General features: G+C 42.3%; 2 protein-coding genes across 2 annotated transcripts; both read right to left on the reverse strand.

Annotated features, from left to right (window-relative positions):
• Positions 1 to 38,077: 38,077 nt before the first annotated feature.
• On the reverse strand, positions 38,078 to 53,007 carry LOC128686889 (serine/threonine-protein kinase Nek4). The gene is made up of 8 exons (XM_053774106.2): positions 52,934 to 53,007; positions 47,391 to 47,542; positions 44,110 to 44,208; positions 43,830 to 43,985; positions 43,001 to 43,159; positions 41,733 to 41,843; positions 39,014 to 39,271; positions 38,078 to 38,689 (listed from the first exon to the last, which is right to left on the reverse strand). The coding sequence occupies exons 2-8, from the start codon at positions 47,484 to 47,486 to the stop codon at positions 38,417 to 38,419; spliced, it is 1,152 nt and encodes a 383-aa protein (XP_053630081.2). The 5' UTR covers positions 47,487 to 47,542; positions 52,934 to 53,007; the 3' UTR covers positions 38,078 to 38,416.
• Positions 53,008 to 53,572: 565 nt separating this feature from the next.
• LOC128686891 (ubiquitin-conjugating enzyme E2 D4) lies at positions 53,573 to 59,610 on the reverse strand. Its single transcript, XM_053774107.2, has 5 exons — positions 59,455 to 59,610; positions 58,239 to 58,315; positions 56,843 to 57,016; positions 56,035 to 56,140; positions 53,573 to 55,229 (listed from the first exon to the last, which is right to left on the reverse strand). Exons 2-5 carry the CDS (start codon positions 58,260 to 58,262, stop codon positions 55,087 to 55,089), a joined length of 447 nt encoding a protein of 148 aa, XP_053630082.1. The 5' UTR covers positions 58,263 to 58,315; positions 59,455 to 59,610; the 3' UTR covers positions 53,573 to 55,086.
• Between the last annotated feature and the right edge of the window lie 922 nt (positions 59,611 to 60,532).

Below are 60,532 nucleotides of genomic sequence, written 5' to 3' on the forward strand. Positions count from 1 at the left end.
GATAGTGAACAAGGTCAACAAGATTGGTATTTGCTCTGAGACGAACACTGTGACCAGAAGTGTTGGCTAGGAAGAAATGGATCTTACTATCTCTTACAACATGTAAGAATGGTTCAACAAATAGACCTTTTACTTTGCAGGAATCACTGTCAACTAGGACGTTATCACCATCTGGAACACTAGGAACAACAACAGACACTCTAGTGAGGGCACTAGCTGCGACAGAAACATCTTTCTGCAGACAGCATGTGACATCAACAAGAGATGGCATTACTAGTTGCAAGTAATTGTTTTCCGACAAGGCGTCCCCTGTGGAGAAACTACTACTTGAACTAGCGGACATTGCAGGGATAGGCTCAGCACTCAAGGTAGTCAGAGCGTCCTCGGACACTTGAGGTAACTGGACACTATCTTGCAAGTCTGAAGTTGCAGGAACACAGACAGGAGTGACAGGATCATCAGTGCCTGACCGCTTGGGTACGCTACTGGAAAATGCACTGGCCTGTAAGGACTTAATTCGAATGTCATACTCCGCGGCAGTATGGCAGATCTCGGATCCAAGCTGGTAACCCCAAAATGGTACGATCAAGTCATCAATTTGGGCATGCCATCGATAAGGGTCGAGCACAATGCCTAAGTCTCGCATGGAAGCAAATCCCAGTAGAAAGTCACCAGGGAAAGTAATCTGGTCGACAACAAGGAAGGAAGCAGTGAAGTCTCTACCTTGGATAGAAAAGGTGAGGGAAGTCCGACCTCGGACACGCAGGTGAGAACCAGCTACTCCACTAAGGGAGGACACATGAGTCGGTTCTACGAGAAGTACATGTCGTAACTGCTTATCCCTAAACAAACTAGACCTGATAATATTGACTTGCGCACCAGAGTCCATGAACAAATGAACGGGTGCATTATGAACAGATGCTTGCACTATAGGGCCTATGGTTGCATTGGAAGTTATGTGCAAACAAAAAGGTGGATTTTCATCAGCAAAGATTTGTTCCACTTCATCCCCAAAATCATCTATGTCAGAGACATGTGAAGCAACATCATCAGCAGGATTGTCATTCTCGAGACTGCTTAAGGCTTCAAAGGAATTGTGAACGGGGATGGTGTACTCATTATCACCTACTGTCACCATGGGACGGTTTGACTGGGGCGCTCGAATTCCCCCGAATTGGAAGAATGAGCCTGGTTCTGGTTAGTTTGAGAACCACGACGTCTGTTTCCTCTACGGGTTCTGCGGTTGGAACGGCCATGGAAAGACCTAGAGTACTGAAGGTTGTAGAGAGCATTGCACTCAGATGTGTCATGTCCATGTATTCTATGATAAGTACAGTAGGGAAGATCTGACTGGTACTCATCATCAGTACGACGCCTCTTAGGGTAACTATCAGGACAATTAATTGCAATATGGCCATGGAAACCACAATTGTAACAAGTCCACTGACTATAGTTACTGAATGTACTATGAATACTACGAGGTTTATAATGACTCTGTACACTGGTCCTTGGTGGTCGCTGAGATGGTTGACGACCACGATTTGTCGCTGTGGCGCAAACAAGAGGTGGTGCAGACTGAGGCATAGGTGTGAAATTACTTTTGATACATGGGAAAGTACCCTGGGGGCACAAGGAACGTATATGATTTAGGGCTGTAAGTGGTTCCATCGTCACAGTTGGAGGATTAGCCTCATAAGCACACACGGAAGCAGGCGGCATTAGTTCTTTGATTGCTCCAAAAGCTGCTATTTTAGCAAACGATGCTGTGGATGGTTTATCCTCGTCAGGGACAAAAGCTGAGGACTGGACAGCATTGATAAATGATGATAAAAGTTTGTCTAATCTAACAGCAAATGCACTCAACTATTCATTAGTTATGGGTGTAGCATTCACAAGTTCCCGAAGAACGACATATGGATCAGCTGTTTTTACTGGTACAAGGAAAGAACGAATCAGTTCCTCATATTGTGACCACTTAGTAAGATTCCTGAAGTCTCGCATATCAAGGAGATCAACAACGTGAACAGCAGCAGGGGATCGATGAAGAGCTTCTTTCGCAAGTCTGATAAGACTTTCCTCTGAAGGAGGACCTTCAACTAGAGCATTAGCACGAGAACGAATGGCAGTAAACCATGCTTCAAGACTATGTACATGGCCATTGAATAAAGGTAACGCATCAAGGGAATCACGAGTAAAACTGTAGTGTCTCAGTGTCTGGGTCGGTCTGTCAGTCGATAAGGAACTGTGAGGACTGATGACAGCAGCAGCAGTAGCCTGAGAGGTCTGAGTGTCGCCATTCACTAAAGTATCACTTGACGGTATGTGAGACATAATGGCAAAGAAGTTGCACAAGAACAAATAAGGCAAAAATTATGAACAATAAAAAATTATATAAAATGTTAAAATTAAAATAAAAGAGATGCAACTAATTCTGCAGAAGTAAAAAAAAAAATATGTAAGATACACTGCAAGAGGAAGGACAACTCAATGTAAAGGACTGCTGGACAAGATAAAAAAATTACATTGAAATTTACAAGTAAAAATATTACTGGAGACTGAATTAAATGCAAAATGAGCTGTCTTTACTCTTGCTAATAAAGGAATTAACTAATAAAATTGTAATTCAATATAAAAAGTATAAAATAAAATCACTAAATTGTATGCAAAGAGAGATAACTGGGAAGTTTAAATATTTTCTAAGAATGCATAAACAAAATTAAAATATAATACAAAGACAATGACAGGAAAAATAATAAAATGAAAAACAAGACTCAAACAATAATGAACTGAGAATAATAATGCATAAAAACAATAAAAGAAAATAATTCACTGCAGAACAAGTGCAACAAAATAATTCACTGCAGAACAAGTGCAACAAAATAAGACGCAGAAATAATCAATGCAGTAATAAAGTTACACTGGGAAAATGTTGATTAAATAATAAAATAAAAATATGAAGAAAAACTGATTGAACACTTTAACTCTTAATTGTAAATTAGACAAAACAATTTACTCAGAGTAAAGAAAACACTTTACATTAAAAAAGAAATTGAAATTACACTAAGAGTGAATTTGTTCAAAGAAATATGAAAAATATGAATGAAAATAAAACAAGAAACAAAACTGGAAGTGTAACACTTACAAGTGGCAGGGCACACAACACTTACAAGTGGCGGGGCACACAACACTTACAAGTGGTGGGGCACACAACACAAGTGGCGGGGCACACAACACTTACAAGTGGCAGGGCACACAACACTTACAAGTGGCGAGGCACACAACACTTACAAGTGGCGGGGCACACAACACTTACAAGTGGTGGGGCACACAACACTTACAAGTGGCGGGGCACACAACACTTACAAGTAGCGGGGCACACAACACTTACAAGTGGCGGGGCACACAACACTTACAAGTGGCGGGGCACACACACTTACAAGTGGCGGGGCACACAACACTTACAAGTGGCGGGGCACACAACACTTACAAGTAGCGGGGCACACAACACTTACAAGTGGCGGGGCACACAACACTTACAAGTGGCGGGGCACACACACATATTCACGTATTCATTTTCTTTTTTTTTTTTTTTTATATTCTTACAACAAAATCTTGCTGTGACTGATACGACAAAAATTGCTGGCAAAAATAATGGTACACAAGTCTGCGAAAAAATTAGAGGAATGAGACACTGCTGGCATACGAAAAAAAGGTATACAGAAATAAATGGATAATTTGGTATACTGGGGTGGATATCACTGCATGAACTACAATGACAAATACTGGAGAATACAATGCTGAAAGAACACAAGATAGAAAAAAAATGAATCACTTCACACGGAGTGACTGACTGGTACACTACACAATAATACTTACTACAGACAGAGAGTAGCATAAAAAAACACAGATAAAAAAAATATGAGATGAGTGATAACACTGAAAAATATTGCAAAAAAATAATGAGTCAAAGAAACACTGAGTCTACACTGAAAACACAAGACTTAGAGTACACAAGAAATTCACTGTAAATGTCTCACACACGCAAATGTCTTTAAATGCAAGAAAATGTCTCTAAACAGAAAATTATCACTGAAGTCTGGAGTAGTCTGCATGACAGTGTCTTCCATTGCAGACACTGCAAGGCTCCAGGCGGACATCAACCAAATCTTTCAGGGGGCTGCAGAAAACAATATGAAGTTCAACGATGAGAAATTTCAATTACTCAGATATGGTAAACATGAGGAAATTAAATCTTCATCAGAGTACAAAACAAATTCTGGCCACAAAATAGAGCGAAACACCAACGTCAAAGACCTGGGAGTGATCATGTCGGAGGATCTCACCTTCAAGGACCATAACATTGTATCAATCGCATCTGCTAGAAAAATGACAGGATGGATAATGAGAACCTTCAAAACTAGGGAGGCCAAGCCCATGATGACACTCTTCAGGTCACTTGTTCTATCTAGGCTGGAATATTGCTGCACACTAACAGCACCTTTCAAGGCAGGTGAAATTGCCGACCTAGAAAATGTACAGAGAACTTTCACGGCGCGCATAACGGAGATAAAACACCTCAATTACTGGGAGCGCTTGAGGTTCCTAAACCTGTATTCCCTGGAACGCAGGATGGAGAGATTCATGATTATATACACCTGGAAAATCCTAGAGGGACTAGTACCGAACTTGCACACGAAAATCACTCACTACGAAAGCAAAAGACTTGGCAGACGATGCACCATCCCCCCAATGAAAAGCAGGGGTGTCACTAGCACGTTAAGAGACCATACAATAAGTGTCAGGGGCCCGAGACTGTTCAACTGCCTCCCAGCACACATAAGGGGGATTACCAACAGACCCCTGGCAGTCTTCAAGCTGGCACTGGACAAGCACCTAAAGTCAGTTCCTGATCAGCCGGGCTGTGGCTCGTACGTTGGTTTGCGTGCAGCCAGCAGCAACAGCCTGGTTGATCAGGCTCTGATCCACCAGGAGGCCTGGTCACAGACCGGGCCGCAGGGGCGTTGACCCCCGGAACTCTCTCCAGGTAAACTCCAGGTAGTAGACGGTGATGGTGACGAGTGATGAGGTGAAGCTTGTCCTGCGGGTGATGACGCCTACACTCACACTGTCGTCGGAAGAAATGCGCTTTCTAGGTGAACTCACATAACTGGCTTTATCGTTGGCGCTCAGCTACAATCTCTTGACCAATTATGTGAGCCAGGTAGATGAGTGAAGAGTGTGTGGCGGGTGGGTGGCGGGTGGTGGGGGCAGCGGAACAAGCTGGCCCTGTGCGCTCTCACTGCCACGCACTTCTCACCACTCACAATGTGGCTTAACTAAATCACAATGCCACAGGGATGATGAAGACCACTCTTACCAGCATCCAAGCACAAGCGATATATGAAACAATACTTCAGAGGAACTTGCGTGGCTTACTTCTCTCTCTCAGCTGGGTTAGAAGCTGGGTTGGCTGACTGGCTTAACCCACGAGAATGGCTGACTGGAAGACGTGTAACGATGCACACAGCATGAAGGAGCAGGTGGATGACAGGAGACAGGCTGGATGGTAGGCTGAGGTAGGCTGACTAGCGTTCACTTCCACAGTCTGGCTTACCGACCGGCTTAATTGCAAAATCCGGGTCAACCCCTCGGAGATTGAAGCAATTAGCACATGAACTAAGCCAGGAAGCTTGAAAAACGGCTGCAACAGGCTTGCAGGCTGGAGTACACAGGGTGGAGAAGAGTGAGGGTAGTGGCTGGAGGTGGCACGGTTCACCTTTGACCTGCCGGCTACTCACAAACAGTCTTCTAACGTCTGAAATACCCTTAAATCCACGCTCACACCGGTGCCACCATTTGTCATGTGGGTTTTCGAAAACGTGGATAGGGAAAGAATACTCACGTAGGCTGGTAGTACGTATAATATAACAGAAAGTGTGGGAAAGCGCCAACAGCCGTCCTGCCTCTCTCTGCTCCCTAGCCTGACTGACCCATGAGTGCCTACGGGTGAGGATGTTTGAAATCCTGCTATGGTCAGCAGCAATATGAATACAGTCAATGATTCACACAGACGGTTGGTAGTGAGTCATCTACTGGTACACTGGTTACTGGTAACTGGTTACTAGGAACTGGTACTACTACTGAGACATGTAGTCCAGCGTACAAACCACAGCCCGGCTGGTCAGGCACTAGCTTTAGGTATCTGTCCAGCTCCCTCTTGAAGGCAGCCAGGGGCCTGTTGGTAATTCCTCTTATGCCTGGTGGGAGGCTGTTGAACAGTCTCGGACCTCGGACAATTATTGTTTTCTCAGTGTACCAATGGCTCTTCTACTTTTCATTGGAGGTACGTTGCACCGTCTGCCGTAAGAATGATTTTGAAGAACTTCACCAAGGAATCCCCCAGAACGCTACATACCATGAGCAGAGAAATACTATTATAATCATGTAGGAGCGCTAAACCCGTAGGATTATACAGCGCATGTGGGGGGGGGGGAATGGAAGGTATTCACACTCAATTCAGGGAACCGAAGCACAGATCTAATTCCCTAGATCAAGAGCCCCTCACCAGCATTAAGGGACCTCCATAGAGGGGGAACAGACGCTGAGCGACTAGCAACAGCATGACAGCCTCGCCTCAGATGCACGATAAAGCCGGTGCATTTGCAGCTGTTGGCCACCAGACAAGACACCACGAGGTATTAAACTAGACGGAAAACTTGTATGAACTAGACAAGACCTTATCGTGATCATAACATACAAAATACAGGAAAAAAAATAATAATAATAATAATAACAATAATAATAATAATAATAATAATAATAATAATAATAATAATAATAATATCTTGCGTAATAAGAGGCTTTGTTTTGAACAGGCAATTGTATCACACTGTTTTTATGTTAATTATACGAGAAGTGCTGACCCAGCCACTGTAACCTTTATGTATGTTTCTAAGGAATAAAGATTTTAATTTTTATTTTCATTATACATCACTAAAGAAGAGCACTGAGAGGGAAACACCATAACGTGATCATCACAATAAGAGACGCCATCAATACCATAACGTGATCATCACAATAAGAGACGCCATCAATACCATAACGTGATCATCACAATAAGAGACGCCATCAATACCATAACGTGATCATCACAATAAGAGACGCCATCAATACCATAACGTGATCATCACAATAAGAGACGCCATTAATACCATAACGTGATCATCACAATAAGAGACGCCATCAATACCATAACGTGATCATCACAATAAGAGACGCCATTAATACCATAACGTAAGCATCACAGTGAGAGATACCAACACCATAATGTAAGCATCACACACACACACCAACACCATAACGTGAACATCACACAGTGAGACACACCAACACCATAATGTGAGCATCACACAGTGAGAGACGCCATCAACACCATAACGTGAGCATCACACAGTGAGACACACAACACCATAACGTGAGCATCACACAGTGAGACACACAACACCATAACGTGAGCATCACACAGTGAGACACACCATCAATACCATAACGTGAGCATCACACTGAGACATCAACACTATAACGTGATTATTATTATAATCAAGGGGGGCATCACAGTGAGACACACCAACACCATAACGTGAGCATCACACAGACACCATCAACACCATAACGTGAACATCACACAGTGAGACACACCATCAACACCATAATGTGAGCATCACACAGTGAGAGGAGAGACGCCATCAAGATCGGATGCTGCCAGTGTAGATGCTTTTTTATCTCACATCCTGAATGGTAAATGTCCGGGTGGTACAGAGGCTTCACAACCCGGATCAGGGAACAAGACTCTGTGTTGGAGGTGGGAGGGAGGAGAGGTGCTGATTATTGCCATGGCGGGAGGGAGGGAGAGTAGTGAGTGAGTATTAGGACGGAGGGAGGGTGAATAGGTCGGTGGGAGGGAGGGAGAGTAGGGTAAGTAGGTGTTTGGTGGGTGAGATGAAAGGTGAAGTGGCAGAGAGGGAAGGTATGACGAAATAAGAAAGAATTGCAGATAATCATAATCGTAATAAACATATTTTTATAATAACTGTTAAATTAATATGATTTTTATTTCAAATCATTACATAAAGATATACAATTTGAAAGAAATATTTTCAATACATATTAGTATTATTATAATCAAGGGGGAAGCGCTAAACCCGGAGGATTATACAGCGCCTGGGGGGGGGGGATGTGGAAGGCATTCAGGCTTAATTAATTCGGGGAACTGGAGCACAGATCCAATTCCCTAAACCAAGAGCCCCTCACCAACATCAAGTACATATTAGTAGAAAATTAAGGGTGAATTAAGGAAATGGTTATAACCGACTAATTGTTAAAAGGGTGGAACGGTAAGCCAGCGGAAGGCCTCGGACAGATGACCTAAACCTCCAACGGCGGGTCATCATCTGACTTAAGACCCGCGTCAGGAAACACTTGTCCTGTTTCCTGACCAACCTAACCTAAGGGTGAACTTAATTAAACTTTGCAAGTCATCAACCCGAGATTTCTAACCAGTAGAGTTGCATCATATCTCTTGAATCCTTCCTTTCGGGTTGATGGCCTCATAGTAAAGGGCTCTTGAGCCATGGAATTTGAGCCACCCTCCACTTCCTCGGATCAAAGCTAACCCTCAATCCTCTCATTTCCCAGCTGCTGTATGTATGACTCAGTTTAAGTGGTTCCCCAGGAATAAGATAGTGTTATTCCTCGTGAAGCTGTAACCTTTAGTTGATTTCACTTCCTTATTATCCTGACAGTGAAGATTATTTTCTGTACTCCATCTGTACTCCATCGTTCTGGCCTCTCCTGTCACTGCAGGTATTGTTTCAGTACCCCTGTATATCTTACATGTTGTGATCATATTTCCTCGAAGCCTTGCTGTAAGGTTCTTTTTCTTAAGCCTTTCCTCACAAATCATGTCTTACAGTTCAAGATCCAGTTCGGTTTGAACACTTTTGTATGTCATTATCTAGTCTAGTCTAGTGCTGTATTTTTCCGCTCTTTGGAAGGCCATACTCTCCCATTTTTCATTACCTATATTTCAAGTACCAGTCTAGAGGCACTATTGTAAATTTCCCGAGTTTTTTTAGTGAAGGCTAAACTCTGACTCTACATACTCAAGAATGATCTACATGAATGAGGTGAAGTGCTCACCGAACAGAGCTCAAACTCATTGCAAGCTAGTCCTAAATCTAGTAGGCTAGTGCAATAACCATTGTTACGAACGAATATGTAACTAGGTTTCTGAATGCCACGCTCGATTTCAGGCTTAACATGAGCCGGTAATGTGGTGTAAAATTTACATGGTATGAGCTGTTATTGTACCTAACCTCATTTCAGAATCCAGTCTTATAAAAGGTGTTCTGCCTTCCGCCTTCACCCAGATTGTGACCCACAGCAATCAGCGAGCCCCCAGATACCTATTTAACTCAGGGGATGAACATGGGTATTTTCTTAGACCAGTTCTGAAAATAATACATGTCTTCCTGTAGTATTGGTTGTTTTCAGTTTGTTTTTCTTTCATTGGTTTAGCATCATTCGCAAAGGATTTATATAAGAAAATGTTGGTACTAAGGTCATTACAAGTACCAGGAACAAACAGTATGGGGCCACCAGTGAGTCGTGTAGGATTCCACTAGTTACGCTCAGGGCCACCAGTGAGTCGTGTAGGATTCCACTAGTTACACTCGGGGCCACCAGTGAGTCGTGTAGGATTCCACTAGTTACGCTCAGGGCCACCAGTGAGTCATGTAGGACTCCACTAGTTACACTCGGGGCCACCAGTGAGTCGTGTAGGATTCCACTAGTTACACTCGGATTCTGATTCCTTATTATAGCGACTTTTTTAATATTCACGTATTTATATAAGGGGAATTACCAATAGACCCCTGGCTGTCTTCAAGAGGAAGTTGGACAAATACCTAAAGTCGGTGCCGGATCAGCCGGGCTGTGGTTCGTACGCTGGACTACGTGCGACCAGCAGTAACAGCCTGGTTGATCAGGCCCTGATCCACCAGGCGGCCTGGTCGACATACCCTCCCGGTAGACCCAGATTCCAGGTATTCCCTTATCCACAGACCAAACAGGCATAATGGCAACAAGTAGAAACACGTCACAGAGCATTAAACAGAATAATATTTCTCTGCATGTAAAGCTTTATCTCTCTTGTTCTACACATTACATTATCCATACCAATTCGTCTCTTGTTACCATGATCTGGTTTTTCCAATTTGCCAATAGTCTCCTTTGTATTATTATAATCAAGGAGGAAGGGCTAAACCCGTAGGATTATACAGCGCCCGTGGGGGGATGTGGAAGGCATTCAGGCTTAATTCGGGGAACTGGAGCACAGATCCAATTCCCTAGATCAAGAGCCCCTCACCAACATCAAGGAACTTTCCATGAGGGGGGCTCCTTTGTAGCACCATATGTTTTTATCTCTCGTATTTTGATCATTTGTCGGAAAACAAGACAATTTTGCTCCTGACCCGCCCCTAGGGCTTCTGGTAATCTGACCGAGGCCTTCCGCTGGCTTACCGGTCCACCCCTTTTAAAATTAAGGTAGATAATTATATGTTAAGGCCAGCATAAATTTATGTCACAATAACTCCGAAAATCAGTCTGAACATTACGGTCTTATATTTCACTGGTGTTTTAAATAGAAAACTCATGATAGTTATGATAGGGTTGAAAAAATTAAGCTAAATTATATTACATTAATTCTGGTAAAGGTAAATTGCTATTCTAAATTTGGATTAGGAAAATTTACATAGCTAGTTAATTCACACAAGTAAATATAGGAAAAAATATTGGTAGAGCAGTTCGGCTTGGCTGGTAACCACAATTTTTTAAAAGGGTGGACCGGTAAGCCAGCAGAAGGCTTCGGTCAGATGACCAAAAGCCCCAGCTGTGGGTCATCATAGGACTGGGACCAGTGTCAGTTAACTTGTCCTGTTTCCTGACGATCATTATACTTGGCTTGGTTGGTAGAATCTGCTTAAAAAAAAAAACCACATGATTACGAATATTATCAATCACGGGAGAGCTAAATCTGTAAGGGTAGCTCAGATTTCTTGGATCAAGTGCCCCTCAACGGCATCAAGGTACTCTTCCCTCCTGAAGGGGATGAGGTGTTAAGTGTATTTATTTCAGAATGTAAACATTAGATGACCCCAAATTATTGTATATTTTACCTATTGTATTTCTCTTTTCTTGTTAATGAAGACATGGTCAAACTTTTATCTTTTCCTATAAAAATAATAATAATAATAATAATAATAATAATAATAATAATAATAATAATAATAATAATAATAATAATAATAATAACTTCTACAAGAACATATACAAGGTATACAGACCATTTCTGACATCAGCGATATACTATATAGAAAGTCCCTTGTTATGTAGAGCATTTCGGGCAAATTAGGTTAATTTTGCCCCAGGATGCGACCCACACCAGTCTATTAACACCTAGGTACCTATTTTACAATAGGATAGGCCATCCTGATTTGTGATTTCGAAGTAATAGTAAGTCCAGTTCTAGTGGGATGAAATCTTGGCAGTCCGTTTAGAGGTTGAAACTTAATGAATTATTATTATAATCATGAGGGAACGCTAAACCCGTAGGATTATACAGCGCATGTGGGGGGGATGGAAGGTATTCAGGCTCAGTTCAGGGAACCAGAGCACAGATCCAATTCCCTAGATCAAGAGCCCTTCACCAGCGTCAAAGAACCTTCCTTGAGGAGGAACCTAAATGAAATGCCTGACTATTCCATCATCCTACTAAAGTCTTCCAGCTCAGACTGACAGATTTCATCACTATGAAATCCATCCTGTGTGACGGATTGTGACAGAAGAACAGCTCGTTCCCACCATAGAGTAACAGCACGCTGCTAATGTATCCGAGCTTAATAAAATGTGAAATAGAGCTCAACCTCGCACACACATTGCTAATGTATCCGTTTTTACTTAATAATAAAATGCGGTGAGCACAACCTCGCACGCACACTGCTAGTGGACCACTGGGAGTTTCTGTGAGCTCTCACACAAGTGGGATTCTTGGAAGTGTCTCCCCATGGGTTAGTTTACCTTGACTGTCTTGTGGCGTAGAAACCCCCAAATTACCATCAAAACTTCTCTTATTTAGCTATGAAAGTAGTGCGCCACTTTCTTTAAACCGGAACTAGGATTTATTTTGTAAATTTCACTTTTTACGCATTTGAATTTACGGGCCAAAATATGTTTTCTTGGTTATAAGGCAAAAAAAAAAAAAAAATCTGTAGGTATACTAAATCAAATACACGTAATATATAAAACCTATGTGACAGTTCTATCAGTCAAGTCTGTATAAAACACTTAAACCATTGCAAGCCTATATAAAACATTTCGCATACGTACGTTTTTTTTAAGTCATGACTTGAAAAACCTGAATATAAGTTTTGCCTAACATTATTTCGAACCCTGGTCATGGGTACCTAATTACTACTAGGTGAAGAGGGTACTAGTAGGTGTAAGGAGACTTGGCACTCTCTTGTCCTGTCTAACGTTGTCACCTACAAGTCAACAATGTTATGTGACTTCTAATTAGTTTTAGGGTAATATTCATCCTTAATGACCTTCATCTAGTCGACAGGCATTAAACCTAATTAACGAACTTAATGTAAGCTACAAAAGGCATATCAATCTCTTAAATGGGGAAATACGAAAGGCTTTGAGATAGGCTTTCGTAACGCACTGAGGCAGGGTAACAACTCCTGGCTTGTAAATTCAGTGGTGTTGAGAAAAAAATCGGAATTTTTATCATAATATATATAGGGCGAGTTGCTTCGGTATTGTGTGGAACACCAAAAATATGCATAACCTTGGCCTCTCTGGGAGGGATGTGACGTCAATCCTTCCCAGCTGAGGTAACGTCAGCGAGGTGCTCAGTGCTGGCCTCAAACTGGACCCCCCCCCATCTGAAGCTTCATTGTGCTGGGCACAAATTGTACCCCCATCTGAAGCTTCACTGTACTGGGCACAAATTGGACCCCCATCTGAAGCTTCACTGTACTGGGCACAAATTGGACCCCCATCTGAAGCTTCACTGTAATGGGCACAAATTGGACCCCCATCTGAAGCTTCACTGTATTGGGCTCAAATTGGACCCCCATCTGAAGCTTCACTGTACTGGGCACAAATTGGACCCCCATCTGAAGCTCCACTGTACTGGGCTCAAATTGGACCCCCATCTGAAGCTTCACTGTACTGGGCACAAATTGGACCCCCATCTGAAGCTTTACTGTACTGGGCACAAATTGGATCCCCATCTGAAGCTCCACTGTACTGGGCTCAAATTGGACCCCCATCTGAAGCTTCACTGTACTGGGCACAAATTGGACCCCCATCTGAAGCTTCACTGTACTGGGCACAAATTGGACCCCCATCTGAAGTTTCACTGTACTGGGCACAAATTGGACCCCCATCTGAAGCTTCACTGTACTGGGCTCAAATTGGACCCCCATCTGAAGCTTCACTGTACTGGGCACAAATTGGACCCCCATCTGAAGCTCCACTGTACTGGGCTCAAATTGGACCCCCATCTGAAGCTCCACTGTACTGGGCTCAAATTGTACCATCTGAAGCTCCACTGTACTGGGCTCAAATTGGACCCCCATCTGAAGCTCCACTGTACTGAGCTCAAATTGGACCCCCATCTGAAGCTCCACTGTACTGGGCTCAAATTGAACCCCCATCTGAAGCTCCACTGTACTGAGCTCAAATTGGACCCCCATCTGAAGTTCCACTGCACTGGGCTCAAATTGGACCCCCATCTGAAGCTCCACTGTACTGAGCTCAAATTGGACCCCCATCTGAAGCTCCACTGTACTGGGCTCAAATTGAACCCCCATCTGAAGCTCCATTGTACTGAGCTCAAATTGGACCCCCATCTGAAGCTCCACTGTACTGGGCTTAAATTGGACCCCCATCTGAAGCTCCACTGTACTGAGCTCAAATTGGACCCCCATCTGAAGCTCCACTGTACTGGGCTCAAATTGGACCCCCATCTGAAGCTCCACTGTACTGAGCTCAAATTGGACCCCCATCTGAAGCTCCACTGTACTGGGCTCAAATTGGACCCCCATCTGAAGCTTCACTGTACTGGGCTCAAATTGGACCCCCATCTGAAGCTTCACTGTACTGGGCACAAATTGGACCCCCCATCTGAAGCTTCACTGTACTGGGCACAAATTGGACCCCCATCTGAAGCTCCACTGTACTGGGCTCAAATTGGACCATCTGAAGCTCCACTGTACTGGGCTCAAATTGTACCCCCATCTGAAGCTCCACTGTACTGGGCTCAAATTGGACCCCCATCTGAAGCTCCACTGTACTGGGCTCAAATTGGACCCCCATCTGAAGCTCCACTGTACTGGGCTCAAATTGGACCCCCATCTGAAGCTCCACTGTACTGGGCTCAAATTGGACCCACATCTGAAGCTCCACTGTACTGGGCTCAAATTGGACCCCCATCTGAAGCTTCACTGTACTGGGCTCAAATTGGACCCCCATCTGAAGCTTCACTGTACTGGACTCAAATTGGACCCCCATCCGAAGCTCCACTGTACTGGGCTCAAATTGGACCCCCATCTGAAGCTTCACTGTACTGGCCTCAAATTGGACCCTCATCTGAAGCTCCACAGTAACTATCAAAACTGTTGTTGCTGTTCTTACTACTGTTAATGATGCTATTACTGTTGTTACTGCTATTGTTTATGCTGCTGTTACTGTTTTTGTTGCTGTTACTGCTGTTACCGTTGTTACTGCCACTGCTCATGTTACCGTTGTTTTTACTGCCACTGCTCATGTTACTGTGTTTGTTACTGCCACTGCTCATGTTACTGTTGTTACTGCCACTGCTCATGTTACTGTTGTTGTTACTGCCACTGCTCATGTTACTGTTGTTACTGTCACTGCTCATGTTACTGTTGTTGTTACTGCCACTGCTCATGTTACTGTTGTTGTTACTGCAACTGCTCATGTTACTGTTGTTGGTTCTGCCACTGCTCATGTTACTGTTGTTACTGCCACTGCTCATGTTACCGTTGTTGTTACTGCCACTGCTCATGTTACCGTTGTTGTTACTGCCACTGCTCATGTTACCGTTGTTACTGCCACTGCTCATGTTACCGTTGTTACTGCCACCGCTCATGTTACCGTTGTTGTTACTGCCATTGCTCATGTTACAGTTGTTGTTACTGCCATTGCTCATGTTACAGTTGTTGTTACTGCCACTGCTCATGTTACTGTTGTTACTGCCACTGCTCATGTTATTGTTGTTGTCACTGCCACTACTCATGTTACTGTTGTTACTGCCACTACTCATGTTACTGTTGTTGTTACTGCCACTGCTCATGTTATTGTTGTTGTCACTGCCACTACTCATGTTACTGTTGTTACTGCCACTACTCATGTTACTGTTGTTGTTACTGCCACTGCTCATGTTATTGTTGTTGTCACTGCCACTACTCATGTTTCTGTTGTTACTGCCACTACTCATGTTACTGTTGTTGTTACTGCCACTGCTCATGTTACTGTTGTTGTTACTGCCACTGCTCATGTTACTGTTGTTGTTACTGCCACTGCTCATGTTACTGTTGTTGTTACTGCCACTGCTCATGTTGCTGTTGTTGTTACTGCCACTGCTCATGTTACTGTTGTTGTTACTGCCACTGCTCATGTTACTGTTGTTGTTACTGCCACTGCTCATGTTACTGTTGTTGTTACTGCCACTGCTCATGTTACTGTTGTTGTTACTGCCACTGCTCATGTTACTGTTGTTGTTACTGCCACTGCTCATGTTACTGTTGTTGTTACTGCCACTGCTCATGTTACTGTTGTTGTTACTGCCACTGCTCATGTTACTGTTGTTGTTACTGCCACTGCTCATGTTACTGTTGTTGTTACTGCCACTGCTCATGTTACTGTTGTTGTTACTGCCACTGCTCATGTTACTGTTGTTACTGCCACTGCTTATGTTACTGTTGTTACAGCCACTGCTCATGTTACCGTTGTTACTGCCACTGCTCATGTTACCGTTGTTGTTACTGCGACTGCTCATGTTACCGTTGCTGTTACTGCCACTGCTCATGTTACCGTTGTTACTGCCACTGCTCATGTTATTGTTGTTACTACCACTGCTCATGTTATTGTTGTTACTGCCACTGCTCATGTTATTGTTGTTACTGCCACTGCTCATGTTACTGTTGTTACTGCCACTGCTCATGTTACTGTTGTTGTTACTGCCACTGCTCATGTTACCGTTGTTGTTACTGCCACTGCTCATGTTACTGTTGTTGTTACTGCCACTGCTCATGTTACTGCCACTGCTCATGTTACTGCCACTGCTCATGTTACTGCCACTGCTCATGTTACTGTCACTGCTCATGTTACCGTTGTTACTGCCACTGCTCATGTTACTGTTGTTACTGCCACTGCTCATGTTACTGTTGTTACTGCCACTACTTATGTTACTGTTGTTACAGCCACTGCTCATGCCACTGTTATTGTTGTTACTACCACTGCTCATGTTATTGTTGTTACTGCCACTGCTCATGTTAATGTTGTTACTGCCACTGCTCATGTTATTGTTGTTACTGCCACTGCTCATGTTATTGTTGTTACTGCCACTGCTCATGTTATTGTTGTTACTGCCACTGCTCATGTTATTGTTGTTACTACCACTGCTCATGTTATTGTTGTTACTGCCACTGCTCATGTTATTGTTGTTACTGCCACTGCTCATGTTATTGTTGTTACTGCCACTGCTCATGTTATTGTTGTTACTGCCACTGCTCATGTTATTGTTGTTACTGCCACTGCTCATGTTATTGTTGTTACTGCCACTGCTCATGTTACTGTTGTTACTACCACTGCTCATGTTATTGTTGTTACTGCCACTGCTCATGTTATTGTTGTTACTGCCACTGCTCATGTTACTGTTGTTACTGCCACTGCTCATGTTATTGTTGTTACTGCCACTGCTCATGTTATTGTTGTTACTGCCACTGCTCATGTTATTGTTGTTACTGCCACTGCTCATGTTATTGTTGTTACTACCACTGCTCATGTTATTGTTGTTACTGCCACTGCTCATGTTATTGTTGTTACTGCCACTGCTCATGTTACTGTTGTTACTGCCACTGCTCATGTTACTGTTGTTACTGCCACTGCTCATGTTACTGTTGTTACTGCCACTGCTCATGTTACCGTTGTTACTGCCACTGCTCATGTTATTGTTGTTACTGCCACTGCTCATGTTATTGTTGTTACTGCCACTGCTCATGTTATTGTTGTTACTGCCACTGCTCATGTTATTGTTGTTACTACCACTGCTCATGTTACCTTTGTTGTTACTGCCACTGCTCATGTTACTGTTGTTACTGCCACTGCTCATGTTATTGTTGTTACTACCACTGCTCATGTTACTGTTGTTACTGCCACTGCTCATGTTATTGTTGTTACTGCCACTGCTCATGTTACTGTTGTTACTGCCACTGCTCATGTTACTGTTGTTACTGCCACTGCTCATGTTACCGTTGTTGTTACTGCCACTGCTCATGTTACTGTTGTTACTGCCACTGCTCATGTTACTGTTGTTACTGCCACTGCTCATGTTGTTAGTGCCACTGCTCATGTTACTGTTGTTACTGCCACTGCTCATGTTACCGTTGTTACTGCCACTGCTCATGTTACCGTTGTTGTTACTACCACTGCTCATGTTACTGTTGTTACTGCCACTGCTCATGTTACCGTTGTTACTGCCACTGCTCATGTTACTGTTGTTGTTACTGCCACTGCTCATGTTACCGTTGTTGTTGCTGCCACTGCTCATGTTACTGTTGTTACTGCCCCTGCTCATGTTACTGTTGTTACTTCCACTACTCATGTTACCGTTGTTGTTACTGCCACTGCTCATGTTACTGTTGTTACTGCCACTGCTCATGTTACTGTTGTTACTGCCATTGCTCATGTTACCGTTGTTGTTACTGCCACTGCTCATGTTACTGCTGTTACTGCCACTGCTCATGTTACCGTTGTTACTGTCACTGCTCATGTTACCGTTGTTGTTACTGCCACTGCTCATGTTACTGTTGTTAGTGTCACTGCTCATGTTACCGTTGTTACTGTCACTGCTCATGTTACCGTTGCTGTTACTGCCACTGCTCATGCTACTGTTGTTACTGCCACTGCTCATGTCACCGTTGTTGTTACTACCACTGCTCATGTTATCGTTGCTGTTACTGCCACTGCTCATGTTACTGTTGTTACTGCCGCTGCTCATGTTACCGTTGTTACTGCCACTGCTCATGTTACCGTTGTTGTTACTGCCACTGCTCATGTTACCGTTGTTGTTACTGCCACTGCTCATGTTACTGTTGTTACTGCCACTGCTCATGTTACTGTTGTTACTGCCACTGCTCATGTTACCGTTGTTGTTACTGCCGCTGCTCATGTTACCGTTGTTACTGCCACTGCTCATGTTACCGTTGTTGTTACTGCCACTGCTCATGTTACCGTTGTTGTTACTGCCACTGCTCATGTTACTGTTGTTGTTACTGCCACTGCTCATGTTACTGTTGTTGTTACTGCCACTGCTCATGTTACTGTTGTTACTGCCACTGCTCATGTTACTGTTGTTACTGCCACTGCTCATGTTACTGTTGTTACTGCCACTGCTCATGTTACTGTTGTTACTGCCACTGCTCATGTTACCGTTGTTGTTACTGCCACTGCTCATGTTACTGTTGTTACTGCCACTGCTCATGTTACTGTTGTTACTGCCACTGCTCATGTTACTGTTGTTACTGCCACTGCTCATGTTACTGTTGTTACTGCCACTGCTCATGTTACTGTTGTTACTGCCACTGCTCATGTTACTGTTGTTACTGCCACTGCTCATGTTACTGTTGTTACTGCCACTGCTCATGTTACCTTTGTTGTTACTGCCACTGCTCATGTTACCGTTGTTGTTACTGCCACTGCTCATGTTACTGTTGTTACTGCCACTGCTCATGTTACTGTTGTTACTGCCACTGCTCATGTTACCGTTGTTGTTACTGCCGCTGCTCATGTTACCGTTGTTACTGCCACTGCTCATGTTACCGTTGTTGTTACTGCCACTGCTCATGTTACCGTTGTTGTTACTGCCACTGCTCATGTTACTGTTGTTGTTACTGCCACTGCTCATGTTACTGTTGTTACTGCCACTGCTCATGTTATTGTTGTTACTGCCACTGCTCATGTTACCGTTGTTGTTACTGCCACTGCTCATGTTATTGTTGTTACTGCCACTGCTCATGTTACCGTTGTTGTTACTGCCACTGCTCATGTTACTGTTGTTACTGCCACTGCTCATGTTATTGTTGTTACTGCCACTGCTCATGTTATTGTTGTTACTGCCACTGCTCATGTTACTGTTGTTACTGCCACTGCTCATGTTATTGTTGTTACTGCCACTGCTCATGTTACTGTTGTTACTGCCACTGCTCATGTTATTGTTGTTACTGCCACTGCTCATGTTATTGTTGTTACTGCCACTGCTCATGTTACCGTTGTTGTTACTGCCACTGCTCATGTTATTGTTGTTACTGCCACTGCTCATGTTATTGTTGTTACTACCACTGCTCATGTTATTGTTGTTACTGCCACTGCTCATGTTACTGTTGTTACTGCCACTGCTCATGTTATTGTTGTTACTGCCACTGCTCATGTTACCGTTGTTGTTACTGCCACTGCTCATGTTATTGTTGTTACTGCCACTGCTCATGTTATTGTTGTTACTGCCACTGCTCATGTTACCGTTGTTGTTACTGCCACTGCTCATGTTATTGTTGTTACTGCCACTGCTCATGTTACTGTTGTTACTGCCACTGCTCATGTTACTGTTGTTACTGCCACTGCTCATGTTATTGTTGTTACTGCCACTGCTCATGTTATTGTTGTTACTGCCACTGCTCATGTTACCGTTGTTGTTACTGCCACTGCTCATGTTACTGTTGTTACTGCCACTGCTCATGTTACTGTTGTTACTGCCACTGCTCATGTTATTGTTGTTACTGCCACTGCTCATGTTATTGTTGTTACTGCCACTGCTCATGTTATTGTTGTTACTGCCACTGCTCATGTTACCGTTGTTGTTACTGCCACTGCTCATGTTACCGTTGTTGTTACTGCCACTGCTCATGTTATTGTTGTTACTGCCACTGCTCATGTTATTGTTGTTACTGCCACTGCTCATGTTACCGTTGTTGTTACTGCCACTGCTCATGTTACCGTTGTTGTTACTGCCACTGCTCATGTTACCGTTGTTGTTACTGCCACTGCTCATGTTATTGTTGTTACTGCCACTGCTCATGTTACCGTTGTTGTTACTGCCACTGCTCATGTTACCGTTGTTGTTACTGCCACTGCTCATGTTACTGTTGTTACTGCCACTGCTCATGTTATTGTTGTTACTGCCACTGCTCATGTTATTGTTGTTACTGCCACTGCTCATGTTATTGTTGTTACTGCCACTGCTCATGTTATTGTTGTTACTGCCACTGCTCAAGTTACTGTTGTTACTGCCACTGCTCATGTTATTGTTGTTACTGCCACTGCTCATGTTATTGTTGTTACTGCCACTGCTCATGTTACTGTTGTTACTGCCACTGCTCATGTTACTGTTGTTACTGCCACTGCTCATGTTACTGTTGTTACTGCCACTGCTCATGTTACTGTTGTTACTGCCACTGCTCATGTTACTGTTGTTACTGCCACTGCTCATGTTACTGTTGTTACTGCCACTGCTCATGTTATTGTTGTTACTGCCACTGCTCATGTTACTGTTGTTACTGCCACTGCTCATGTTACTGTTGTTACTGCCACTGCTCATGTTACTGTTGTTACTGCCACTGCTCATGTTACTGTTGTTACTGCCACTGCTCATGTTATTGTTGTTACTGCCACTGCTCATGTTACTGTTGTTACTGCCACTGCTCATGTTACTGTTGTTACTGCCACTGCTCATGTTACTGTTGTTACTGCCACTGCTCATGTTACTGTTGTTACTGCCACTGCTAATGTTACTGTTGTTACTGCCACTGCTCATGTTACTGTTGTTACTGCCACTGCTCATGTTACCGTTGTTACTGCCACTGCTCATGTTACTGTTGTTACTGCCACTGCTCATGTTACCGTTGTTGTTACTGCCACTGCTCATGTTACTGTTGTTACTGCCACTGCTCATGTTACTGTTGTTACTGCCACTGCTCATGTTACCGTTGTTGTTACTGCCACTGCTCATGTTACTGTTGTTACTGCCACTGCTCATGTTACTGTTGTTACTGCCACTGCTCATGTTACCGTTGTTGTTACTGCCACTGCTCATGTTACTGTTGTTACTGCCACTGCTCATGTTACTGTTGTTACTGCCACTGCTCATGTTACTGTTGTTACTGCCACTGCTCATGTTACTGTTGTTACTGCCACTGCTCATGTTACTGTTGTTACTGCCACTGCTCATGTTACTGTTGTTACTGCCACTGCTCATGTTACCGTTGTTGTTACTACTGCTCTGTTGTTACTGCCACTGCTCATGTTACCTGTTGTTACTGCCACTGCTCATGTTATTGTTGTTACTGCCACTGCTCATGTTACTGTTGTTACTACTGCCTGTTGTTACTGCTCATGTTACTGTTGTTGTTACTGCCACTGCTCATGTTACTGCCACTGCTCATGTTACTGTCACTGCTCATGTTACCGTTGTTACTGCCACTGCTCATGTTACTGTTGTTACTGCCACTGCTCATGTTACTGTTGTTACTGCCACTGCTCATGTTACTGATGTTACTGTTGTTACTACCACTGCTCATGTTACATGTTGTTGTTACTGCCACTGCTCATGTTACTGTTGTTACTGCCACTGCTCATGTTACTGTTGTTAGTGCCACTGCTCATGTTACCGTTGTTGTTACTGCCACTGCTCATGTTACTGTTGTTACTGCCACTGCTCATGTTACCGTTGTTGTTACTGCCACTGCTCATGTTATGTTTGCCACTGCTCATGTTACTGTTGTTACTGCCACTGCTCATGTTGCTGTTGTTGTTACTGCCACTGCTCATGTTACTGTTGTTACTGCCACTGCTCATGTTACTGTTGTTACTGCCACTGCTCATGTTACTGTTGTTACTGCCACTGCTCATGTTACTGTTGTTACTGCCACTGCTCATGTTACCGTTGTTGTTACTGCCACTGCTCATGTTACTGTTGTTACTGCCACTGCTCATGTTACTGTTGTTACTGCCACTGCTCATGTTACCGTTGTTGTTACTGCCACTGCTCATGTTACTGTTGTTGTTACTGCCACTGCTCATGTTACTGCCACTGCTCATGTTACTGCCACTGCTCATGTTACTGCCACTGCTCATGTTACTGTTGTTGTTACTGCCACTGCTCATGTTACTGTTGTTACTGCCACTGCTCATGTTACTGTTGTTACTGCCACTGCTCATGTTACTGTTGTTAGTGCCACTGCTCATGTTACTGCTCATGTTACTGTTGTTACTGCCACTGCTGCTCATGTTACGTTGTTGTTACTGCCACTGCTCATGTTCCCTTTGTTGTTACTGCCACTGCTCATGTTACTGTTGTTACTGCCACTGCTCATGTTACTGTTGTTACTGCCACTGCTCATGTTACTGTTGTTACTGCCACTGCTCATGTTACTGTTGTTACTGCCACTGCTCATGTTACCGTTGTTGTTACTGCCACTGCTCATGTTACCGTTGTTGTTACTGCCACTGCTCATGTTACTGCCACTGCCACTGCTCACTGCTCATGTTACTGTTGTTACTGTTGTTACTGCCACTGCTCATGTTACCGTTGTTGTTACTGCCACTGCTCATGTTACCGTTGTTGTTACTACTGCTCATGTTACTGTTGTTACTGCCACTGCTCATGTTACCGTTGTTGTTACTGCCACTGCTCATGTTACCGTTGTTGCCACTGCCACTGCTCATGTTACTCATGTTGTTGTTACTGCCACTGCTCATGTTACTGTTGTTGTTACTGCCACTGCTCATGTTACTGTTGTTACTGCCACTGCTCATGTTACTGTTGTTACTGCCACTGCTCATGTTACTGTTGTTACTGCCACTGCTCATGTTACTGTTGTTACTGCCACTGCTCATGTTACTGCTCATGTTTGTTGTTACTGCCACTGCTCATGTTACTGTTGTTACTGCCACTGCTCATGTTACTGTTGTTACTGCCACTGCTCATGTTACTGTTGTTACTGCCACTGCTCATGTTACTGTTGTTACTGCCACTGCTCATGTTACTGTTGTTACTGCCACTGCTCATGTTACTGTTGTTACTGCCACTGCTCATGTTACTGTTGTTACTGCCACTGCTCATGTTACTGTTGTTACTGCCACTGCTCATGTTACCGTTGTTGTTACTGCCACTGCTCATGTTACTGTTGTTACTGCCACTGCTCATGTTACTGTTGTTACTGCCACTGCTCATGTTACCGTTGTTGTTACTGCCACTGCTCATGTTACTGTTGTTGTTACTGCCACTGCTCATGTTACTGTTGTTACTGCCACTGCTCATGTTACTGTTGTTACTGCCACTGCTCATGTTACCGTTGTTGTTACTGCCACTGCTCATGTTACCGTTGTTGTTACTGCCACTGCTCATGTTACCGTTGTTGTTACTGCCACTGCTCATGTTACTGTTGTTGTTACTGCCACTGCTCATGTTACCGTTGTTGTTACTGCCACTGCTTATGTTACTGTTGTTGTTACTGCCGCTGCTCATGTTACTGTTGTTGTTACTGCCACTGCTCATGTTACTGTTGTTGTTACTGCCACTGCTCATGTTACCGTTGTTGTTACTGCCACTGCTCATGTTACTGCCACTGCTCATGTTACTGCCACTGCTCATGTTACTGCCACTGCTCATGTTACTGCCACTGCTCATGTTACTGCCACTGCTCATGCTACTGTTGTTACTGCCACTGCTCATGTTACCGTTGTTGTTACTGCCACTGCTCATGTTACTGTTGTTACTGCCACTGCTCATGTTACCGTTGTTGTTACTGCCACTGCTCATGTTACTGTTGTTGTTACTGCCACTGCTCATGTTACTGCCACTGCTCATGTTACTGTTGTTACTGCAACTGCTCATGTTACTGCCACTGCTCATGTTACTGTTGTTACTGCCACTGCTCATGTTACCGTTGTTACTGCCACTGCTCATGTTACCGCTGTTGTTACTGCCACTGCTCATGTTACTGTTGTTACTGCCACTGCTCATGTTACTGTTGTTACTGCCACTGCTCATGTTACTGTTGTTACTGCCACTGCTCATGTTACCGTTGTTGTTACTGCCACTGCTCATGTTACCGTTGTTACTGCCACTGCTCATGTTACCGTTGTTGTTACTGCCACTGCTCATGTTACCGTTGTTACTGCCACTGCTCATGTTACCGTTGTTACTGCCACTGCTCATGTTACCGTTGTTGTTACTGCCACTGCTCATGTTACCGTTGTTGTTACTGCCACTGCTCATGTTACCGTTGTTACTGCCACTGCTCATGTTACTGTTGTTGTTGCTGCTACTACTGCCAGTGATTCTGTGACCATTGCTGTTGTTGCTGCTGCTGCTGAATTGAATCTGTGCTCCAATTCCCTGAATTAAGCCTGAATACCTTTCGTCCCCCCCCCCTTACAGGCGCTATATAATTTTACTGGTTTAGCGCTTTCCCATGATTGTAATTGTCTGGTATGGTTGGAAAACATTAAGGACCTGTTTCCGTAAGACATCTGCCGTCTCTGTTCACCTATCAGTGTAAAATGGGTACCTGAGTGTTAGTCGACTAGTGTGGGTTGCATCCTGGGACAAAACTGACCTCATCTGCCCGAAATGCTCTGCATAGTATAATTATGGGGAGCGTTAAACCCGTAGGATTATACAGCGCATGTGGGGGGGGTGGATGAAAGGTATTCAGGCTCAATTCAAGGAACCGGAGCACAGATCCAATTCCCTAGATTCCAAAGGACCCCAATGGAAATAAGTCACTGTCTTTTTTGGGTTATCCCGGGTTCTCTACACATATACTGCTATGTATGATAATCTATGTAACTGTATTTGTGTATACCTGAATAAACTTACTGTCAAGAGCCCCTCACCAGCGTGAGGAGCCAATGCTCTGCATAACAAGGGGCTTTCTGCATAGTAGTATGTCATTGATGTCAGCTAGTCCGGTATACCTTGTACATGTACTTGTAGAAATATATTTATGTTGTTCTTCTGTTTCTGCTACTGTTGATAATGCTATTTCCATTGTTGCTGCTACTTATAGTACTGTTGCAACTGTTTATGCTATCGACGTTGTTGCTACTACCCGCTTATGTTATTACCGTTGTTATTGCTGCTACTGCTTGTTATATTACCGTTGCTATTGTTAATGACATTATTACCATTATTGCAGCTGCTACTGCTTATGATGCATGCTATCAGCAACCAGTGCTGACGCAAAGGGGAGAGTAGCTCCAAGTCCTTGGATTAAGAGCCCTTCAGCATCGAGACATTCTCGTTGAGGGAAGATATATTTGACTAATTATATTTCAATCCTCGAGTATCTATGCTTAAACATAACTGATTTAAAACATCAAAATATTGACAAGCGAAACTAATACTACATCTGTAAACAACTCGTGGAGTGGGGAGGACTCGACCTCACGGCAAGCCAGTTCTAAAACTAGTAAGCCAGTATTAAAACCCAGCACTCCAGTATTAAAACAGAAGGCAGTCCTAAAAACCAACCAGTGGGAGTTACACTTGTGGACGGGATCTTGGGGAGGATCTTAATTAAATATCCCAGTGGAAATAAGCTCCAGTGATTGGCTTTACTGGATTATCCTAGGTTACTAACAATTCGGGGTTAATAGTCTTCGTCTAGTTTCCTCCTTAGAGACCTAGTTACACAGCATCAGCAACACGGCCACTTGATACTGGAGTTCCGCAGGGAAGTGTCCTTGGTCCCCTGCTCTTCCTCATATACATCAATGACCTTCCAAACGTATCCCAACACCTGAAACCCATTCTCTTTGCTGATGACACGACTTATGCCATCTCTCACCCTAATCTTGCCACCCTCAACACCATTGTGAATGATGAGCTGATTAAAATATCGACTTGGATGACAGCCAATAAACTTACGCTTAACACTGACAAAACTTACTATATTATGTTTGGTAGCAGAGCAGGAGATGCACAAATTAACATTAAGATTGACAACACTCTAATTACCAGAAATAATGGGGGAAAATTCCTAGGCTTATACCTTGACAACAACCTGAATTTCAGCACCCATATCCAGCATATAGCCAAAAAAGTATCCAAAACGGTTGGGATCCTCTCCAAGATACGATACTACGTGCCGCAAAATGCCCTTCTCACACTATACCACTCACTTATTCATCCATACCTCACCTATGCTATTTGTGCTTGGGGATCAACTGCAGCAACACACCTAAAGCCAATAATAACCCAACAAAAAGCTGCAGTAAGAATAATCACTAAATCCCATCCCTGGCAGCACACCCCCCCACTCTTCAAAGATCTAAACTTACTCCCAGTTCAGTACATCCACACTTACTACTGTGCAATCTATATCTACAGGGCCTTAAACTCTAATATCAACCTTGACTTAAAACGCTTTCTTGATAGTTGTGACAGAACCCACAGGCATAACACCAGAAACAAACATCTCTACGACATTCCCCGTGTCCGACTAAACCTTTACAAAAATTCAATGTATGTCAAAGGCCCTAAAATCTGGAATACCCTACCTGAGAACTCTACAACTGCAGACACCTTCATCACCTTCAAAACTACCATTAGAAAACATCTTATCTCCCTGATACACCCCGTCAACTAACTACACGAATACCACCTGGTGGTTCACACTTACACTCGCTCACTCATTTGACCATAAACAGAAATATTAATCTCAGTCTTAAAATAATGAATCCTGTGATACTCCAATACTGAAACTATATACTGTGCCAAAACAAAAGCATTCACATTGCTAAACTCACAAACTAGTATTTAGTCACTTAGCCATAATACCAACTTACCTCATAATTTGTAATATTTTACGATTAAGAATAAAACTAAGTATGCCCGAAATGCCTAGCCATGCTAAGCGTTCTAGTGGTACACTCTGTAATCACAATTTTACTACATGTAAACCAAACAATAACCAAATTTCTGTAAACTCAGCATTGTAATCCTTATAGAGAATAAACTTTGAATACAGAATAGTGCTACCACTCAACTTCATTTTTCTAGTTATAAGAATGAAAGAAAACGTACTATTTTTTCAGGGGTAACCTAAACTATTTGAAGTGTGAGAAATTATGTGGGTAAATTTTACAGGCAATGCCTTGAATTATTTCACCCCCATAATTGTGAAGAAATCTTGGTACATCAAGCAGTTTGAAGATTCGGACCCTTTATCACATCAAACAGTTTACACTTACTGATATTGATGTACCTCAGAGTCAAATGGTCACAGTACGGCTGGAAAACATAAGGGACGTGTTTCCATAAGGCACCTGCTGTCCCTGTCCCTGTTCACCTATCGATTTAAAATGGGTACCTGAGTGTTAGTGGACTGGTGTGGGTCGTATCCTGGGACAAACCTGACCTAATTTGCCTGAAATGCTCAGCATAACAATCGGCTTTCTATATAGTAGTATGTCACTGATGTCAGCTCGACCTGTATACCTTGTACATGTACTTGTAGTAAATAAAGATATTATTATTATTACATGATTAGAAAAAAGTATAAGAGACATTCAAGATTACTCACCAAATTATGATTTTTGTGTTATATCCTAATGCCTCCCTTTCGGTAGGCAATTCATATTGGCCAATATAAATTAACATACCTGTAGTGAGAATTATTACACTGGGAGGCGGACATTACATGTGGTGTGAACTTCATCAATTTCTGACGATACTGCTTCTATTGCACATTAATTCCTTTCATTTGAATGTTCGACCGATTTCCAAATTCCTTGAGAGAACCAACACTACCTCTCTAGACGGCCACCCGGGCAGTACTTCCTCGGATGAACAAGACGAAGTCCGTCTCCTTCAGTTATTTCTCGTTATTTTGAAAACCTTCGGGTTATAAATGCATTCCTCGCCCAGCTGCCGGTGAGGGTGGACGTTTGCTACTCCTCTCTGACAGGCGCAAGTGCTCGCCAGGCTGTCACAATGGTGGTTGGGGTGCGACGCAGAATTAACACTGTCACCATAGAATTACTGAGAGGTACAATCAATCAAGATTCGGCGTTGACGTTGTTGCCTCTGATTATTCGAGAGACATATGGGATTGAGGATTGCGACCTTTACGGTGTAGCCTTAAATGGAAACTACCGAATGTTCGTGAAACTGCTGTCATCACATGTGTATGAGGATCTACTTGCTCAATATCAGGATGTTGCTATCGAGGTTAACGAGGGCATCCTGGTAAAGATGGTCGATGTTTCGAGTCAATTTACGTATGTAAAGTTACGTAATGTGCCTTTCGAGGCAAATGAAGCTGACCTACGTAGTGTGTTCGGGAAGTTTGGAACTGTACACGTAGCTCAACAAGGCAAGTGGACGGCAGGGGCTTATGTGGGTTATCCAGAAGGTAGTTTTAGCCTAAAGATGACTCTGAGGCAACCTATACCTTCGTATGTGTTCTTAGAGGAATTTAGGACACAAATATTCGTAACTTACGCTGGCCAACGTAGAACTTGTAGACTGTGTGATGGTTATGATCACATAGCGGCTGAATGTGTGCGGCGGAGGACTGGCCAGGAAATACCAAGGAGTGACATTATGAGGCGAGGACCTACAGTGACAGATCAGAACCGCCAGGATGGACGTAGGCGTGGTCGGTTGTGGAGTGAGGAAGTGGAGGAAATGCAACGTGAGGTGGAGCATGAGGGTGCAGTGCAGCAATTGAGTGCGTCTGCAGAGGATGTGATGCACAAGGCGGACAAGGACGTACCGAATGACGTAGAAATTGACGTAGTGCTTGAGACAGTTTTGCAGGAGATGTTCCCTAAATCGGAGGAAGCCTTGACAGAAGTAACGACGGGAGACCAGGTACAGGGACAAGGGGAAGCATGCGGGTCTGAAGAAAGGAATGTAATGTCGGCTTGGCCAAGTAGTGAGAAGGGGAATGAGGTGATAGAGGTGGAGGTGCACAATGAGGAAGGTCAGGAGACTAGCATGGCGGAAGAGGAAGTGTCGAGGAAGCGGGCAGCTGTCACGTCTGACTCGGATGACGTCCTCGCTTCAGCACAAAGACCAGGGAAAAAGGCGGGGATTGAAGGTGCGTGTAGAGGCACAGAGAAAAAGAAACGCCAGGAGGGGGTTAGGAGTGGAGGGGATGGGGTGAGTGCCAAGGACGGTGTGTATGAGGCTACTGGACAGCGGAAAAATGTGGTGGGGAAAAGTGGGTGGAAAACGTAAGCAGGCCTAAGGTGTATGACAATTAATGTTAATGGTTTATGTACGAGTGGTAAGTGTGTATGGTTGCGAGGACTGCTGTATCGTTACAAGGTAGATGTTGCCTTTATACAAGAGCATAACTTGAAAACAGGAAAATTGCTGGAGGTGGATGGATATAGGGCTTTTGTAACTCCAACGACACGTTTAAAAGGTGGAGTAGGTGTTTTAATTCGTGAGGCAAGCCCGTTTGTTTTGCAAAGGTTTGAGGTGGGGGGTGAGGGAAGAATAATGAGAGTGGACGGGTGGTGGATGCATGAACGCGTGTCCTTTGTTGGAGTGTATGCTCCCGCGGAGAACGATGCGAGGGTAAAATCGGCATTTGTAAGGGATGATCTGGTGTATTTCTTGAGAGCGCTGCCCAGGGTTGCATTGATTGGGGGAGATTGGAATTGTATAATACGGAGATTTGATGTGATGCCAGCGGGGGCGGGATATTTTTCAAACGTGTTGCGAGACCTGTGTAGAGATATTGGGGTACGAGATGCATTTTGGGGAGGAATAGGTGAAGTGCAACATACGTATGTAAGGAGGGAATACGCAGCTAGACTGGATAGGATCTATATAATGCAAGGGGTTTCAGTGGAGTCTTTTAACACTATAGAAGCAATTTATTCAGATCACAGGGCAGTGGTGGTGGGGGTAGCATGGGACTCGTTAGTGAAACGGTTTGAAAGCTACTGGAAATTAAACACGCGACTCCTTGAGGATGAGGAAGTGGAGGAGGGGTTTTCTTCGCTGTGGAGGAAGCTAAGTGAGGAGGCAAAAAGGGTTGATAATGTTGTACGTTGGTGGGACAGTGTGGCCAAGGAGAGGATTCGTAGGTTTTACGTGGGTGAGGGGAAGCGTATAAATCGACTGAAGTATGGATTAACAAATTATTTGGAAAGTAGAATAGGATACTATCATGAGCAAGGAGTAGTGGGAGGGGTATTCCAAACAGAGGCAATAGATGATCTGAAGAGCAGGATAAGAGAGGTGCAGGAGGAGAGATTTCATGCGGTGCGGGTGCAGGCGGGTGTGGAGGAAGTGCTTTGGGGGGACAAGCCATCGGCATGTGTTGAGGAGACAACAGCAGAGGAGGACAGCGACCACAATAGCAGATTTGGAAGTGCACACTGAGGTGAAAGGGTTTAGGGAGGGGCAGGTGTTAAAAACAACTGAGGTGATGAGTATGTTCGCGGATGCGTGGTATGGGCATTATTGGAAAAGTAAAGGAGTTAATAGGGAGGATCTTGATGGGGTGTGTGCTGTAGAGCCCGTAGCTCTGGGGAGAAAGGACAGGGAAGCTTTGGGTGGTGAGATTGAAGAGGGGGAAATATGGAGAGCGCTGGTAGACATGTGCAGAGGCAAAGCACCAGGTATTGATGGACTACCAAGTGAATTTTACTTAAAACATTGGGATCTGTTAAGGGGTTTTATAGTAACACTGTTCAATAGAATGAAAGACGGGGGAGAATTGGGCGAGAAGCAAAGTACAGGGGTTGTAGTGCTTGTGCCCAAGGGTAAGGGGCAGAGTACACTTAAGGATTACAGGGCGATTACTCCCATGTGTGCGGACTATAAATTGTTCGCAAAGATTTTGGGGAATAGGTTAAAATGTGTAGTGGGACGTGTAGTTTCAAAAGGTCAACTAGGGTTGCCAGGACGGTCGATGGTCATGGGGCACGGAATTCTAAAGGGGTTTGTTGAGAGTTTTGAGGGGACGCAGGAAGGAGGGGGTATGGTGGCGATTGATTGGCAGGGTGCTTATGATCAGGTGGAAAGGGAGGGTTTAAGACAGATCCTTAGCAAACAAGGTTTTGGGGATGAGATTGTGGGGTGGGTTAAAACGTTGTATAAAGGGGCAAAAGCGAGAATTCAGATCAATGGACGTGTGGTGAACATGGATAGGGGCTTGAGGCAGGGTTGCCCGCTATCACAGTTATTATTTGCATGTGTGCAAGATCCATTTTATAGGTTGGTTGAGACCAGAGTGTGTGGTGGGGAGGGGTCGAAGGAGGGCTTGATTGGGCATCATGTGGTAGGTTATGTGGATGACACGACACTCCTAGTTCGGAAGGGAACAAGATTGAGAGAGTTGGGAGGGGTGGTTGGCATGTTTGGAGGGGCGACAGGCATGACGGTAAACGTTGAGAAAACAAAGATCATGGGGCTAGGGGAGTGGAGAGACAGAGTTGATTGGGACTGTGATGTGGTGAGAAGGCAGGAAGGGCAGTTATTAATATGTGGCATTTCATATAGAGCGACCATACGGGAGGCTAGGGAGGCGAATTCATTGAGAATGGTGGAACGCGTGGAACATAGGTTGGGGATGTTACGGCCTTGTCACTTGACATTGTTGCAACGGGCGATTGTTATTAACGTATTGCTGTACAGTAAGGTATGGTATGTAGCAGCAGTTTTTCCATTGCTGAGGGCTGAGATTACTCGTATCCTTAGAAGTGTTTTTAGGTTCTTATGGGGCTCAGGATGTGAATGGATGAAGAGGGAGGTGGTGACTTTGCCAGTGAGGAAGGGAGGTTTAGGTTTGTTGAACCTGGGAAGGAGGGTGAAATGCATTTTCGTCAGGTGGGAGTGGAAAAGATTAGGGGGACAGAGGGGGACATGCATGCAAAGGTTACATGATATTTTGAGGGGAATGTATGTGGGTGGGGAATGGAGGGAGTGTGAGGTTTTGTTGAGGGCACTTTTGTGGGCGCGCGAGCCAGACAAATTAAAGGTGAGGGATTTATATCGAATATTGAGGGTAGAGGAGACGGCCCCAGTTGAGGGGCTGTTCCCGATGTATGCATGGGGCGCTATATGGAGTCTGTTAGGTAAACTAAAGCTAGGGCCCAGGGTGCGAGAGATCATGTTTAAATTTTTAGGGATTCTGCCTACTGGATCAGTCCTCAGAAACAGACGTGTGGTAGAGGAGGGTTGGTGTGGGTTATGTGGGGAGTTGGAAACAGCCTATCACGTGGTATACTTTTGCGATTATTTGGGGAGTGTGAGGGAATGGCTGGGGAAAGTGGTCAGGAGGATAGGAGGAACTGGGGTGTCAGTGTTGAGAGTGCTGAGTCTTGATATAGGGAGGGTGGGAGAGAATGTGGCACGGGGAGTAGCTTATATCATGGTGGATTTCGTGTACATATCGTGGGGAATGAGAGGGGTGGATAATAGGGAGACGATGAAACGAGTTTTAGCGAGGATTTTTTGTAGGACAATGAATAGGAATCGGGAAATTTATGGGAGGAGATGGGTGGGAGCTTTCACTGAGGGTTACAGGTCCATAACTGTTGGGGAGTTGCTAGAGTTGTGAGGGGGGGGGGGAAGTGGGTTTAGATTGTTGTGTAAAGCATTCGATAAAAAAAGGGGGGGTACCAAACGGGCTTGCCAAACGAAAGATGTTGGTTTGGTGTGCATGTGTGTGGGTGAGTGATAAGTGCAAGAGAGAACGATTGTGTGTAATTGGGATGTGCATGGGAGTGCTGAGTTCATGCGTTCTTAGTAGTTATTTAATATTGTTAATTAATGCCTTCTGCTGAAGGCCATCGTAGTAGCGTATAAGAGTAGAAGTCTGAGAATGCTGCATGGGACAGCAATAAAGATAGGATTTGACTCCCATTGTAAACTAATTCAGTTTCTAATGTATATATATATATATATATATATATATATATATATATATATATATATATATATATATATATATATATATATATATATACATATGTATATATAAATAATATTAGGACAGCAGCTGGCATTTTCACTACTGTAGAGTTGTTATTGTTTTCAATATAATATGTTCTTAAGTTTAATTTAGTACGGTTAGTTTATAAGTTACATAAACAACGGTGAAATGCTGTACATTTTGGTGAGCTGGGGTAAATAGGGGGGGGGGGTTATACTGCTTGCTTTTTTGCGGCATGTAATTATTGTGTGGATATTGAAATTAGCAGTCGGGAAGGAGTAAGAGGATTCTTCATTTTGTATTACTTGAATAGTTATATTTTGTTGTAATGAATTATGTATATGGCAGTATTCACCTATCAGCTGCATAACATATTACTGCATATTGCAGTGTATAGAAATTGATGAATTTATATTGTCTGTCGATGCTCTCATACTGTATGATTTTGTTAATGTACTGTATGTTATAAATAAAATAAAAAAAAAAAATTTTTGACGATACTGCTTCTATTGCACATTAATTCCTTTCATTTGAATGTTCGACCGATTTCCAAATTCCTTGAGAGAACCAACACTACCTCTCTAGACGGCCACCCGGGCAGTACTTCCTCAGATTCAATTTTCTTATTATAACCTCTCTCCTTGGGTCAAATAAAGAGCCGAGACGACCAGCAGTCAACCTTCCACACCCGTGTCACCTACACTGCCCCTCGCCATCTACCCAACAACTCCTCCCCACTCAGATGGAAACACTCCCTCGCTTCCTCACAAGTAGTTTGTGACTACCATTAATTCTTCATATTGACATTATAGTAAATTTTCCACATAAAGGTTTCATTTGTTGAGAAAGGTATTCATGGGAACGATGGGATTATATACTCTAGTCTTAATAATGCAGAAGAGTCAAGCAATTTCCCTTGCTTTTTCGACTCACAACAGTCATCTTATTTCTAGTTACTACTAAGTGAACAGGGAACAAAAAGTGTTGGAAGCCTCTCCTAAGATTCGCTTCAGGTCCTTTCGATTGAAGTGAATGTTCTACCACTGAGCTGTGTTCACTGTTAAGTGAGCAGTGGGGCAACAGGTGCTAGAAGACCTATATATCTCCTGACCTATATATCTCCCTTACCTAACCTGTCTCGCTCCGCCATTTGCTGCTGTGTTTAGCCCCGGCACTTATCCTTTTTCTGTAACGCTTTCCACTCCCCCTATCTATTCTTCAACTATCCCCATTTCCCCCACACCCCTAGAGGGTCCTTACCTGTGAGTTCTAGTTCTAGTTCTTTTATCTCCGCCCGATGTTGAACTCAGGTCCTGAGCGTTATAGCACTGCACTACGAGGCACTATTTTCACCCCATTCTAATACGTAGTCCAACTGAATATTTTTTTTTTTGATGGCTGAAGTCTTCCTGACAAAGATTAGCTATATTGTGTTTAGTTATGTAGAATAGATTAGTAGAGTTGATATTTGTCTGCACATACTAATTACATTGATCCTACAGGGAATATATACAATATAAGAATACTTATAGGTATATATATGATAAAATGCACGATATACTTCTGAGATAAACATAAACGCTGGGAAACATATACAGTTAATGGTTGTGGAATATTAAATTACCTGGATGAACCTCATAAGATCCATACCAGCAATTTGTAACAAAGATAATTATTCCTTATCAAGTGTTATTGAAACGTAGGAATTTTGAGACATCCTAGGTCGCCAGAAAATGTCACCCTTCGAATACCCACTAATCTCATACTTCCACAAGTCACTCTGGACCTATATTAACTCCAAATGAAATAAACATCACCAGTAATTCTGGTAAACTTATTTATATAAATTATATGGACTGTATGTTAAATTCATTTTAATTAATGAATACATTACATATTTATATATCAGTAGGGTAATTTATATTAATAACACTCACCAATTTGTCTGGAGATTACTTGGTGTGTCATCCACAACCCCCCCATCCTGCCTAGAGATGAGGAAACTACTGGCCAGAATTTCAACTTATAAAGACATTACTTATCTAGGGGATGGGGTAATTCTTATCCTTTTCCCATCTAATTTCGGAGTCCTGCCCAGTTGTTAGTTTCTCACATTCTGTAGGACTGTAACTCCTACAATTTCTGCTCCTATTTGAGAGGTTTCAACCAAGGCCAATGGTACTGATGACTGGACAGACATTTTTCTTAACAAATTACTTAGACTATACAACAAACATTGTCCCATAAAAACGAAACAGATCACAAACAAACGGCTTGGTTGCCCATGGCTAACCAGTACCATTCTGAAATCCACTGACAAGAAACACCAATATGAAAAGCAATATAGACAGGGCTTAATACACAAAGATATTCTTAAACACTATTCATCAGTTCTCACCAAAGTAATAAAGAAAGCCAAACAACTATACTACTCCAGCAGATTCACAGACACTAGAGGAGATATAAAAAAGACCTGGAAAACACTCTCTCAGATTCAAGGGACCCACAAACTGAAAAAAACCAAGAATATTGTCCTAACTAAACCTAATGAAACACCACTACATCCCACTGACACAGCTAACAAGATAAACGACTTCTTCTCAACCATAGGATCTAATCTCGCCAATAAAATCCCACATACCAATGCCCATGCCGGGGACTACCTAGATGGGAATTTCCCAAATTCCTTCTATCTTGCACCAACTGAGCCCTCGGAAGTCACCGAGATTATAAAGTCACTTAAAAACAACTCAGGGAATCTGTCTAATGTCCCACCATTACTGTACAAGCGAGCGGCCCATATCCTTTCGCATGCTATTTCATTACTTTTTAACAAGTCACTAGAAACTAGCACCTTCCCGAAACTACTCAAGATGGCAAGGGTTACACCAATACATAAAGGTGGTGACCCTACAGACTTAAACAACTATAGGCCAATATCAAACTTACCATTGCTATCCAAAATCTTTGAGAAACTCGTGCACAGGAGACTATATTCATTTATAACAACACAAGACATACTCAACCCCTGCCAATTTGGATTCAGGAAAAATAAAAGCACTAATGATGCAATCATAAAAATGCTAGATCTGCTTTACACAGCATTGGAAAATAAGGAATATCCACTAGGAATTTTTATTGACCTAAGAAAAGCTTTTGACACAGTAGACCACGACATCCTACTCCACAAACTTGACCATTACGGTATAAGAGGCCATGCGCTTGCTTATTTCAAATCTTACCTTACTAATAGGTATCAGTATGTCACCATTAAAGACACAGCATCAACAACACGGCCACTTGATACTGGAGTTCCGCAGGGAAGTGTCCTTGGTCCCCTTCTCTTCCTCATATACATCAATGATCTTCCAAACGTATCCCAACCCCTGAAACCCATTCGCTTTGCTGACGACACGACTTATGTCATCTCTCACCCTAATCTTGCCACCCTCAACACCATTGTTAACGAGGAGCTGATCAAAATATCGACTTGGATGACAGCCAATAAACTTACGCTTAACACTGACAAAACCTACTATATTATGTTTGGTAGCAGAGCAGGAGATGCACAAATTAACATTAAGATCGACAACACTCTAATTACCAGACATAATGAGGGCAAATTCCTAGGCCTATACCTTGACAACAACCTGAATTTCAGCACCCATATCCAACACATAACCAAAAAAGTATCCAAAACGGTTGGGATCCTCTCCAAGATATGATACTACGTGTCGCAAACTGCCCTTATCACACTATACCATTCACTTATATATCCATACCTCACCTATGCTATTTGTGCTTGGGGATCAACTGCAGCAACACACCTAAAGCCAATAATAACCCAACAAAAAGCTGCAGTAAGAATCACTAAATCCCATCCCTGACAACACAACCCCCCACTCTTCATAGATCTAAACTTACTCCCTGTTCAGTACATCCACACTTACTACTGTGCAATCTACATCTACAGGACCTTAAACTCCAATATCAACCTTGACCTAAAACGCTTTCTTGATAGTTGTGACAGAACCCACAGGCATAACACCAGACACAAACATCTCTACGACATTCCCCGTGTCCGACTAAACCTTTACAAAAATTCAATGTATGTCAAAGGCCCTAAAATCTGGAACACCCTACCTGAGAACTCTAGAACTGCAGACACATTCATCACCTTCAAAACTACCATTAGAAAACATCTTATCTCCCTGATACACCCCATCAACTAACTACACGAATACCAGCTGGTGGTTCACACTTTCACTCACCCATTTGACCATAAACAGAAATATTAATCTCAATCTTAAAATAATGAATCCTATGATACTCCAATACTGAAACTATGTACTGTGCGAAAACAAAAGCATTCACATTGCTAAACTCACAAACTAGTATTTAGTCAGCCATAATACCAACTTACCTCATAATTTGTAATATTTTACAATTAAGAATAAAACTAAGTCTGCCCGAAATGCCTAGCCATGCTAGGCGTTCTAGTGGTACACTCTGTAATCATTATTTAACTACATGTAAACCACACAACAACCAAATTCTGTATATTCAACATTGTAATCTTTATAGAGAATAAACTTTGAATTGAATATTCTTACGATTTCACTAACGTTCCGTCTTGCCCAGTTCAAATATAGCGTCCCTTCCAAGCGACTCTACCCCCGTCGCTGGTTCCATTTTTTATTTCCAAAATAATTTTTACTAACTACAATGTATTTCACTAATTTACATGCAAAAGTACACTTTATTTCAGAAAATATACAATATTTTCCACAGTTGCACTAGAAATTTCCTAAGGAGAGCGTATATAGCACGAGGAATTAAATCAAAAGATTCTTAATAATAATATCACTGGATGATAAAGGGGTACATGCGTTCATTAGAAATTTTCTAATTTCATAAAGTTTACTTGCTCACCTCCAGCCTTGGCTGTGTATCAGACTGCCGTTGTTATGGTTGAGTTTAAGGGTCGAATCCACTGACAAACTTCTAGAGTCAAGATATAAAAAACATGCCCCTTCGAAAATTATTAATATAGTTATATGCAGAATTGGATCCTCATTGGTCGCTCAGCTGAGTGACTGAAGACTCAACCCTCCACACAGTAAGCTCACACCTCCCAGGAACTTGAGGAAGATTTGAAGTGTGCTGCCAGAGTGGATGTTGTAGCTGTTGAGCATCTTCTTGTCGTTGAGGGTGACCTGGCCGAAGACGATGCTGACAGAGTCAGCGTCTATACCGGACGACTCCTGCAGCTTCCTTTTCAGCTCCAACACCGTCAGGAAGGAGCTGACGTTGAGGGAGAACTTCCTGTCATCTATGTCCTTAATGATGACTCTGATCTGCAGTCAGGTGCATTACATTAAAAAATAATAATGACATAAGAAAAGCAGGTTTATCTACTTGACGGCATTGTATATCATTATTATATTATAGTGGCCTATGTATTTGTCTAACATATTCTTAAAGCTACCCAGGGAATTAGCTTAAGTAACCCTAATAATTCATAATCTGTATGTGTCTTAAGAGAGTAAAGTTTGAAGTTATAACATAATAAAGAAGAACTTACGTAAAATAAATTTTGACGAAGAAATATGACATTTCTTATTAGTACTTAAAAACTGTGTACTCTATAAAAAGATTGTTGAAAGAGTGCTATTAATTACCTCAGAGTGACTGTCCTGAGTGTCACGGACTCTGAAGACCTGAGTGTCACCTTGATTGACCCCCAGGCTTTCACCTGCATTGGGCACCAGGGTATCGCCTGCACTGAACACTGGGGTGCCAGCTTCACTGGTGTTGTGGTGAGCGAGGAAGGGGTGGTCGAGTACCTGCTGGGCTGAGAGTCTGGTCTTGGGGTCATAGCTGACCAAAGCTGTGATCAGCTGCTGCAGATGTGGGTTGTATCCAGCTGGCACCTGCACCTATATAAACACGCTTCATTTACAGATATTTACACACGTTATTAATGATTTACACAGGTTTACAGTCATAAGGCCATACAGATTACATAAATGTGTTGATAATGTGAGAAATCACGAAAGCGCTTGGAAGTTTATATTATTTTCTGCACACGCACACACACGGAAGAGTGACCTAGTAGCGACCAGTGAAGAGGCGGGGCCAGGAGCTGTGAATCGACCCCTGCAACCACAACTAGTTGAACACATACACACACAATACAGGCTGCTGAGTGAGCTAGATACCTCAAAGGCGATGGGGCCAGATAACATCTCTCCATGGGTCCTAAGAGAGGGAGCAGAGGCGAGGCCAGGAGCTATGAATCGACCCGTGCAACCACAACTAGGTAAGGACACACACACACACACACATGTAGTCCCAATTTTTAAAAAGGGAGACAGACATGAGGCACTAAACTACAGACCTGTATCACTAACGTGTATAGTATGCAAGGTCATGGAGAAGATCATCAGGAGGAGAGTGGTGGATCACCTGGAAAGAAACAAGTGTATAATTGACAACCAGCACGGTTTCAGGGAAGGAAAATCCTGTGTCACAAACCTACTAGAGTTTTATGACAAGGTGACAGAAGTAAGACAAGAGAGACAGGGGTGGATCGACTGCATTTTTTTGGACTGCAAGAAGACCTTCGACACAGTTCCTCACAAGAGGTTACTGCAAAAGCTAGAGGATCAGGCACGCATAACAGGAAAGGCACTGCAATGGATCAGAGAATACCTGACAGGGAGGCAACAACGAGTCATGGTACATGACGAGGTGTCAGAGTGGGCGCCTGTGACAAGCGGGGTTCCACAGGGGTCAGTCCTAGGACCTGTGCTGTTCTTGGTATATGTGAACGACATAACGGAAGGGATAGACTCAGAAGTGTCCTTGTTTGCAGATGATGTGAAGTTAATGAGAAGAATCAAATCGGACGAGGATCAGGCAGGACTACAAAGAGACCTGGACAGGCTACAAGCCTGGTCCAGCAAATGGGTCCTTGAGTTTAACCCTGCCAAATGCAAAGTCATGAAGATTGGGGAAGGGCAAAGAAGACCGCAGACACAATATAGTTTAGATGGCCAAAGACTGCAAACCTCACTCAAGGAAAAAGATCTGGGGGTGAGTATAACACCGAGCATATCTCCTGAGGCGCACATCAATCAGATAACTGCTCCAGCATACGGGCGCCTGGCAAACCTACGGATAGCGTTCCGATACCTCAGTAAGGATTCGTTCAAGACACTGTATACCATTTACGTCACGCCCATACTGGAGTATGCAGCAGTTTGGAATCCTCACCTAGTCAAGCACGTCAAGAAACTAGAGAAAGTGCAAAGGTTTGCAACAAGACTAGTCCCAGAGCTACGGGGATTATCCTACGAAGAAAGGTTGAGGGAAATCGGCCTGACGACACTGGAGGACAGGAGGGTCAGGGGAGACATGATAACGACATATAAAATACTGCGCGGAATAGATAAGGTGGACAAAGACGGGATGTTCCAGAGAAGGGACACAGACACAAGAGGTCACAATTGGAAGTTGAAGACTCAGATGAATCAAAGGGATGTTAGGAAGTATTTCTTCAGTCATAGAGTAGTCAGGCCGTGGAATAGCCTAGAAAGTGACGTAGTGGAGGCGGGAACCATACATAGTTTTAAGGCGAGGTATGATAAAGCTCATGGAGCAGGGAGAGAGAGGACCTAGTAGCAATCAGCGAAGAGGCGGGGTCAGGAGCTATGAATCGACCCCTGCAACCACAAATAGGTGAGTACACACACACACACACACACACACACACACTCCAGATAATGCTGCAGAGCGTCTGGACCGAACTGGACTATCACATCGATGTTTGCCGAGCAACCAGAGGGGCGCACATTAAGTGCCTTTAATACTAGCCTGTACCACATGAAACTTAATGAAATCCTGCATCTGAAGCTACTAACTGTGAAAGAATATTACAATAAAGTTACATGTTATACCTGTTTGAAATCAGGGAGTGTTTTTGTGGCCACTCTGTATACATATTACGAATTCTCAGTCTTCTGCTATTGTGGGGAGAGGGGTTATGAGGTGCCTCTGGTAATAATTTGGATATATGATCACAACCAAGAGTAGGCAGTATAATATGAAGCTGATGAGAGGAAACAAGGGGGGTTAACCTCCTCTGACCAGCATACTGTTAAATAACTGTACCTCGGTTAGTAGCTAATGAGTGCAGCATGAAGGATAATGAAGCCAAACCATGAAAGAACGATTAATTATGACGATTCAAGAGATCGTCTCCGGACTCGAATATTTCCAGTTTCCCCGGCGTTGTGTAACCCCTACGAGTTAAGCTTTTGTTAATAGTAATAATAATAATAATAATAATAATAATAATGATAACAGTCACTGGTGATGAAGGAGGTTATCACTTACATTCGTGAATGGGAAGGCGAACCTGAAGGTGACAATCTCGAAGATGCAGCATCCCAGTGCCCACAGGTCAGCCTTGCTGCCGTAGGACTCACCGCTGTACACCTCCGGTGCCTGAATCACCAGGAAACAATGTAATGTCCACAGAGTCACGCATCATGGGGGAAACAATAGATTTGAAGGTGAAAATAATAATACTAGCTTACAATACCGACAAGTAGATAAGACATACATGCAAGACTGAGGCATCTTAATAAACATACCTGACTGTTGCACATGTGTCGTATTTATCTACGTGTTGGTATAGCATACCCTTATTATAGTCACACTGTCAGACGCTGCACCACAACGGTATCTTGGTACAAAGGTCATCGACAATTTTATTGCCTGACCACTAGTTACGAGTGAGAAAAGTTGGATTTGAGAGGGAACTACCCAGTAGGCTTGCTGCACTGATTCTCAATTATTACATTATTGCTTCTACTAGTGGTCCTCACTTCTTCTGTCTTCTGCGCCTCACCTTTGGTTGTGTAAGTCCCCATCCTGATGCTTCAGCTTCACATTGTACTTCAATATGGAGCAGAATTCTTCTCTAAGTTGAGGGACTGACCATATCTAAACTACTTTGAGAGTGATGGACTGATTACATTGTCTCTAGATCTCCACTGTTTCTGCTACCTCCTCTGAATTCGACTGAAGAAGCCTACCGTGTAGGCGAAACGTTTCGGAATTGGAACTTAACCGTTCAGGTTCCAGTAACTACTGAAACTTTCATGGAATACTTGAAGATGTCCTTATTGCCCTACTGAAGTGTTCCATCTATGGTTCCCGTAACTACTAAACCCCTAACTGAATACTTGACATTATCTTCTAGCTCAGGCTAACAGAGTTTACAACTATGTATGTAAACCATCCTGTGTGATGGAATATGACTGGGAAACAATTTTGCTTCTCTCATGTAACTGTTAAGAATAAGGTAGCGGCACATTCTCATTGTATTCAATTTAGATATATAAAAAAGGGCTTGCAGCTAACCAGTTTGTGTGGTCTTAGTCACCAAGACTGAGGTCTTCAAGATAATTTCTCGTAGCCAGCACAGTTATGCTTTGCACGTTATATTCTCCACACTAACCCTATTTTTCCATTAGTATATATAATCTAAAATTTTGATATTTACGAACTGTACATACTATAACAACTTCAGGACTCCTGACTGCTCTAATTGCATTTAGGGACTGTATAAGCTGAGAGACAGAGGGACAGAGACCTACCATGAAAGCCCTGGTACCGATGACAGTAGTGGCCAGATCAGAGGTCGGGCTTAGGACCCGAGCCAGACCAAAGTCGCCAAGCTTGAGACCACCAGTTTTGGTCAGGAAGATGTTCATAGGCTTCACGTCCCTATGTACCACATTCCTCTGGTGTAGGTACTGCGAGAAGAACCTAATTACTAGTCAGCTGTGGAAGTACTGAGGAGAAAAAAAGTGTATACAAACACATGATATATACAGATTATATACAACTGCCTTTTAAAATACTGATAATAAACTGTTATAAATATCTGGTTATTTATGTAAAATAAAAGGTGACTCAAATTACATAGAATCTGTCCAAACGAAATAAATATGATTCTGCCGTGTCAGGGATTGATACGCTATTACTCCTACACGGATACGATGGGTAATAACCTTCCATACACAGGGAACAGATATGATCACAAACGGGATAGAAAATCAACAAGTTGATGACTGAGATGCTTGTACAACACTTGGATATCTTTATTATGGATACGTTTCACCATTTTTTCTGTACTGGATTGACAGAGCCGCTGAATGACAAAACTTTTCCACAATATTAGACACCCAAGTGGTGCACATAGGTCTCATTTATACACAAGGAACATTCTCTCACACAGCAGAGTATATCGTCTTGAGGAATGGTTGAAACACGGATTCCTACGTTCAGCACACAAATCCTCATTATCCTGGCGTTACCTGGATTATTTACTCCGTTCTAGGTAGGAATTTCTAACCCTGGTTTGTGTGTAGCTAGAGCCGCGGCTCTCACCCCTCGGCTACAGCAGTCGAGGTTAATACTTACCTGGAGAGCTGATGCGAGTTTGGTGGTCCAGTCTCTGATCTGGCATTCTGGGAAGGGTGTGCTAGCTCGCTTCCTTCTCTGGATGTGAGTGTGCAGGTTGCCACCATCACAGTACTCCATCAACAGATGAATCTCCATACCTATCTTACAGTAATCCTGGGGAAGGAATTGATGTTTAAGACATATACAGATGCAAGTGTGATGAAGTGTAACAATTCAGATCTGGTATACTGAAACATGTCCTGTCTACTGACATGGGGATGTGGTACCTATCACTCACCTCGTAGGAGACGATGTTTTCATGTCTCAGCTGCTGTAGGAGCCTCACTTCCCTGACCTGGTAACTCCAGCTGTTAGTCGACATCTTGCTCAGGTCAATCTGCCGGATAAAACAACAGGGAATGCTGATGACAGAAGCGTTCCACAAGGGTCAATTTTTGGGTCCCTCATTGTTCATAACCTCCATTAATAAGTTTTGTAAAGGGATAAAAATGTAACATACAATGCGAAATAAAACTGGGGAAGCATGTCCGTGAAGCGCTAAATTCGTGTGGGTTACTGAGTATGAGTAGAGGAAGTTCGAGTCTCCTCACTGTGTAGGAAGCTCGCTCCTAGGTGTATAATGATGGATAATGAAGATAAAGAACTATTTACAGGGATTTAAACTTTCTATAGCTTTCAATAAAAAATATACATATCTTTTAATACGTGAATATATTGTGAAGAGTTTGATGGTAGGTATAATGTTTGTCAGGAAACAGGGCAAGTGTTTCCTGACTCGGGTTTTAGTCATATGATGACCCACAGCTAGAGCTTTTGATCATATGACCAAGGCCTTCCGCTGGTTTTAAATATTATGGTCATAGTTATAACAATTTATTACACCTAAGCAGTATATAATAATAAATAATAATAATAATAATAATAATAATAATAATAATAATAATAATAATAATAATATTTTTTTTATTATTATCACACTGGCCGATTCCCACCAAGGCAGGGTGGCCCGAAAAAGAAAAACTTTCACTATCATTCACTCCATCACTGTCTTGCCAGAAGGGTGCTTTACACTACAGTTTTTAAACTGCAACATTAACACCCCTCCTTCAGAGTGCAGGCACTGTACTTCCCATCTCCAGGACTCAAGTCCGGCCTGCCGGTTTCCCTGAACCCCTTCATAAATGTTACTTTGCTCACACTCCAACAGCACGTCAAGTATTAAAAACCATTTGTCTCCATTCACTCCTATCAAACACGCTCACGCATGCCTGCTGGAAGTCCAAGCCCCTCGCACACAAAACCTCCTTTACCCCCTCCCTCCAACCTTTCCTAGGCCGACCCCTACCCCTCCTTCCTTCCACTACAGACTGATACACTCTTGAAGTCATTCTGTTTCGCTCCATTCTCTCTACATGTCCGAACCACCTCAACAACCCTTCCTCAGCTCTCTGGACAACAGTTTTGGTAATCCCGCACCTCCTCCTAACTTCCAAACTACGAATTCTCTGCATTATATTCACACCACACATTGCCCTCAAACATGACATCTCCACTGCCTCCAGCCTTCTCCTCGCTGCAACATTCATCACCCATGCTTCACACCCATACAAGAGCGTTGGTAAAACTATACTCTCATACATTCCCCTCTTTGCCTCCAAGGACAAAGTTCTTTGTCTCCACAGACTCCTAAGTGCACCACTCACCCTTTTCCCCTCATTAATTCTATGATTCACCTCATCTTTCATAGACCCATCCGCTGACACGTCCACTCCCAAATATCTGAATACATTCACCTCCTCCATACTCTCTCCCTCCAATCTGATATCCAATCTTTCATCACCTAATCTTTTTGTTATCCTCATAACCTTGCTCTTTCCTGTATTCACTTTTAATTTTCTTCTTTTGCACACCCTACCAAATTCATCCACCAATCTCTGCAACTTCTCTTCAGAATCTCCCAAGAGCACAGTGTCATCAGCAAAGAGCAACTGTGACAACTCCCACTTTATGTGTGATTCTTTATCTTTTAACTCCACGCCTCTTGCCAAGACCCTCGCATTTACTTCTCTTACAACCCCATCTATAAATATATTAAACAACCACGGTGACATCACACATCCTTGTCTAAGGCCTACTTTTACTGGGAAATAATTTCCCTCTTTCCTACATACTCTAACTTGAGCCTCACTATCCTCGTAAAAACTCTTCACTGCTTTCAGTAACCTACCTCCTACACCATACACCTGCAACATCTGCCACATTGCCCCCCTATCCACCTTGTCATGCGCCTTTTCCAAATCCATAAATGCCACAAAGACCTCTTTAGCCTTATCTAAATACTGTTCATTTATATGTTTCACTGTAAACACCTGGTCCACACACCCCCTACCTTTCCTAAAGCCTCCTTGTTCATCTGCTGTCATATTCTCCGTCTTACTCTTAATTCTTTCAATAATAACTCTACCATACACTTTACCAGGTATACTCAACAGACTTATCCCCCTATAATTTTTGCACTCTCTTTTATCCCCTTTGCCTTTATACAAAGGAACTATGCATGCTCTCTGCCAATCCCTAGGTACCTTACCCTCTTCCATACATTTATTAAATAATTGCACCAACCACTCCAAAACTATATCCCCACCTGCTTTTAACATTTCTATCTTTATCCCATCAATCCCGGCTGCTTTACCCCCTTTCATTTTACCTACTGCCTCACGAACTTCCCCCACACTCACAACTGGTTCTTCCTCACTCCTACAAGATGTTATTCCTCCTTGCCCTATACACGAAATCACAGCTTCCCTATCTTCAACAATATTTAACAATTCCTCAAAATATTCCCTCCATCTTCCCAATACCTCTAACTCTCCATTTAATAACTCTCCTCTCCTATTTTTAACTGACAAATCCATTTGTTCTCTAGGCTTTCTTAACTTGTTAATCTCACTCCAAAAGTTTTTCTTATTTTCAACAAAATTTGTTGATAACATCTCACCCACTCTCTCATTTGCTCTCTTTTTACATTGCTTCACCACTCTCTTAACCTCTCTCTTTTTCTCCATATACTCTTCCCTCCTTGCATCACTTCTACTTTGTAAAAACTTCTCATATGCTAACTTTTTCTCCCTTACTACTCTCTTTACATCATCATTCCACCAATCGCTCCTCTTCCCTCCTGCACCCACTTTCCTGTAACCACAAACTTCTGCTGAACACTCCAACACTACATTTTTAAACCTACCCCATACCTCTTCGACCCCATTGCCTATGCTCTCATTAGCCCATCTATCCTCCAATAGCTGTTTATATCTTACCCTAACTGCCTCCTCTTTTAGTTTATAAACCTTCACCTCTCTCTTCCCTGATGCTTCTATTCTCCTTGTATCCCATCTACCTTTTACTCTCAGTGTAGCTACAACTAGAAAGTGATCTGATATATCTGTGGCCCCTCTATAAACATAATAATAATAATAATAATAATAATAATAATAATAATAATAATAATAATAATAATAATAATAATAATAATAAACAGATTTATACGGTGCAATTTACCTTCTTCAATGCATAAAGATTCTGGTCCTTCTCCACGAGGTACACTGTACCAAAGGTACCATTCCCCAGGTGTCTGACCTCCCTCACACCCTCCATTACCACACCTGTACCTCGCCACACCTGTAATTACACCCACCTGCCGTCACGTACACCTGAAAAAGTAAATTATTATTATTATAATCAAGGGGGAAGCGCTAAACCCGGAGGATTATACAGCGCCTGGGGGGGGGGGGATGTGGAAGGCATTCAGGCTTAATTCGGGGAACTGGAGCACAGATCTAATTCCCTAAATCAAGAGCCCCTCACCAACATCAAGGAACCTTCCTTGAGGGGTGAAAAAGTAAAATTCCTTAGGTTTCAAGTCTATCGACTTTGGCTCGTAACTTACCTACACACACACATTCAAAAATATTTATTTCTAAAATAGTGTTTAAGGATAACTTAAAAATCTATTTTAATTACTAAATAGTTAAGGATAACTTTAAAAAATATTTAATATCTAAATAGGGTTAAGGTTAACTTTAAACAATATAGTTATTCCTAAATATTATTAAGCGAAATATTTTAATTCCCAAAATTTAAAGGAATATTTTAATTTCCAAAATAGGGGACAGTTGGTCCCGGAAGATGAGGAGGTACTTGTACCTCCTCCCATGGCAGACATAGGTCTCAGACACTCCCAAGATAGGGAGTCAAGGCCGGGTCACCATCTGGAAAAGACCCGGGAGAGTACCGGCGAATCAAGAGGAAGAAGAAGAAGGTGAACGTGGACAAACCGGTGTAAAGAAACACGCCCAGTGTTTCTACCCTCACCGGGAATCGAACCCGGACACCGCCCTGTGAAGCGAGAGCTTTATTAACCACCAGGCAACGGGGCACCGTAAAGTATGCAAATCAGTGCACGGAGATTTAACTATTTAGGAATGCTCTTCGCTCAGTCGTCACGTGAGGTCACAGACCCTGAGCTGCTTTGGGGATTAGTGTGGACGGTTACAAAGCATGGCTTGCTTCTGCAGTGTTTTAAAAATTGAGGTTGGAGAGTTGAAGGAGGAGGTCTTGCTTCTCCAGGAGGAGATTAGGAGGCTGAAGGACCACTTCAAGGGGTCTGGGAGAGAGTGTGAGGTGGCTGGAGTTGTGGGGAATGAGGCTTCTAGCAGCGAGGTGCAGTCTGTCTCTCGCTGTGAGGAGGCTGTAGTTGGGGAGGCAGCAACGGCTACCAGCAGTGAGGTGCAGCCCAGCACCTGCTACAAGTGGCGAGTAGTTCACAGTAATGGAAGGCGCATCAGAGTAAGGAAAGTTAAGAGTGAAGATCTGAAGGTAGGAAATCGCTTCTCTGTTCTTCAGGATGAATGTACTTCAGTGGCCAGTGAAGGTAAGGGTACTACTGCCCCTGCTAATGGAGGTAAGCGCATTCTTGTGGTTGGTGACTCTCAGGTAAGATACATTGACCGTGCTTTTTGTAATAGGAATAAGAAGATGAGAGATAGAGTGTGCTTCCCTGGAGCTGGTGTTGGGGACATTGTCAACAGGCTGGATAATATCATGTCAGGTAATGGGAGCAAGCCCATTATCTGTCTCAGTGCTGGTGGAAATGATATTGGGAAGGGTAGGAGAGAAGAGCTGCTAGAAAAGTACAGGTCAGCTATAGATTTCATTAAGTCTAAGGGAGGGATCCCAATCATATGTAGCATCTTGCCTAGAAGGGGAGTAGGAAATGAATGGTTGTCTAGGGCAATTGGTGTAAATTGCTGGCTAGACAGATACTGCAAGGAACTTGCAGTCCCATTCATTGACAACTGGAACAACTTTTATGGCAAACATGATATGTATGCAAGGGATGGGGTACATCTCTCTGGGGCTGGGGTGGTAGCACTTGCGGACTCGATTGAGAAGGCCATTGGTGAAATGGCTATGATTTTAAACTGATGGAAGATAGAGGTATGGGTGTGTGTGGGAAACAAGCAGGTTGCAACACTTGGGTTGGAAACAGTAAATGTATAAAAGGCATTCAGCATGAAGTTATAAATAAAGACAATAGATCAGGTCAGCAAACAAAGGGGGACAGCAGAGGGCAGCAAGGGACTAGCTCCCTTAAGGTTTACTATACTAATAGCAGGAGTGTAAGAAATAAGATAGATGAGCTAAGATTAATTGCAAGTGCAGGAAACATAGATATTATTGCTATAACAGAGACCTGGCTCAATCTGAAAGATAGAGAGATGCCCTCTGAATGTCACATACAAGGCTATAAATTATTCCACACTGACAGGGTCAACAGGAAAGGTGGTGGAGTAGCGATGTATGTCAGAGACAATTTAAATTGTTGTGTTAGACAAGATATTAAATTAGAAGCGTCAGCCACTGAATCTGTTTGGTTACAGCTTCTCGAGGGCCGAGAAAAACTAATTTTGGGTGTGATTTACAGGGCCCCAAATCTTGATAGGGAGTGCAGTAAACTTCTATGGGACGAAATTCGTAAGGCATCTACACACGAAAATGTTGTGCTAATGGGAGATTTCAACTATAGACAGATTGACTGGAGCAATTTGACAGGAAATTTAGAGTCAGGTGACTTTCTTGATACGATCCAGGATTGTTTTTTAAAACAGTTTGTGACAGAGCCAACTAGGGGAAATAACATCCTTGACTTGGTTCTTGCCAGTAGGGAAACACTAATTAATAATCTTGAGGTTAATGATGAGCTTGGGGAAAGTGATCACAAATCACTCAGTTTTAATATATCATGGAATTCCCCTAATAATGGCAATCAAGTCTCCGTCCCTGACTTTCGCTTGGCTGATTTCATAGGACTGAAAAATTACTTAGGTGGGCTGAACTGGAATGACCTGACTAAGGGTCAGGTAGGTGGTGATGGTTGCCGATATGATGCTTTCCAGGGCATAGTTCTAGCTGCTCAGTCAAATTATGTTCCAAATAGGGAAATCAGATCAAACAAAAATGATCCTAAATGGATGAACAATAGATTAAAATATCTGATTGGTCAAAAGAGAGGCATATATAGGCAAATCAAAAGAGGAGAGGGGCAATTGAGAAATCGATATATTCAGTTAAAGAGAGAAATAAAAAAGGGAATTAGAAAAGCAAAAAGAGATTATGAGGTTAAAGTTGCAAGAGAATCGAAGACTAACCCAAAAGGATTCTTTCAGGTATACAGAAGTAAGATCAGGGACAAGATAGGCCCACTCAAAAGTTCCTCGGGTCAGCTCACTGACAGTGATAAGGAAATGTGTAGAATTTTTAACACATACTTCCTCTCAGTTTTTACACAGGAGGATAGCAGCGATATTCCAGTAATGATAAATTATGTAGAACAGGACGATAATAAACTGTGCACTATTAGGGTCACTAGTGACATGGTCCTTAGGCAAATAGATAAATTAAAACCTAACAAATCCCCAGGCCCTGATGAACTGTATGCAAGGGTTCTAAAGGAATGTAAAGAGGAGCTTAGCACACCTTTGGCTAATCTTTTCAACATATCACTACAAACTGGCATGGTGCCAGATAAGTGGAAAATGGCAAATGTGATACCTATTTTCAAAACAGGTGACAGGTCCTTAGCTTCGAACTATAGACCAATAAGCCTAACCTCCATAGTGGGAAAATTTATGGAATCAATAATTGCCGAGGCAGTTCGTAGCCACCTTGAAAAGCATAAATTAATCAACGAATCTCAGCATGGTTTTACAAAGGGGCGTTCCTGCCTTACGAATTTATTAACTTTTTTCACTAAGGTATTTGAGGAGGTAGATCATGGTAATGAATATGATATTGTGTATATGGACTTCAGTAAGGCTTTTGACAGGGTCCCACATCAGAGACTATTGAGGAAAATTAAAGCACATGGAATAGGAGGAGAAATTTTTTCCTGGATAGAGGCATGGTTGACAAATAGGCAGCAGAGAGTTTGCATAAATGGGGAGAAATCAGAGTGGGGAAGTGTCACGAGCGGTGTTCCACAGGGGTCAGTGTTGGGCCCCCTGCTGTTCACAATCTACATAAACGACATAGATGAGGGCATAAAGAGCGACATCGGCAAGTTTGCCGATGACACCAAAATAGGCCGTCGAATTCATTCTGACGAGGACATTCGAGCACTCCAGGAAGATTTGAATAGACTGATGCAGTGGTCGGAGAAGTGGCAGATGCAGTTTAATATAGACAAATGCAAAGTTCTAAATGTTGGACAGGACAATAACCATGCCACATATAAACTAAATAATGTAGATCTTAATATTACGGATTGCGAAAAAGATTTAGGAGTTCTGGTTAGCAGTAATCTGAAACCAAGACAACAGTGCATAAGTGTTCGCAATAAAGCTAATAGAATCCTTGGCTTCATATCAAGAAGCATAAATAATAGGAGTCCTCAGGTTGTTCTTCAACTCTATACATCCTTGGTTAGGCCTCATTTAGATTATGCTGCACAGTTTTGGTCACCTTATTACAGAATGGATATAAATTCTCTGGAAAATGTACAAAGGAGGATGACAAAGTTGATCCCATGTATCAGAAACCTTCCCTATGAGGATAGACTAAGGGCCCTGAATCTGCACTCTCTAGAAAGACGTAGAATTAGGGGGGATATGATTGAGGTGTATAAATGGAAGACAGGAATAAATAAAGGGGATGTAAATAGTGTGCTGAAAATATCTAGCCTAGACAGGACTCGCAGCAATGGTTTTAAGTTGGAAAAATTCAGATTCAGGAAGGATATAGGAAAGTACTGGTTTGGTAATAGAGTTGTGGATGAGTGGAACAAACTCCCAAGTACCGTTATAGAGGCCAGAACGTTGTGTAGCTTTAAAAATAGGTTGGATAAATACATGAGTGGATGTGGGTGGGTGTGAGTTAGACCTGATAGCTTGTGCTACCAGGTCGGTTGCCGTGTTCCTCCCTTAAGTCAATGTGACCTGACCTGACTAGGTTGGGTGCATTGGCTTAAGCCGGTAGGAGACTTGGACCTGCCTCGCATGGGCCAGTAGGCCTTCTGCAGTGTTCCTTCGTTCTTATGTTCTTATGTTCTTAATAATAATAATAATAATAATAATAATAATAATAATAATATGTCCTGAAATAAATTAATATAACCAAAAATCACATATTACGGGTCTCATATATTATTAAGACCCGTGTCAGGAGACATGTCGTCTCCTGACAAAGATCGACACCATGCCCAGCCCTTCTATGGTAGTGTAGGTGCCTGAGCCAGAGCTTGCAGCTCACAAGACTGTCATTCCCATTATCCCCCTTGGGGCGAGGATGGCAGACCAGAGAGCCCTAGCTTCTCCCTACGAGCCCCGTGAGTGCGGAGAATGTGGCTAGGCCTGGGGACAGTTGGTCCCAAAGATGAGGGGGTACTTGTGCCTCCTCCCATGGGAGACTTAGGTCTCAGACACTCCCTAGACAGGGAGCCAAGGCCGGGCCACCACTTGGAAAAGGCCCTGGCCGGGAGAATACCGGCGAATCTTTAATAATAAATAAATAATCCTAACAAATAAAACAACACACATATATATTACCGTACTTAAGTGAGGATCTACCTCAGCCACCACTCTCACCACTGACTAGTTAGTGAGGAAGATCTGGCTTCGATGAATTATCTTATCTGAGCAAACCAGTCTGGTATCTCTCACCTATCAGCAAATGGCGATTATTATCGTGATTTTTTTGTGTTTGGATATGTGTTGGTACAATGACGTGTTTCTGAGAATATCTGAAGTGTCTCTCTCTCTCCCTCCCACCCTCCCTTCAGCCAGGGTACTGTGGGTTGTGAATTGTTCCAGCCAAGGTACTGTGGGTTGTGAATTGTTCCAGCCACGGGACTCTTGGTTAGCTGTGAATTGCTCCAACCAGGGTATTGAGAGTTGAGCTGTTCCAGCCAGGGTACTGTGGGTTGTAAATATTTCCAGCTGCGGCATTGTGGGTTAGTTGTAGATTGTTCCAACCAGGGTATCGTGGGTTGTACATTGTTCCAGCCAAGGGGCTGTGGGCTGTGAATTGCTCCAGCCAGGGTGTTGTGGGTTGTGAATTGTTCCAGCCAAGGTATTGTGGGTTAGTTGTGAACCATTCCAGCCACGGTATTGCGGGTAAGCAATGAATTTTTCCAGACATGGTATTGTAGGTTAGTTGGTCCCTCCAGGTTATTGTGGCTTAGTTAGTTAGTTTAATGTTTATTATGCACCCCATACCCATCCTGTGGGCGGTAGCCAAAAGATTACAGAGGTACATAACTGGTCCAGGGACTGGACTCCAAAGTTTTGATAGCTGAACAAGTTACAGAGGTAATGAACTCACAATTTACAAAGGTAATGAACTCACAATTTACAAAGGTAATGAACTCCAGGTAGGTCTGGTCACAATCATGACAAGATACAAAGGTATTTACAGATTACAGAGGTACGTAATGGGTCCAGGGACTGGGTCCCCAAAGTTTTGATAGCTGAACTAGGTACAAAGGTAATGAGCTCACAAGTTACAAAGGTAATGAATTCTGTAAGAATGGTTATTTACGTTTATACATGGCTACAATCATGAACAAATTGCTTACCAATGACTTGTTCCAACCAATGTGATTTTCATTCTACGGACAGTACAGTTACCTATATGCCATGCCCCAGTATTTTATTGGCTGGTTAATGGGATTTAATTAAAGCCTATAGACTACGCGAGGGTCCTTCAAGTTAGGCGAGATTCGCCAGGAAACAGGACAAGTGTTTCCTGAGGTGGGTCTTAGTCATATGGTGACCTGCAGCTGGAGCTTTCGGTCATCTGACCGAGAACTTCCGCTGGCTTACCGGTCCACGTCTTCAATAATCATGGTTATGATTATAACCATTAGTACTTATTGCATGAATGTGTAACAGCACATGTATATAACTAAAAATATAACCTATTATATGTTATGTTATCCGATGGTTTTACGTTATTGTGCCCTTGCGGATTATGGCAGTGTAACTTTATTTAATAAACTGCTTGAATGAAACACTAATCTATTTTTTTATTTTATTAAATTGTGAGTCTGGGTATATTTATTAACATCTTAATAATATCAGGAAATGTTAATGAAATATATTCTGGTAGTAACACTTGCAATGTTGCTAAGATCCTTACTGACAGAAACAGGAGAAAATTACACACACAAAACATTAATTATTGGAAAGAGAATGAGGTGACTAAGCTGTTGGAAGACTGCCGAGGATTTCGTTACTTGTTTGAAGAGTCCAGAAGCTTTCTTCATCTTTTGAAGAGTCCAGAAGCTTTCTTCATCTTTTGGAAGAGTCCAGAAGCTTTCTTCATGTTTTGGAAGAGTCCAGAGGCTTTGTTCAGCTGTTGGGTAGAGTTCAGTGGCTTCCTTCAGCTGTTGGTAAGAGTCTGGAGTCTTCCTTCAGCTGCTGGGAAGAATCGGGAGTCTTCCTTCAGCTGCTGGGAAGAATCGGGAGTCTTCCTTCAGCTGTTGGAAGAGTCCGGAGTCTTCAGTCAGCTGTCAGGAAGTCTGTAGTTGTTAAAAGAGTCTAGAGGTTTTCTTCAGCTGTTGGGTAGAGTTCAGGGCTTCCTTCAGCTGTTGGTAAGAGTCTGGAGTCTTCCTTCAGCTGTTGGTAAGAGTCTGGAGTCTTCAGCTGTTGGAAGAATCTGGAGTCTTCCTTCAGCTTTTGGAAGAGGTTGGAGCTTCTCTTCAGCCTGACGCATACCTCTGGGTCCAGATTCTAGCCTCGTTCTCGTATTGTTCTTTGTCTCTCATGTAGAGGTCAGCGATGTCTGCCCTCCACGGGTCTTGAGGGTTGGGGTCCGTTAGAAGGGCACAGACGGTCAGCAGTACTGAGGGAGAAGTCAAGGCCATCAGTATTTAATTTTTAAAGGGGTGGATTGATAAGCCAGCGGAAGGCCTCGGTCAATTGACCAAAAACTCCAATGGTGAGTCACCATATGACCAAGACCCGCGTCAAGAAACACTTTTCCTGTTTCCTGACGAATCTTACCTAACATTACATGAACTAAGATTAGGGATTAAAGTAAACTCTCGACATTCTCTAAGAGATATACACCTCTCTGAATATATACTATGCTTTCTCCTTAGGTTGGTTGGCTAGTGTCCCTGACACAGGTCTCAATCTTTCGACTGCCCGTACATCTATGTTGGTTAGGAAAGATTCGTTAGGAAACAGGACAAGCATGTCCTGACGCGGGTGTAAGACATATCATGACCCACCACTGAAGATTTTGGTCTTTTCACCGAATGCTTCCACTGATTCAACGGTGAGGTTAAGTTAGGTAAGGTTTGTCAGGAAACAGGACAAGTGTTACTTGATGATGTCTTAGTCATATGATTACTCGAAGCTGGAGCTTTCGGTGATTTGACTGAGGCCTTCCGCTGGTTTACCAGGTCCACTCCTTTAAAAAAATATTATTATAACCATTATGTAAACGGTCTACCCCTTCAAAATTTAAGTTTAAGTTTGACACACAATAGTTATCATTCCAGAATTACATGTTATTTGTTCTCTTTGTATTCATGTATGTTTTAACGAAATAATAATATCAATAATAGTAGCAGTAGTAGTAATAATAATAATAATAATAATAATAATTGTTATTATTATTATCATTATTATTGAAGGCTAACCCTTGGATATGGAGAGAGTTGGGCTCCAGTTCTTGTCGAGGATGTCGAGGCAGATGCTGCCCCTGTCACTAATGTTGGGATGGTATATCTTCGTCGTAAACCAAACCTTTAAAACGATGGAATTACATTAATTAGTTAAATTATCTTCATTCGGCTGTATAGAATAACATTTTATTTGCTTATATGGCCTGGTAAAAATAGAAGAATTTTGTGAGATGAAGTTTTTGGTAAATTAGAGATACGAGCAACTAATGATATATTTATTAAGGCTACGTTTCGCTCTCCAGGAGCTTTATTAAGCCTGGAGAGTGAAATGTAGAAGTAATAAATGTCCCAGTGGTTGTTTGTTCATTTATCTGTTATAATCTTCATCTTCTTGATTCACCGGTACTCTCCTGGCCCGGGTCTTTTCCAGATGGTGACCCGGCCTTGTCTCCCTGTCTTGGAAGTATCTCTTTTCCAGATGGTGACCCGGCCTTGTCTCCCTGTCTTGGAAGTATCTAAGACCTATGTCTCCTATGGGAGAAGGTACAAGTACCTCCTCATCTTCCGGGACCAACCGTCCTCAGGCCTAGCCCCATTCCACGCCCTCACGGGGCTCGTAGGATGAAGCTAGGCCTCTGGTCTGCCATCTTCCCAGTCCGAGGGGGCTCGTGGGAATGGCAGTCTTGTGAGGTGCAGGTGGTAGCAAGCTCTGGCTCTGCCACCTTCCCCCCGTAGGAGGGCTCGCGGGAGTGGTGTCTGCTCTAACTACTACTACAACAGCTAGTACTACTGCTACTACTACTACTAATAATAATAAATATACCTTGGGTGGCTGAAACGGGTAGTCTTCAGGAAAGTCAATTCTGAGATCAAACAGTCCTCCCTCGTAGGGCGTGTCTTCAGGGCCCATGATGGTAGCTTGACAGTGGAAAGGGTCAGTTCCTATGGGTCCTGCGGAGCACTGGCCGGGAGGGTCCCTCTCCAGGTCTCTCATCTCCTAAAGGGAGTATAGATACTGTAGACTCTCAGTGTATATACACGAATAACCCGCATATAGGAGAGAGAAGCTTACGAGAACATTTCGATTCGACTTGGACCATTTACAAAGTCACACCAACACTTTCGTATTTGTGTGACTTTGTAAATCTCTCCTGTATGCATGTTATTTGTGAATTGTTCGTCGCGGTATTGTGCCATTTTGTTCTCAGTGTACATAACATGTCTGTATGAGATTCAAGGTTGAAGATTGAGACACTTATCCAACATATGGGAAACTTTATGGTCTCAATCTTCAACTTGTCAGTTTTCAAAACCATTTATAACGAGATTCAAAGTAATAGGTTGACTGGTTAATGTGGTTTTTATGCCTACCTACTACACTAGGCTCATTAGGCTGCACGGTAACATTTTTACCTCTAGACAAGAATACTTGAATTCCCAAAATAGGGATTAAAATAAACTGTGAGTATATATATATATATATATATATATATATATATATATATATATATATATATATATATATATATATATATATATATATATATATATATATATATATATATATATATATATATATATGGTGAAAGAAATACACTTCTCAAAGCTGTTGTATTCGCCAGGAAACAGGACAAGTGTTTACTGACATAGGTCTTAATTATATAGATGATCCGTGCTCACCCCTCGGGGTATATATCCTGTGCCTAAAATAAGAGACTTATATTAACTCTTAGCATATGCAAGCTGAGAGAAATTAAAATTATTGGTCTCTATATCCTATAAAATAATAGAAGTATATTAGAAAAAATCTAGTACAGTATTTAAGAACCTTTTTTTTTGTGTGTGTGTGTGTGTGTGTGTGTGTGTGTGTGTGTGTGTGTGTGTGTGTGTGTGTGTGTGTGTGTGTGTGTGTGTGTGTGTGTGTGTGTGTGTGTGTGTGTGTGTGTGTGTGTGTGTGTGTGTGTGTGTGTGTGTGTGTGTGTGTGTGTGTGTGTGTGTGTGTGTGCATGTGTGTGTGTGTAAATAAGAATTTTTTGAATATCTTTGGAAAACAATTAAGTAAATTTTAGATTTTTAAAAGTAAGATTCGCAAAACAAGGACATATATTGAACATATAATTACGTTAACACTCGACCCAAAACAAAGCACCAACGTAATATTTATGTTCATCACAAAATCTTTCAACTCAAAGCAATTAACATCGAGGAAGTTAAATTACCTTATTAATCCTTTTGAGTGCCATGATTACTGAGGCAGCTTGTGAACTACACCAGTCAAGATGCTGAACACAATAAACTGGAAGTTAAAACAGGAGAAATAAATTAACGAGACGAAATAAAAGGTACATTACTGTGACTGGAACAAAGTTAACAGATAGCCTATGTTTTGGAAAGGAAAATTGATGGATGGAGATATTATTTACAAAGTAATAAAGTACATTCCATGATTTACGTAATGGTTAATGGGGGGGTTAAAGCCTATCTACTTCACTGGGCAAGAATACTTGAATACCTAATATAGAGATGAAACTACTCAGAATATATACACTGACACATAAACTTCTCAGTATTTCTATAATGAATGTATATACATATAATATATATATATATATATATATATATATATATATATATATATATATATATATATATATATATATATATATGTCGTGCCGAATATGTAAAACTGGTCAATTAGCAAGAACTCATTTAAAATTAAGTCCTTTCTATAATTTTCTCTTATACGTTTAAAGATATATTTTTTTCATTATTGTTGATATAAAAATTTATAATTTTGCACAAAAAGGAACTTAGAAAACTTACCTAACCTTATTATAACAAGAACAATTTATTTTAGCCTAACCCAACAAAATGTATTTTAAATACGTTTACAATAATTTAGTACTAAACAGACACAATCAAATATATTTTTTTCGTTAGGTTCAGAATGATTTTGGCGAAATTATTGCATACACAAATTTTCACTTGTTCTATATGGCAAGATGAGCGTTGCTATTTAAGCCAAGATCGCAAGTTCTGCCTATTCGGCACGACATATATATATATATATATACATATATATATATATATATATATATATATATATATATATATATATATATATATATATATATATATATATATATATATATATATATATATATATATATATATATATATATATATATATATATATGCGCTGAACAACCACTGAAAAAATAGTGAAATTCCAAGTGCTTTCGTGACTTCTCACATTATCAAGGAACTATAAAAATAAAAGATTAACAGAATACAGAATTTGCACTAATACGGCAAAATTTTACGGATTATTATAGGTCACGAAATTGACAATTGCAACTCAACTTGTACTCAATAGTAAAGCATAGCTAAGTCTTCCATTAGCAACTGAAACTATCTCAAAATACTATTCCTTACCTTTCGATGTTAAACTATGTACCAGGGAGCTCTTGTTGGATGTGTTGAGAAGTATTGTAGAGGAGAGTAAGAGCGAGAGAACATGTAGGTGTAAGTAGTCTAACACTGACAAGAGGACTTGCTGGGAGGCAGGAAGATAACGTCTCTTATCAACGATAGCGTTAACGTCGTACTCGATACCGTGGTGATAGCTTGACTCAGAGGCAGCTACATGTATATACGAAGGTATATCTACCTTGTATAAGCAAAATTTAATAACCTGAAGTTTCTTGTGAATATAATATAATAACGATAATTGTCCACATGATTATATAACTGTGCTGCTACAGTATTGTAAATGATAGTTACACAGTGGGAATACTGTACCACACAAGTTACTACTGATAACAGCCAACCAACGCCTAGATATCTATCCACAAGTAGATGAACAAGGGTAGCAGGAGTGATAGCCTCAGAAAAATCTTGGGATTTCTCCTCGAAGCAGTTTGAATGCCTTTACTGTTACTACATTTCAAGCATACACATAACTTTGTTTATTAAATCTATCTGTCATATATATATATATATATATATATATATATATATATATATATATATATATATATATATATATATATATATATATATATATCGCATTGTAACCACGAACGAATGGTATTTAATCAATAACAACACTGCGACTAGCCAAGGGCTCGAACTCATGTTGTTTTGGACCGTCTCATGGTGAGCGAAAATCACACGATGCTCTAACCACAGGACCACCCAATCCTACAAAGATCACGCACCCAGCAGAGCTAGGTGTTGTACAGTGATCCGAGGACATACGGTGGTGTGGATGCCTCAGAGCTAATTTCATTCTACTCCCCGTTTGGTGTACTAGCCTCCACAAGCAGTATATATCGTATTGTAACCACGAACGAGTGGTATTTAATCAATAACAACAATGAGACTAGCCGAGTGCTCGAACCCACGGTACACGTTACACCTAGCTCTGCTGGGTGCGTGATCTTTGTAGGATTGGGTGGTCCTGTGGGTTAGAGCTACGTCGTGTGATTTTTGCTCACCATGAGACGGGCCA

The sequence above is a fragment of the Cherax quadricarinatus genome, chromosome 7, assembly GCF_038502225.1.
Source record: "Cherax quadricarinatus isolate ZL_2023a chromosome 7, ASM3850222v1, whole genome shotgun sequence".
NCBI lineage: Eukaryota > Metazoa > Arthropoda > Malacostraca > Decapoda > Parastacidae > Cherax > Cherax quadricarinatus.

Bases quoted from the DNA above. Each gene is read 5' to 3' on its own strand.
- LOC128686891 (XM_053774107.2), bottom strand. From the start codon at position 58,262: ATGGCACTCAAAAGGATTAATAAG. The intron at 56,141-56,842 runs GTATATTTATTA...ATCGTTTTAAAG, and splicing joins ACCCGTTTCAGCCACCCAAG to GTTTGGTTTACGACGAAGAT. The intron at 55,230-56,034 runs GTTAGCCTTCAA...CTTCTCCCTCAG, and splicing joins AACTCTCTCCATATCCAAGG to TACTGCTGACCGTCTGTGCC.
- LOC128686889 (XM_053774106.2), bottom strand. From the start codon at position 47,486: ATGGAGGGTGTGAGGGAGGTCAGACACCTGGGGAATGGTACCTTTGGT. The intron at 43,986-44,109 runs GTGAGTGATAGG...TTCCTTCCCCAG, and splicing joins AAAACATCGTCTCCTACGAG to GATTACTGTAAGATAGGTAT. The intron at 38,690-39,013 runs GTAATTAATAGC...ACCTGACTGCAG, and splicing joins CTCAGGACAGTCACTCTGAG to ATCAGAGTCATCATTAAGGA.